This window comes from Anas platyrhynchos, chromosome Z (genome assembly GCF_047663525.1).
Source record: "Anas platyrhynchos isolate ZD024472 breed Pekin duck chromosome Z, IASCAAS_PekinDuck_T2T, whole genome shotgun sequence".
NCBI classification, from domain to species: domain Eukaryota; kingdom Metazoa; phylum Chordata; class Aves; order Anseriformes; family Anatidae; genus Anas; species Anas platyrhynchos.
In genome coordinates this window covers 63,648,867-63,719,232 of record NC_092621.1, presented here as the reverse complement: position 1 = coordinate 63,719,232, position 70,366 = coordinate 63,648,867, and the positions used below count along the sequence as shown (strand labels likewise).

General features: G+C 43.4%; 3 protein-coding genes across 25 annotated transcripts in view; 2 read left to right on the top strand and 1 right to left on the bottom strand.

Moving 5' to 3' along the window:
- Positions 1-3,500, top strand: part of LOC140000684 (uncharacterized) — a 6,713-nt gene extending 3,213 nt beyond the window's left edge. The window contains exons 1-4 of one of the 2 annotated variants that reach the window (XM_072031278.1): positions 150-574; positions 870-998; positions 1,161-3,200; positions 3,366-3,500. In XM_072031278.1, coding sequence (XP_071887379.1) covers positions 500-574; positions 870-998; positions 1,161-3,200; positions 3,366-3,446 — 2,325 coding nt within the window. In that variant the 5' untranslated portion in view covers positions 150-499 and the 3' untranslated portion in view covers positions 3,447-3,500. Of the gene's footprint in view, positions 1-149; positions 575-869; positions 999-1,160; positions 3,201-3,365 lie in introns of those variants that run through there. The other variant, XM_072031279.1, reaches the window with a different exon arrangement.
- A 16,451-nt stretch (positions 3,501-19,951) lies between these two features.
- On the top strand, positions 19,952-47,646 carry LOC140000670 (kinesin-like protein KIF27). Of its 21 annotated transcripts, none has more exons than XR_011805782.1 (17): positions 19,953-20,108; positions 20,577-20,825; positions 21,512-21,896; positions 23,770-23,970; positions 24,768-25,681; positions 28,175-28,317; positions 30,599-30,805; positions 31,480-31,640; positions 32,036-32,169; positions 32,738-32,893; positions 33,190-33,327; positions 34,003-34,208; positions 35,124-35,237; positions 36,272-36,448; positions 37,317-37,511; positions 44,690-44,810; positions 45,522-47,153. XR_011805782.1 is itself a non-coding variant. In XM_072031109.1 (16 exons), the coding sequence occupies exons 8-16, from the start codon at positions 30,608-30,610 to the stop codon at positions 37,353-37,355; spliced, it is 1,323 nt and encodes a 440-aa protein (XP_071887210.1). In that variant the 5' UTR covers positions 19,952-20,108; positions 20,577-20,825; positions 21,512-21,896; positions 23,770-23,970; positions 24,768-25,681; positions 28,175-28,317; positions 29,893-30,024; positions 30,599-30,607; the 3' UTR covers positions 37,356-39,480. The 21 variants fall into 21 exon arrangements, 13 of the variants coding, with proteins under 13 accessions (XP_071887210.1, XP_071887212.1, XP_071887220.1 ...); XR_011805783.1 differs by having other exon boundaries at positions 46,745-47,151; XR_011805784.1 differs by having other exon boundaries at positions 37,317-37,537; positions 46,745-47,151.
- LOC140000669 (uncharacterized) lies at positions 39,358-42,175 on the bottom strand. Of its 2 annotated transcripts, none has more exons than XM_072031107.1 (3): positions 40,434-42,175; positions 40,199-40,268; positions 39,358-39,410 (listed from the first exon to the last, which is right to left on the bottom strand). In XM_072031107.1, the coding sequence occupies exons 1-3, from the start codon at positions 41,964-41,966 to the stop codon at positions 39,373-39,375; spliced, it is 1,641 nt and encodes a 546-aa protein (XP_071887208.1). In that variant the 5' UTR covers positions 41,967-42,175; the 3' UTR covers positions 39,358-39,372. The 2 variants fall into 2 exon arrangements, with proteins under 2 accessions (XP_071887208.1, XP_071887207.1); XM_072031106.1 differs by lacking the exon at positions 39,358-39,410 and adding an exon at positions 39,808-40,018.
- Positions 47,647-70,366: the final 22,720 nt, after the last annotated feature.

Below are 70,366 nucleotides of genomic sequence, written 5' to 3'. Positions count from 1 at the left end.
AAGCCCCTTTGGAGATATTGGATGGCAGGCCTTACCAAATGCCGGACAAAGGAAAAGATCTAACACAAGAAGGGCTGCCCCGTGCCAGGCACAGTGTAGTTCCAGGCACTTCCAACAGCCCCACTGCAGGCAAGAGTGAGCCTGTGCGGGATGATGACAGCGCCTCTGGAGAAATGTCCGGCAGAGGGCTGCCACGATGACAGAGCGGGCCTGGACTAGAGCAGCCCAGAGGTGTCTCCTGACCCCCACCTTGCTGTGAGCTGGTGTCTTGACGGGAGGCTGCCGGGAACAAGGAGGCTCCACAGCAAGCACTCAGGCTTTGTGACGTGGGGCGGCGTCAGGCCACAAGACCATTGTGACACGGCAAGCGTCCCCATGGTGACGGTGTGACTTATATGGCCCGAGCCCCCGTGGTGCTCACTCCCAGGAGTGCAGCGCCGTCAGGAGGCAGCAGCTGCCCTGGGTGCCTGTTTCTTTGTCTCTGTGAGAGGACAAAGGGATGCCGAAGGAGCAAGAGGCGAAGGCCTGCTCCCAGCCCAACAAAGGGCTGCCGAGCATGAAGAAGCACCACCAGGTGCGGGACAGGGAGGGAGGGAGAGGGCAGACACAGGAGAGAGAGTGCCAGGTGGCGGAGCATGGTACCGGGGCGCGAGGCCTGGCCCTGAGTGTCTGCGGTCCAGGCCCAGGTTCTCGTGCCCCAGGGGTTTCTCTGGGGCAGAGCTGAGGCCTGGGATGGCTGTGACTCGCGTGGGTCGGGCAGCACTCTGTCCGAAGGATGTGGCACTGAGGTGGGGCTGGGTGTCCAGGCACCACAAGGGATGCTGGTGGCAGCGCAGCCACCACCATCCCACACCTCCTTCTCCCCACAGGTGCAACCCAAACCGCCACAGGCAGGACCGCTGTGCAGCCAGACTCCATCCTTGTCTATCCACGGGGTGAGGCTGCCACAGCTCCACTGCCCACAGAAGTCACAGGCCTCTAGGAAGAAGAGCACACAGGTAGGGAGCCCAAGTGAGATGGGGCCAGATGCCTTCCCAAGCCCTGGGAGCTGCTGACAAGGAGGCGGCACGTGCTGGAGGGGGCAGGTGGGCAGGTGCTGGAGGTGGGCAGGTGGGAAAGGACTACGGTAACATCACCTTTCTCCTTGGCTTCCCTTGCAGACAGACAGCCTGAAGCTGAGGCAGGCACTGCCCGGCAGCAGTGCCACCGGTGAACGGAGAGATCCTCTACCAGCCTTGCCGCCTCTGCCAAGGCAGGCAGCGACACTGAGAACTACACATCGGCATTCAGTGGGAGCTTCAACTATCCCCCGGCTGCCCAGTCTGTCAGTAGCAGGCTCCACCTCTTCTGTGCCATGCAGAGACTGCATCACGAGCACCAAGGCTGTCAGACTCCCCGAGGTCGTCCCACGTCCTCAAGGACACGTGAGAAAAGAGCAAATGGCAGCAACTGCCGAGAGCCGGGGGACAGCCCTGCAAGCCCCCGCATCCATTCTGGCGCCTCTGCAGGCCAGACCCCAGCAAGACAACAGGCCAACCCCAAGCCATGCTGCAGCCAGGAGCCAAAGACCCAGGGTGCAGCTGAGGGTACAAAGGCACTACGCCCCTCCCAGCAGTGTGGCAACACCCGCAAGGACAGCCCAGGTGCCGGCCACCAAGACTGAAAAGATGCCAGCAACACGGAGACGAAAAGATGGCCATGCTCGAGAGGACACAAGAGCTGCTGCTGGGATCTCCAAGCCAGGAGGGAGGCAGCAGAAGGAAGCCACCTGGAACCTTCACTGGGACCCAGACGCAGCCCACCAGCAGGGGCCTGGCTCACCCCACAGCACTGGCAGAGATTCTGCCAGAGAGGCAGTCAGCCCCGCACAGAGCGCATCTCTTGCCATGTCAGGGCCAACCAATGCTGAGCCAGCAGATTCTGCGCAGGTTGCAGGTCCTGCCAGTGAGGGGGACAAGAATCCTATGGGTGCATCAGCACCCAGAGATGCTAAATCGCCTTCTCCCCTGGCTGCTGCTATGCCCGGCCCTTCCACAAGCAGCCAGAAAAGACCGCCGACATTGAAAGACCGGGTCAAGATCAACTGGGATATCTATGGGTGCTCCTCCTTTCGGCCAGCAATGCAGATCATTCCGAGCGGGGAGAGGGAAGGCTGCCAGTTGTCCCGGTGGAACGAGTCCTGGCCGAGCAGCGTGAAGGTTCCGAGGTTGCGAAGGATCTGGGCAGCAGACGACGGTGACACAGCTGACAGCACTGCAGCCAGTGCATCGGGCAGGCAGGAGGTGGCAGTGAGGACTGCGGGCCAGCGCCTTCCCTACTTTTGCTCCACAACGAGTAAGACCATTCTGCAGGACATTCAGGAAGAGTGGGAAGAGAGCCCCAGGATAGAAGCTGTGGCAGAAGCAGACGACGTCCTGCCCGGCACGTCTCCTGCCCCATCTGGTGAGGCAGATGCCAGGCCTTCAGCTGCTCCTATGGCCGCAGTTCCTGGGCCCGAGGAGCTCCCCCCGGCCTGCATGCCCAAAGAGGGAAAAGCTTCAGCCTCTCCCCTGGCTGCTGCTATGCCCGGCCCTTCCACAAGCAGCCAGAAAAGACCGCCGACATTGAAAGACCGGGTCAAGATCAACTGGGATATCTATGGGTGCTCCTCCTTTCGGCCAGCAATGCAGATCATTCCGAGCGGGGAGAGGGAAGGCTGCCAGTTGTCCCGGTGGAACGAGTCCTGGCCGAGCAGCGTGAAGGTTCCGAGGTTGCGAAGGATCTGGGCAGCAGACGACGGTGACACAGCTGACAGCACTGCAGCCAGTGCATCGGGCAGGCAGGAGGTGGCAGTGAGGACTGCGGGCCAGCGCCTTCCCTACTTTTGCTCCACAACGAGTAAGACCATTCTGCAGGACATTCAGGAAGAGTGGGAAGAGAGCCCCAGGATAGAAGCTGTGGCAGAAGCAGACGACGTCCTGCCCGGCACGTCTCCTGCCCCATCTGGTGAGGCAGATGCCAGGCCTTCAGCTGCTCCTATGGCCGCAGTTCCTGGGCCCGAGGAGCTCCCCCCTGCCTGCATGCCCAAAGAGGGAAAAGCTTCAGCCTCTCCCCTGGCTGCGCACCCTGTGTTGGAGGCCAGGACAGCACCTCTCACCCCATCAGCATGTGAGGAAGAAGAAGCAGCACCTTCTCCCCTGGCTGGGGGCCTTCTGCAAGAGGTAAGCAAGGTATACCTTCCTCGTCCCACAGTCATGGAAGCCACAGACCCCTGTCGGTGGGCCTCGAGGCCCCTCATCCCTTATCCATCTGGCATCGGGGGCATCGGGGCCCGGAGCATGGCCAAACAGTGGCCCACAGGGCTGTGGTTTTCTCTCCCCATGCAGGTTTCCTCCGAGCATAGAAGCAGTGCACAGTGTTCCTCACACTTCCAATCGGTGCCAGAGGAAGGGCCAGGTATGTCCTAAAGTATGGAGCCATCCCAGCCCACGGCACGGAGGCTGGCAGCACTCCACGCACAGGGTCCCTCCATGTCCAACTGTCCCCTCCCCAAGGGAAAGCCTTGGTGGCGGGGGCAGGCAGGACCATGCCCAGTTCCATCCCAGCCCCTCACGTACAGCTCTCTGACCCCCACAGGCACTGCTGCCCTCCCGCACGCTGTGGCTCGCTCGCAATTGCCCCCCCTCTTCAGGAGAGCACTTCGGGCTCTCCGCAGGAGTTACTGCTTCAGCTGCATCACAGAAGACCTAGAGCAACGTGAGGCTGACAGTACCAGGGAGCTCCCCACAGATGGCAGCTTCAGTCCCGAGGACGGGGCTTCTGAATAAAATTGTTCAGGACTATTTCATAGATGAGGGCTGTCTCTTCTGTTCTGTTCTGCGTGCATGGGTGTCTGTGGGCTGCGTGTGCAGCTGCTGCGGTCAGACCCTGGGGCAGGGTGTCCCCATCTCCATGCTGCTAGTGCCTAGAGGGTGCACAGGTTTGTGCAGCAGTACTACCATGCAGTACTCTTGCGTGGGCTCCTCTCTATGGGCTGCAGCTTCAGCCTAGGGCCTGCTCCTGTGGGGGCTCTCCATGGGCCGCAGCTTCCTCCAGGCCACATCCACATGTTTTATAATGATGATGATGTTTTTGTTGTTATTATTATTATTATTATTATTATTATTATTATTATTATTTATTAATTAATAATATAATTAATAAGTAATCATCATTTAATAATTATTTAATAATTACAATATTAATAACAATAATAATGGATTCCAGGGCAGCGATTCCAAAACTTTTGTCATGAAGACTGGTTTCCCATGTACATGAGAGACGCATAAAGAAATCGCAACTTCTTTTCACCAAAGTCTGAGTTGTTGTGATATCATTGTGGTGAAAACACGCGCTTTTCACCAAAGTAACATAATTTAGGTAAACTTGGTCAAACTAAGCCCCTTTGGAGATATTGGATGGCAGGCCTTACCAAATGCCGGACAAAGGAGAAGAGCTAACACATTTAGGAAACCAGTATTTGCAACATCTTACAGTTTGGTGCAAGCAACTAGAACAAATCAAGAAGAATGTTTTAGGCACTAGACCTTTTATTTGCCTCCTACAAGGGGAAGGATGCACTTGAATCAATCTTGGTTGCTCTATGTGTGTAAATGAGGCAGGAGGAATTGAGACTGAGCACGAAAACATTTGGGGAAAGACTAAGGTAATAAGGTGATTAGTCTAAGGTGATTACGTAAGGTAATTCAAGATGACACCTCCTGGCGTTTTCGAGAATTATGCAACAAAATAACCTTTTTGGGACAGACCCTTGAGGATGTCTGGGTCAACCACTGTGCTGTAAATTGTAGACCTCATCTTAGTATTCTTTTTAAAAGCAGTTAATAAGCAATGACTTTGATTAGAACACTAAAGAACGTCTCTTCATCAAAGGCTGCATCTACTCAGATGTGGGGATGGAGCAATAATCTATTTTTGCAACAAATGAGTATTTGTTGTAACAAATGAGGATTTGTTCTTGGTGCTCTGTGCGTGAGTGAATGAATGAAGCGGCCCTGTGGCTGCTGCACCTTCTGTGATGATGGTAGCAAGGAATGCCTATGTTTCTGCCGGAGCTCTTTCTAGATTGTGAATTTATCCAAACCGTGTTCTGTTCCCTTGGAGGTACAGTAACGAGCAAGACAGTCCAATTGGAGAAGATCAGTAGACCAAAGCAGCTAAGGCTAAAGGCCTTACGTATTCGTCATGTGGTTCCAGCGTATATGAGCATTGGACTAGATTCATTTGGCACCATTGGAAGAAAATGCCTGCAAAATTGCATTCAGATCTCTTTGTAGAACAGGTGATTAGTTTGGCTTTTGATCTCCCGTTTCGGGCTTGCAATACATTGATTTTGCACCTGAAACAGATCTCTCACTTCTGTTTCTTTAGAGAGAGCATTCATTCAAGTACCACTAATCCTCTCTGAAACTCCAGCTGCATGGAGTAAATGTGATGACTGGAGATTTATTGCAAAACTACATTCTTGCTCCATCCCAGCATCTACTAGAGATGCAGCCTTTGAGGAATAGATTTTCCTTAGTGTTCTAAGAAGAGCTGCAGCCAAATAAACTGCCTTCTCCTAGGACCACTACAAAAAGATTTCTGCTCTCCATAGCTTGTCTAGCACAGGGAGTCTTGGTCAGAGCACAGTCGCTTCTGACACTTGGTGCATGACGCTTAACAGAGACTCACAGTTTACACTGAGGTCAAGCTGAAAAGGAGAATCGTGTTGGAGCTGAGAAGGTGACAGAGACATACTTAGGGTAAATGAGTCATTTCTGTGCCCATTTCTTCCATGCCAAATAGGAACGGAGGGAATTCATTTAACACTTGTCAGTAACTTAGATCACAATAGATTTGATTTCCTAATTGTTCTGATAGTACATTTTCCTGTCCACTGTGGGTCTGTTCCACTTCCTAGAGCAGTCCAGATGGATTCTGCCATTTGTCAGCAGAATTTTACAGAAACTTCTACTGAGCACAGTCTACATGGATAGAATAGAAAACATGTTTAACTTCCTCCATCCCACCAAATGAATAAGTATTTTTTTAAAGGACTAAGCATCTTTACTTTTCTTTTTTTTTCTTTCTTTTTTTTTTCTTTTTTTCTTTTCTTTGGGGGGGGTGGGGGTCTGTTTTCTAGACTTCACAAAATAGATCATGGCAAAATTCTATTGAAAAATATTCAAACAGTTATCTTAAGCAACAAAAATGAATATGAAATGAATGAATGAATGAACTGAGTGAAGGGGAGGGTAGGGGAACTGAGTGAAGGGGAGGGTAGAGGAGCAGAGCGTAGGGGAGTGTAGGGGAGCAGAGTGTAGGGGAGGTGTGTGTAGGGGAGTGTAGGAGAGGAGAGTGTAGGGGAGCATAGGGGGGTGAGTGTAGGGGAGTATAGGGGAGGAGAGAGCCAGGGAAGGAAGTGGAGGGGAGGAGAGGGAAGGGGAAGGAGGGAATATTGACTTCTTTGTTACCTTTTTACTGTCTTCGTGTAGAGCCTTGACAGCAAAATAAACTATGTTGGTGAAAAGGACGTCTTTGTCTGATGTGATTCCCGCTCCCCCAGTTTAAATTAATCAAGAATAATCTGCTCCTGGTTGAGGTCTTCCCTTACTAGTGCAGTGCTAGGACGTACATGCTCAATGTGCTGAGGATGTGCAAGAGTCTTAGAAAACAGTCATGTTTTCCTCCCTCCTTGCTTCTTTATGAAATAAACATGATATCATCCAGCACTGGGCTGTTTTTCATGACGGAAATTCACTTCTACCCTGCACAACAAAGCTTATGATATATCCAGACCAGAGCTAAGCCGTCAGCTTGGGCAGCCACTGTCAGGCGTTCGCTTCTGTGCAGTCACCCCTTGGGGAAGCCACTTGCACTGGTTGCTTTCCTCACAAGTTTACCAAGTTTGCGTAAAGCTCCAAAGCTCAGGCCTATGCAGACACAGCCCTGCTGCCCCTTTAACACACAAGAGGGGGCTATTGTTCACAACAGCTTTGCCAGGGCTTCTCTCCGTTTTTTGTTGGAAATCCAGTCCATGCTTGCAGATTGGCTTTTTCAATTCGGTGATTAGTGGGTACTGGAAGGTTCAAAAACAACACCTGACAATCTTGTCCATACGTAGGTAAGGAGAGATCTAAGGAAGGAACAGGTTGCAATACCTAAGGCTTATGCATGGCTCAAGCTTCCAGTTGAGCTGTGAAATCCACGCCTCAGGTCACTTGAGGTACCAGGAGTCCCTGTAGAACATACAGGGGTCTCCAGCAGTGAGGTTCCCTGAGCAGAGGGCTTCAAGAGCTCCACAGGGAATGAAAAGAAGACTTGTGATATCCATGAGGAATGTGGCTTGCTCTCGGCAATGGAGACAAATTCCTTTCTGATTAATGCTCCACCCTGCTCCACTCCAGGGACAGACGCCTATGGCAACCTGGTCCCAGTACGTCGTACTAGGATGAGGTGGCAGGGACTGTCCCCATTCATTTTCTTTCTTCACGGTGGCCACGCCTCCTCTCTGGCTGAAGGTGGGCTTCATGGCCCGTGTGAAGGCGAGAGGTCTGGGGAAGGACTGAAAAACTTGAGAAATACTCCGAGGATAAATCAAAAGTTGGTTGCACTGAAGTAGATAGGAAGTGCAAATGATAGCCTGGGTAGATTTGCTGCAAAGAATCTGAAGAGTCTGGGTCTGCTTGCCAGAGCACTCATCCCAGTGGCTCATGATTTCTTTTGCACAGTTTTGGTTTGTTGTTCCCCAAGTCAGGACGGAATTTTGGGAATGCTCTTACACTTAGCTCATGAAAGAAAGACATGTTCTTTTGTTCTTTACTAGGTATGATTTTACCTGCTTCGATTGAGGGTACTTAGGCTATGCTATACAACTCTTCTTCACAAGAATAGTCTTCTCTATACAACTCTGTGTAGTTGGTCTAATGAAATGAAAGGAACAGTGTCAATTTACAGGAACAGTGTCAATTCCAGTCAAGTTTGGTTCACGGTACTAGATTTAAAGGATGCCTTTTTGTGCCTGCCTGTGTCACCTGAATGCCAGAAACTCTTTGCCTTTGGATGAGAAATTTCTCACAGAGCATGAAAAACGCAGCTCATCTGTCTTTTTTTAGTCACACACTCTTATTCATAAAGAGATTAATTTCTTCATGAATTCTATGTTCTTGAAATGCTTGAAATATGGAATTTCTGTCCAGTGAGACGTTTCAATTTTGCAGAAAATGTATCCCAGATAACAAGGAGAAAAGGAATACTGTGTAGTTTACTGTCTGTGTTGTTATTGTTATTATCATTATCGTTATTATTTTAACAGGCTTAACTGATTTTGTTCACTAAAATCAACCTTGAACTTATGCTTTTCAGGTATTGCCAGTCTCTCTCTTGTTTCAGAAATGTTAACTTGTCCTTCAGAGTTACAAGAGCTTTTGGCAAGTTAGAGTCTAATATTTCAGAGTCAGGGAACACTCCAGCTACAGGAAATCCACACTTCAAATACAGACACCTTGGAAGGAGTGTTCAAATGATGATGTACCAGCTTTGAAGTCTACAAGGCTATTCTACCAAACTTGTTAAGAATCAATTCCATGCTAGGCCACCTGTCATGAAATTTGTCTATGATTTCTACAAAGCTGTCTCCCTCTGGAAACTTGAGACAGTTCCGTGTTGGGTAGTCATCTATCTTCAAACACTGAGAACCACTTCATAGAAAAGAACGCGTGTCTGACAATCATACAACCATGGATGGGAGGCTCTTTTATCTGGGTCTGCGGATTTTGCATCGCTATGCTGTTGAGGAGATTGTCAGAATTCTGATTCCAGAATAAAGAACCTACAGAAAGTGCAGAATGCAAATGCTGGAGAGCATGGCTCAAAGTTTTACGCTTCCTGGGACTGCCTAGTGTATTAACAGGTCTAGGGAAAAAAAAAAAAATAATAAATAAAAATATGACTATGTTTCCAAATTAATAGCACATTGACAAGTGTGCTAATTTCAACCTCTCCCCATCTAAATCAGTCAGCCCTACGGAAATCTTCAAATCCGTAAGAGGTAAGCCATAGCCAATGGCGTCCAAAAGTGCTGTGAGATTTGAGAAATGAATCTGCATTTCTCTCAGGTAAGAGTTTTGTCCTTGTGTGAGAAGCAAGGGAAGGACTTTGCTACCCTTGTGTCTGTTCTTTAACCTCCATTAGGTGGTTACTACAGCACATGGAGTCAAACGCTACTGTCTTCACTAAATGTGATGTCTTTGAGAAACAAATGAGATGGCAAAGAATCTGTTAAGAGCTGACGGCCTTCTTCCCCCCCAGACGCTTGACATGCATCTCTTTTGCCCTCTCTCAAGCATTTGCTGCTTTGCACTTCCTTTGCTTTCATTGCCCAGTCAGATCAATCAGCTGCTTTGCACTAGGAGATGTTCTTAGAAAGCCAGAGGAACTCTCTTCAAACACTGGACTAACTAGAAAGCATTGCTTCCTCTAACTGGTGCTTATGCTCGAGCTGGATCTTCTAAATCCCATTGTACTGCTTCTGCTTCCTGAGGAGGTGACAGAACCTTCAGAAGCGGAGAGCAGAGAAGAAGGACTTGGAGTTCATTATCAAGAAAATATTGGCAAGTTTGGAAGATGTTTCCCCTGCTCATCTGCCACCCAGATGTTAATCAATGGCGTGGTTCCGCTCGAGTGGGCAGCCGAGCTCCACCACAGCCGCTCTCTCACTCCCCCTCCTCCAAGAGGAATGGGGAGAAAATATGTGAAAAGGGCTCAAGGGTTGAGATAAGGACGAGAAAATCATGCAAGAATTATTGGAACGGGCAAAACAGACTCAGCAGAAGAAGAGGGTAAGATTTCTTGCTCATTCCTAACAAGCTAGAGAAGCGAGAAACAAAGGAAAGAAACCAAAAGCACCTTCCCCCCCCATCCACCCTCTTCCACCTCCTCCCCCCGAGCGGCGCAGGGGAACGGGGGAATGGGGGTTATGGTCAGTCTACAGCACTTCTTCTCTGCCGCTCCTTCTCAATTACTCTTGTCCCCTGTGCTGTGGGGTCCCACCCACGGGATGCAGTCCTTGATGAACTGATCCGGCGTGGGCTTCCCACAGGCAGCAGCTCTTCCAGAGCTGCTCCAGATATGGGTCCGTACCACGGGCTCCATCCCTCAGGAGCAAACTGCTCCAACCTGGCTCCCCCACGGGCAGCAGCTCCTGCCAGGTCACCTGCTCCTGCGTGGGCTCCTCTCCACGGGCTACAGGTCCGGCCCGCAATCTGCTCCGGCAGGGGTCTTCCACAGGCGGCAGCCTCCGTCGCTGCAGGGCCACCTGCTCCACCGTGGTCTCCTCCACGGGCTGCAGCGTGGAGCCCTGCTCCACCGTGGTACTCCATGGGCTGCAGGGGGACATCCTGCTTCACCATGGTCCTCACCACAGGCCGCAGGGGACTTCTGCTCCGGCGCCTGGAGCACCTCTCCCCCTCCTTCTGCACTGACCTTGGTGCCGTTCCTCACTCCCTTCACTCTCCCAGCTGCTGTGTGGCGCAGCGTTTTTCTCCCTGTCTTAAATATGCTCTCACAGAGGCACAAGACAACAGCGCTTATTGGCTCAGCTCTGGAAAACAATGGGGCCCTTCCCAAACATGGGGCAGCTTCTAGATCTTTCTCACAGAAACCACCCCTATGGCCCCCTGCTACCAAAACTTTGCCATGGAAACCCACTACAGATGGTCTTGGTAAGTAGCAGCCATGGATGAACCACTTAATGCCCTTTAGTTCTTCTGGTCATGATCAAATCATGAGGTGCTTGTGATGTTCACACAGTTTGAGTGAATCTGAGATGGATTGTAATTAATTCAGTATCTATGGACATATCATTCAAAGACCTTTTAACATTGAAGAAGTAATTTATATTGTTTACTTGTTTTTATTTCACTAACTTAAAATATTTTTCAAAAATTGCACTGTGAATTGCACTGTACCTGTGTAATTTAGGTTTTCTGAAAGAACATTCTGCTTCATTTCATTGGGTCAGAAACAATAACAAACTACATAATTTATTTCACTCTATAGCTAGAAAATACAGTTTCCGGAATCTTACCTGGTATTGATAATGACTGACCTCTGACTTCTTTTTTCTAAATACTTCATACATTTTATACGAGCCGTGCTTGAGATTAAAATAGCCTAAAGATCAATTTGTTATTGAAAAGGAACATGAAAGTACTTTAAAAAATATCACATCTAAAATTACTTTGTGTCCTATTGCATGACCTAGAAGTTTTTTGTTTCTCCACAAAAAATAAAAAAAAAATAAAAAAATTGTTATGGTCTGGTTGTGAAATGAAGGGAACTGCTTATTTCACTTGAAGGTTTTGTTTGTTGGGGCTTTGAAAAAATTGCACTTTGGGAATATCAAAGCGTGTTGTTTGTTACTGTACCATTACTGTAGAAAACAAACAAACAAGCAAAACAAGCAAAACAGAGGATCAAATTCAGCATTTTCTAGGTAAGCTAGATGGGCAAATACAGTATTTTCTTTGTCCTAATTACTCATGTCTTTTTTTAGAAGACAGATAATTCTTTTGAATTCCCAATCTGCAAGGGCTACATGTATCCTTTGATTGACTTCTGTTGGTAATCAGTTCAGGATGAAAAGCAAACCTTTTTGTAAGAGTACAGTACTCACTGAAAAGCATACACTTAATAGCTGCACAACCTTGAATGCAGAGAGCAGAATGTCCGCACTTAAATGAGTCTAACTTTTATCCATAACTCTCTCCAACATATAAAAAAAGGCACTTTGGAAAGTCAGGTTAGTTTTATGTTAGCAGTGGACTACAAGTGGGCATATTTGAAAGTGTTGTTGTGGATTATTAGATGTACTTAGCAAAGGGATTTCTACTCTGCTGTCATCTGGGCAAGTAGTGTATAACGTGTGGCTGTAGATATGAAAGGACTGCATTTTTCCTTGCTGCAAGCACAGAATAAATTTGTCCACATCATGAGGCGCCTGTTACAACATGATAAATGGGCCTATTGTCTTGTGGCACATTTACAATTTTTCTGAGTAGATTGCAAAATACTATATTCTAAACGGTTAGGTAAACCATACTTCATTATTCGATGTTGTTCATCTCAATTGTGAGATGAGAATCGTCATCTTTTTGTTGGATTATTTCTACTTTTGTGGAAGTAACAAGTCTTGCTAATGTTAAGTTTAATATTAGAGTCCCTACTATTCACTCCATGTTTGTTGTCAAAGAGCAATAAACAAACAAGGAAATACAGTTTAAAATGTGCACTTATTTACTATTCTTTATGAGGTGAAAGAATTGCTGAAGGAATTTCTTCTTCGGATGATACTGTGTATTATCAACTACCTGTCACTACTCTACAACTAAGGATGAATTCCTCTTGAGGTCTGCATGAATGGAAATTCTGTTCTTTATGGATGAAAAATAAGCAAGAAGGAATGTAGGAAACATACAACTCAATTGGTAGGAGACGTCTGCTGATGCTCCGCAGGTTTCTGCAGCTGTGACACTACAGATTAAGTGGTCATTCAAACATTAGATTCTGTATGCCATATGTATCCATTTCCAGACATAAGTACAATGTCCTGTAGCACTACAGGAGGTAAATACATTGGGTACATTTGTGATCTTTGAGAACTGGATGAATGGTTGACCATGAATAGGAGCTGGCAATTCCAATACACAAACAGAACAATGTGAGAGAGAGGACAGCAAGGCAATCATATGGGGAAGAGGGAAGAAGAAAAAAGAAAAAGAAAGAAAGAAGAACGGGGAAGAAAAAAAAAGAACATCCCTCTCCCTCCGCCCCCCTCCACCCCCCCCAGCAAAATAACAAACAAAAACCACAGATAAAATACTGCATACGCAGCAAGGGAAGTCTCATGTTTGCTACCCTTGTTCTCATGGGGGACTTCAGCTTGCCAGGTGTCTGCTTGAAATACAGTGCAGTAAGGAGGAAAAGGTCTGAGAGACTCCTGGGGTGTGTGGACACAGGTGGTGAGGGAAGCAGCAAGGGAAGGTGCCCCACTTGACCTGTTGTTTGCAAACAGGGAAGGACCTGTGGGTGACATGATGGTTGGAGGTCTCTTTGGGCACAGCCATCATGAAGCGATAGGCTTTTTTCATCTGTGGCGAAGTAAGGAAGGCAGTTTGCAGAACCGCTGCCGTGGATTTCCAGAGGGCAGACACTGGCCTGTTTAGAGACCTGGCTGACAGAGTCCTCGGGGAGGCAGTTCTAAAGGCAGGGCGCTCCAGGAAGGCTGAACTTTCTTCAAACATGAGATCCTCGTTTGAATCAGAGAGTGGGAGTTCTGTCCTGCACAGTGTTATTAGCAGGCAGCAGTGGGGGAACTCTGCTGCTCGGGACCGCTGTGCTGTCTGCGCAGGTTATTCCCCGCTGGGCTTCCAGCGAATCACCAAGCACAAGGGCAACGTGCGGTGCGCCACTTCAGCGAGCACACATTGCGTGCGCTTCCAAAACTCATTTTGACCACGGATAGCCCAGCAACCATTTCTGTTTGTTCACCACCTGCCCTGCCCTGCCCTGCCCTGGGGAGAGGTGAATAAAAAGCTCCCGGCAGCGAGCAGCGCTCGCAGTTGCCCCGGGACGTGCCTCGGCTGGGCTGCCTCGGCTCGCTGCCGCCGGGCGTTGGGCGGCTCCTGGGGCAGGAGGTCGGGTGTGAGCTGGAAAACGCCGTCAGGCAGCAGCTGCGAGCTTAAGAAATGCCCTTTAAGCTTTGGGTTTTTTTTTTAGGGGTGGGAGGGCTTCAAGGGGGGTTCGTGGGTCAGCCAGCGTCCTGCGAGAAAAACCAGTGGCTGTTACATTTTAACAGTGCACCTCAACTGTGTTTTTGGTTGGTTGGTTGGTTGGTTGGTTGGTTGTTTTCCTGAAGATCTTCCTCAAAAAAAAAAAAAAAAAAAAAAAAAAAAAAAAAAAGTTATTTAATCTGGTGAATTCACTCACAACCTGTTCGCCCTCTAACCACCAGGATCGCTGCCTGCCATGTGCTCGCCGCTGCTGCGGGTTGAAGCGGGTTCCTGAGGCAGGGTGCGTGGGGCTGGGAAGCTGCTCCTGGAGCTCGGGAGCGAGCTGGTGGCTTGATCCCGAGTGATTTTAAGGATTGAGAGCATTTTAAATAGAGTATCTTGATAGCCTTTGATCAGATGGCTTAAATAAACAAAGGTTATTAAAAGTGAGAAAGCTGATCCCGCTGGGTGGATCATAAGGAATAAATAGTAGATGGGGCTTGCCGTGATAAAGTGTACAAACAGCCAAAGCTCAATACTGTCGTGTGCAGGCAGCGCCAAGGTTGGTCGGTGCCAGCAGAGGATGGACGTGCTCCTTCAGTTATTGTGTATCTTGGTGGTGTTTTAGGTTTAGCAGCGAGTGCTGGGATCAGTCAGTACTTTAGGTGTTAGCTGAGCACGTGTTTCGATGATAGATGGTGGCAAATAAGCATGTCAGTAATAGATACAAGGAGACAGCGTATGGGAAGATGCTCTTTTCAAAGTTCTTGGAAATCTGTGGCTTTATGAGTTTCTTTGAAGATGGAAGTGGTTCAAGAGGAACTGAGATGTGTTTTTGGGCTATTCAGCATCTTTTCCTTGAAACAGTAGATCACCGCATTTAAAGCTATGTGGTTATTCCACAAATGCTTGAAAGTCTGCTCCTAACGTCAGCCTAGAGTCCTCAATTGTGATGTGCTGCTCATTTCTTTGTGGTGTTTGAACATTTGCCAGTTAACTGTAAATTCATGCATGTGTACAAAGCTGTACACAGACCAGGAAGCTGCTGATGCTCCAACTGAGTTTCTGGGTGTGCATTACGCTCCTCTTAAGATGTGTGTTGGGGGCTTACAGCAGTGCTTACAGTAGAGCTATTTGACCTGCAGTGTGGGTTAAGGTGGGTAACATAGAAAAGGGATTCGATGCTACTGAAACACTGGCTGTGTTACTTTTATCATAGTTAGCTTTGTAACATCATGTCTAAAACTAGACTGAAGCTCTTCAGGGCATTGTCCTGTCTTCTGTTTCTGAGAAGTACTTACCCGCTTTAGGGAACTGAAGTTGGAAATTCACCCTTTTGTTTCAGTCATTTCACAGTTGAGCTTTCTAAATGTCTCTTTGTTTATCAAGTCTTTAGGGTGGAGTAAGCTCTGTGTACTTACAAATTGCTGCATCAGACATGCTAAAGCAGTGTTCCATGTCATGAATGGGACCGACTTGGTCTTATCTGTTGTTTTCATATAAAAATCTGACATAAGCCATTCACGTATGCTGACATGGTTTGTAGAAAAGCATGACCTACAAATGAGTAAAGCACTAAAAAAATAAAAAAGTAAATTACTACTTGCTAGAAATAACCATTGCTATAACGTTGCCTTAAAATTATATGGTACATGTATATCATGCTCATCTTCTGTTGGTGATGCATGAATCTGAGTAACAGGTACTTTTGGCTGCAGGAGCTGTGTTCACAACTCTTACTGCTTGGAGCAGACTGCACAGAGAGTTGCACTAACAGCCTGCTAGTGATATGCAGATCAGAAAGCTGGGGAACTGGGTCGTTTATGGGAGCTGTCAATCCATGCCATGATGGTGTTGCAACTTGGATTATTGAGGGCTCTTTTTGTAACAGAGTTACTTACTTCCTTGACACATTAGTGAAAGTCTTCTCTCAAGACTATGGCTCTTGCTAATACATAACACAAATGGAAACAATTTCAAATACTTGCCAGCAGGCTTTGCTTCCTTTTACCTTCACGCGGATTTGTCCTCAAGCCTATGTAGAAGGGAATATTGTGTTCAGATAAATAGGGTTTGGGCAACAGGCTGTTATTTACTTCCAATATTTTACCGCACTTCAAAACTCTTCCTTGAAAACTACTGTAGAAGTTGAAATGATGCTTCAGGTCATAGTTTGATCTGTGGAATTATGAAACTCCTTGTGGTATTTGATTAAGGAGGCATTGGGGAGGCATTGGGGAGGCAAGGACAATCCCCAGACAAGGACTGTATATCTCGAAACAAGACACTGCAACTCATGATAAGGAAGCGGCAGACGGACAGAGAAACAAATGTAAGGACTATAAATCTCATTGGACATTGGAATTCGTTATAAAGATACAACAAAAGAACTTCTTTACTGAAAGGGTTGTTAGGCACTGGAACAGGCTGCCCAGGGAGGTGGTGGAGTCACCATCCCTGGAAGTCTTTAAAAGACGTTTAGATGTAGAGCTTAGGGATATGGTTTAGTGGGGACTGTTAGTGTTAGGTCAGAAGTTGGACTCGATGATCTTGAGGTCTCTTCCAACCTAGAAATTCTGTGAAATTGTGTGAAATTCTGTAGGTTATCTAGGCAGATAACTAAAGAACTTGTTTCAAACTCTAAAGATTCCTTTTGAACAGGAATTTCAAGAAGCATGTATTATCTCACTACACCTCTGTCAGAACATGTCAGCATATCTAGATGTCTGTTTTCTATGAAATTTGTAATCAGAGATGGATGTCATCACTTTCAATACTCTGCTAATTGACCAAACTCTGCATGGAAAAACTGCAGTTCGACAAACATAGATAACCCAGGATCTAGCTTTAATGCTAGGGAAACGATTTGATCTTTAGAATGGTGTCCCAGGGATGTACATGTTGCTTTTAGCTACAGGCAACAACAGAAGGCATAAGTGTTACTTGGTTCTGTCTCCCCCCAGCGTATCCTCTGTGTCTTGCTGTAAGAACAGGTGAACTTGATGTTTGTGGACGGTACCAGCTGAAATGCTGGGTTCACCTCCCTGTGGAGAAAACTGCTTGCTGAATCTCCAGTGCATTGCAAACAAAATTAAACTTCTTGTAAAAGAAGAGATAAGGCTGCTTACCCCAAACTGGAGCTTGCGTATGTGTATCTCCTAGACCTGTTGCTAGAAAACAGAGAGGGTCTGGTGGGAGATGTGGTGATTGGTGGCCGCCTCGGTCATAGCGACCATGAAGTGGTTGAGTTCAAAATTTACGGTGACAGAAGGAAAAGTGCCACCAAAACCTCATCCCTAGATATGGGGAAGGCGGACTTCAGGCTGCTCGGGGAACTAGTCAGCAAGGTCCCCTGGGAAGCTGCTCTTGAAGGCCTCGATGTCCACCAGTGCTGGTCATTCTTTAAGCGATGCCTCCTAGAAGCACAAGAACAGGCAGTTCCTAAATATCGCAAGTCAGGCAGGCGCGGCAGGAGGCCGGCGTGGCTGACCAGGAACATTCTTATGGAGATTAGGAGGAAACAGAGAGTGTTTCGCTACTGGAAGGAGGGCCAGGTGACATGGAAAGAATACAGGGATGCTGTTCGTGTTTGTAGGAAGAAAATTCGTGTGGCTAAAGCACACCTAGAGTTGAAGCTGGCTGTGTCTGTGAGAGAAAATAAAAAGGGTTTTTTTAGATATGTGAATGGAAAAAGGAGAACTAAAGAATACATAGGGCCGCTCCTTGATAGGGAAGGTCTCCTCACAGACGATGACATAGGCAAAGCAGAGACGCTTAACGCCTTCTTTGCCTCTGTCTTCAATGCCGATGATGGGCTTCAGGACCCAGGGTGCCCTGAGCTGGAGGACCGGGACGGTGGGGATGACAAACTCCCTACCGACCCTGAACGTGTGCAGGATTTGCTACTCCACCTGGATCCCTACAAGTCCATGGGTCCGGATGGGATTCATCCCCGGGTGCTGAAAGAGCTGGCGGACGTCATCGCGGAACCTCTCTCAGTTATTTTTCAACGATCCTGGGAGTCTGGAGAGGTCCCAGTAGACTGGAAGCTGGCAAATGTTGTGCCGATTTTCAAGAAGGGTCAGAAAGAAGACCCTAGCAATTACAGGCCTGTCAGTCTCACGTCAGTGCCTGGTAAAATCATGGAGAAGATGATTCTCGAACATATTGAGGCGCACCTGGGGGACAAAGCAGTCATTGGTCCCAGCCAGCATGGGTTTGTGAAGGGTAGGTCCTGCCTAACTAACCTGATTTCCTTTTATGATAAGATCACCCGTATGGTGGACCAAGGGAAACCAGCTGATGTGATTTTTTTGGACTTCAGCAAGGCTTTTGACACGGTTTCCCATAGGATCCTACTGGACAAAATGTCCAGCATACAGCTAAATAAAAACATCATACGATGGGTGAGCAATTGGCTAACGGGCAGGGCCCAAAGGGTTATGGTGAATGGGGCTGCGTCAGGCTGGCGGGCGGTCACCAGTGGGGTCCCTCAAGGCTCCATTTTAGGGCCGGTACTTTTCAATATTTTTATAAACGATCTGGATGTAGGAATAGAAGGTATTTTGAGCAAGTTTGCCGATGACACCAAACTTGGAGGAGTTGTGGACTCGAATGAGGGTGGAAAGGCCTTGCAGAGGGATCTGGATAGGTTGGAGAGCTGGGCGATCGCCAACCGCATGAAGTTCAATAAGAGCAAGTGCCGGGTCCTGCACATGGGACGGGGAAACCCTGGCTGCACGTACAGACTGGGCGATGAGACACTGGAGAGCAGCCTAGAAGAGAGGGATCTGGGGGTCGTGGTAGACAACAAGTTGAATATGAGCCAGCAGTGTGCCCTGGCAGCCAGGAGGGCCAACCGTGTCCTAGGGTGCATCAAGCACGGCATTGCTAGTAGGTCGAGGGAGGTGATTGTCCCGCTCTACTCTGCGCTGGTGCGGCCTCACCTCGAGTACTGTGTGCAGTTCTGGGCACCACAGTATAAAAAGGACATGAAACTGTTGGAGAGTGTCCAGAGGAGGGCTACGAAGATGGTGAAAGGCCTGGAGGGGAAGACGTACGAGGCACGGCTGAGGGCACTGGGCCTGTTCAGCCTGGAGAAGAAGAGGCTGAGGGGAGACCTCATCGCAGTCTACAACTTCCTCGTAAGGGGGTGTCGAGAGGCAGGAGACCTTTTCTCCATTAACACCAGCGACAGGACCCGCGGGAACAGGGTTAAGCTGAAGCAGGGGAAGTTTAGGCTTGACATGAGGAGGGGGTTCTTCACAGAGAGAGTGGTTGCACACTGGAACAGGCTCCCCAGGGAAGTGGTCACTGCACCGAGCCTGACTGAATTTAAGAAGAGATTGGACTGTGCGCTTAGTCACATGGTCTGAACTTTTGGGTAGACCTGTGCGGTGTCAAGAGTTGGACTTGATGATCCTTAAGGGTCCCTTCCAACTCAGGATATTCTATGATTCTATGATTCTATGATTCTATGATCATCTACTTCATTTTTAAATTGTGTTTGTCAGGCTCCGGGGATGGCATCTGAAAGAGTTTTTAAGCACTAAATTATTCTATTCTATTCTATTGTGTCTTTTTCCGCCCAGAACATGAAGACCAGCTTCTTTTAGAGCCACCTTTTTTCCACTAAATCTCTCAAGAGCGAATGTATTAGCCTAAAATGTGTTTGGTAGATTATTATTATTTTTTTTTTTATGTAATTCTTCTTTAGTTACCTAAGGTAATACAGTGTAGTCAGTTCCAATATAAATAAATTATACTGTATCTTTTTGATTTCTCCCTCATTCCCCCAATTCCAGCCCTGTCTTATGCTTTTTGAGCCAAAAAAACAACACTTCTGTGGTTTAATGATATGAATTATTGCTTGTTTGATCAAACAATGTTTTCATGCTACTTTCCCAGGAAACTGATAATTAAAAGAAGCCAGCTCAGTAGAATTGCAGACATGGCAATGGAATCTGCTATAATCAGTTCAGTCCCTACCACTGCCTCTCGTTTTGCCTTACTCCAACTGGAAAGTGAGACTGATTCAGAGCCTGGAAAAGGCAGAAGTGGCCGACGTGCTGGTAAATCGGGGGCCGGGGGCCGGGGGCTGCCCCCCGCTGCCGCCCGGTGTCCCCTCACACCCACCCCTCAGCCCCCGCTCCGCCCGCGCCCTCCTGCCGCGGGGGGCCGCTGTGCGCGGCGGGGCGGCGCCGCCGAAGGTTGCGGCCGTTGCCTCGCGAGGCGCTGTCACCAGCAGCGCGGGCGGCCCAGGCGCGGCCCGCCGGCCCCTCAGCCCGCCCGGAGGCTGCCTCCCGACGCCCGGAGCAGGTTTGGAGCGGGGAGCGACGGGGCCGGGGCCGGGGCTGGGGCTGGGGGGAGCCGCCCCACAGCGCCGCTGAGCCGGCATTTTGCTTGGTGTTTGTTTGGGGAAGTAGGAAATGGGATCTCTCCCCTCCTCCGCCCCTCCCCTGCCGCGACTGGTTTGGGTGTCATTTTGGGAGGGGCGGGGGGGGAGTCAGTAAGTCTGAAGTATCTGCTCGTGATTGCCGTGCCCCTTCTGAAATGAGCAGGATTTCAGGCTCTTGCTTGCGGTGTCAAGAGTTGGACTTGATGATCCTTAAGGGTCCCTTCCAACTCAGGATATTCTATGATTCTATGATTCTCTTCCTTGGCTTCCCGCTGCTCGGTTCTGTACAACAAGGCTTTTTGTCAGCTTCCCAAGTTTCTCGGCTCGGGATGGACAAGCCCTCAGTGCAAATGGGTGTGAGTGAAATGCCAGAACTCTTCTCTTTGCAGCCACGGAAGACTTGTGTTTCAATCTGGGTGCATTTGCATGCAGGCGGAATTGGATGTGCTTAGCTGGTGAGTTCTGCCAGTTGGGTAACGGAGCCAAAAGGCTGCGTGGGAGTTCAGCAAGGAGGAAGTTCAGCAAACTTTCCTTTGCATGGCAAAGCCTCCTTGACTGAGAATCAGCAAGAGAAGAGCAGAAGATGTGTTTGGGATCCGGCAGCATTTGATACCCATCGAGGCTTTGGAGTGTTTCTGGTAGGCATTTGTAAAGAAATCCTATTCGATGCTTCTTCTTGTGCTTCAGAATTAACAGATGGGGGGCAGTATAAGGAGCCACGGTTGCTGAAATATATAACTAATAAAAAATAGTTACCGATGGGCATAAACAGACGGATTAAAATCAGAGGAATGCTTGGTGTGTAGTAATCACAACTATTTAAAATCATACCCACCATGTAAGCAACACGACAGCTTTCTGTGCTTCTGAAATTCTAAATACTTGGCCCTTGTAAGCAGAAGATGGCTTTCAAGCACGTGTGTGTCTATAGGTATAAATTCAGGATAAAAAGGTTTTGTTTGAATAATTTCTGTTGCCTATGCATCGGTACTGTAGCAGTGAGAAAATAAGGTTCATTGTAAGTCTATGCTTTATCAACAGTTCATTAACAAGATCTTACACTATTGTTGCTTCATCCGGCACTATAACATCCAATTTGGTCTGACCACTTTCAGACCAAAGGTTAAGTCTGCTAGCTTAGAAGGTAATACAAGCAAAATTAGTTTCTGCACTGGTTTAACAGTTGTTAACATATCTGCTTTTTTATCACAGTTCCTTTCCAGGGTGTAATGATGCTTGTGTATTCTTTGGGAAACTCTTCAACATTCTGTTTCATCAGGGAGTTAATTCTTTCTTCTTTAACTCAGAAAACATTTTTTCTTAGGTGCGGAAAACTGCAAATGAGGTGAACAGAGGAATTGTAACAGATCTTCCTGAATACTGAGTGGGGAGCACAGAGATGGAGGCCGGCATGGAGGAGATCCTGGTTAAAGTTGCAGTAAGGGTCAGACCTCTGCTTTCCAAGGAAGTACTTCATAACCACCAAGTATGCGTGAGATTAGTCCCAAATACACAACAAATAATCATTGGGAAAGACCATGTCTTCACTTTTGATGTTGTATTTGGCAAAAACTCAACCCAAGAAGAAGTTTATACAGTTTGCATGAAACCTCTTCTAGTGTCTTTGGCTGAGGGGTATAATGCTACAGTATTTGCATACGGACAGACAGGTTCTGGGAAGACTTACACCATTGGAGGTGGTCACATTGGTACGTTGTAAAAAGTCATTTTGTGTGTGTGTGTGAACAATGTAGTTCTGCAAATTAAGTCTTTAATACATAACAGATGATGCTTGAGAATTTTTAAGAGATAATGAAAAAATGTATAGCAAAAAAAGACATATATATTCCAAAGTTTATGTGATGGTTGTGTTCTAAACACAAATTCTGTGTCCATTAGGCTATGCCAAAAGTATGAGAGAAAAAAAAATAAAAAAGTGCTCTTTCCCATTCTCTATTCTAACAGGCAACTTACCCTACTTTCTGAAACACAGTGCTTTAGAAATTTTTGCTCCATTTATCCTACTTAGAGAGTATCTGCTTTAGGTAATTGTATGAAGCAAACTGACACTTGGACTTTTTTCAGAGACTGGCAAAGAGATTTCATAGATAAATTTAATGGAATAGAATCCTAGAATGGTTTGGGTTGGAAGGGATCTTAAAGATCACCCGGTTGCAACCCCCTGCCACGGGCAAAGATGTCACCCACTAGAGCAGGTTGCCCAGGGCCCCATCCAGCCTGGCCTTGAACACCCCCAGGGATGGGGCATCAACAGCTTCTTTGGGCAACCTGTGCCAGTGCCTTGCCACCCTCTGAGGAAAGAATTTCTTCTGACTATCTAATCCAAATCAACCCTCTTTTAGTTGGAAAGCCATTCCTCCTTGTCCTATCATTACAGCACCTGCCAAAGAGTCCCTCCAGAGTCCCTCCCCAGCTTTCCTGTAGGCCCCCTTTAGGCACTGGCAGGCTGCTGTAAGGTCTCCCCAGAGCCTTCTCTTCTCCAGGCTGCCCAGCTGCAACTCCCTCAGCCTGTCTTCGTAAGAGAGGTGCTCCATCTCTCTAAGCATCCCTGTGGCCCTCCTGGACTCTCTCGAATACTTCCACGTCCTTGTGCTGGGGGACTCAGAGCTCCAGGTGGGGTCTCACGAGAGCAGAGCAGAGGGGGACAATCACTTCCCTCCCCCTGCTGGCCATGCTGCTTTTGATGCAGCCCAGGATGTGGTTGGCTTTCTGGGCTGGAAGCACACATTGCTGGCTCAGGTGGAGATTCTCATCAACCAACACCGCCAGGTCCTTCTCCTCAAGGCTGCTCTCAATCTGTTTTCTGTCCAGACTGTAGTTGTGCTTGTAACTGTTCCAGCACAAGTGCAGAACTTTGCATATTGGCCTTGTTGAACTTTATGTGGAATTCAAATTTTGCTTTTTTCAAGGCAGATATCTGAAACTCTACTATTCGACTTACTTGGTATTTCCAAGTCAGTGTTCCTCAAACACCTGAGACTGGAAACTACTTTTTTTTCTGTATTGGTTCGCAGAAGAATTCTTCAGCTTCTGCATGTATCCGATTTTGCTTTCTGACTTTCTCTGGAATCCTGTATCAGCAGCTCTGGTTATCTTCCCTTCCATATGGAGAAGTCACAATTTGTTTGTCTGTTCTGCTGAAGAAGAGAGAAGAAGTGGAGTAGCAGGAATTAGAAGACTTTCTGGATTTTTCTTGGTCCTTGATTCTGAATTTGAAACCCTGAAAATGATGTATTCATTCTTTCTGCATAAAGGATTTGCAGTTTTATCATTAATTCATGAGCAAGTTCCAAATATTTTTTTCTTCTAGCGTGATTTTTTACTAATTTAATTTTCTTTTAGTCTCATACCCGCAGAAAGTAGTAAAGTTCTGTATCATTTCCATGCATTTCTGATCAACAGAAAAGCAAATCTTTACATGAAAACTTGGGAAAACTGAGCTCTTCCTATTCCTTATTATATTGAGTGATAAACCTCGCAGACTTCTCTTTAGTTTTAGTCTTTGTAATTTGTGTGACAGAATGACTGCAAGTGTCTGTGACATCTGTGTTTCTATTTTAGCATCAGTTTCAGAGGATGAAAAAGGCATAATCCCACGGGCTACTCAGGAGTTATTTCAGCATATTTCTGAAAACCATAACATCGATTTCCGTGTGAAAGTATCTTATAGAGAGGTTTACAAGGAAGAACTTTGAGATTTATTGGAGTTGGAGACCTCTGTGAAAGATTTACATATCCGAGAAGATGAAAAGGGAAATACAGGTAGGATTTCAGCTCTAGAACTTTGTGCATTTGATTTCTGTTGTGTGCACAAATTACTGTTTCCATCTCTTGAAAAGAGAGCTTATCGACGACTAATACTAGACGAAGTCACGTTTTCAAAATATCAATTCAGTTTAGCTGATCTGAAGCAGCCTTCATTTGAGATTCCTATGAACAATATCAATGTTCCTCCAGAAGCAGCATCAGGTGGTAAGGTAGTACTGTTACTGTTTCTGCAAATTCAGCATAGAAACACAATTGTGCATGATTATTCAGTTGAATGAATGCTTTAAGATTAAGCCTTTGCTTCTCACTTCAAAGTTATATTTGTTAAGCTACTTATGCTGTAAATATCTGCTTCCATTCCACTAAGAACTATGTTCTTAACATAGGCTGGGAGTCACTTTTACTACAAACTTTCAAAATTTCTTATTTTTTTTTTAACTGACAAAGTAAGCTTTGAGCTAGGTTTGCTCATACTTTTTTTCTAGATAGCACTAGGTTGCAAATTGCATAAGACGATGTGTAAACACCTAAGTCTGTGTATTCTGTTTACGATATTGTTTCAAATGCTGTGACAAAATACACCCATATATTCTATTTCTGCAGGTTTCAGATGTGCTGTACTTCGTGCTTTCCACCTACTGTTTTATTTTATTTGGCTGTGTGCTACGACCTTATAATAATGCAGGCTTGTATGCTTGTGTGATTTGTGTTTATAGATTGACTCTTCATAATTGCAGTAAACTTTTACTGAAAAGTTTAAAATTAATGTAATTATTCTGATTTTCTTTTAGTGTTTGAAGTGATTGTTGGTGCTAAGGAATTCCAAGTAGAATGTGCAGATGAAGTGATGAGCCTGTTGGAAAGTGGCAATGCAGCTCGTCACGCAGGCACAACACAAATGAACGAACACTCTAGTCGATCACATGCCATTTTTACTCTCAGTATTTGTCAGAAACAATCTGCAGAGTCTCAAAAAAAATAGGGATCCACAGGATTCATCTTGGAAATCAGTCCAGATGATTGCTTCAAAGTTCCGTTTTGTGGATTTGGCAGGATCAGAGAGGGTGACAAAGACTGGAAATACCGGTGAAGGATTCAAAGAATCAATTCAAATCAATAGTGGTTTGTTGGCCTTGGGAAATGTCATCAGTGCTCTTGGAGACCCAAAAAGGAAAAGCGTACATATTCCATCCAGGGATGCTAAAATCACTCGCCTTCTGAAAGACTCCCTAGGAGGGAATGCCAAGACTGTCATGATAACATGTATAAGTCCATCCTCATCAGACTTTGATGAATCTTTAAATCCGCTCAAATATGCAAACAGAGCCAAAAACATTAGAAATAAACCCGTTGTCAACTACAACCCTGATCAAGACCGGGTTGATGAAATGGAACTTGAAATCAGATTGCTCCGAGAAGCTTTGCAGAACCAACAAGTTGGTGATCAGTGTTGACATGACTTAAATCAAGAAAGAACCCGAATCAGTTTGCTAGAAGAACAGCTCACCCGGCTTCAAGTTCAGTGCTTCAGCTACAGAAACTGTTTGGACGAAGCCTTCCCATTCCTGGTTGATTTGAATGATGATGTTAGCTTAAAAAGCAGGAAGCTCTCACCGTGCAGCAAATTGACACTGGAACTGGCACCATGCAAGAGTCCCATCATATCACAATTCTTCAGCTGAGGAGAGAACTAAAGAAATGCCAGGTATTTCATTCTAAGTTGATTGTTTAGGTACCTATGAACAAATCAGGAAAGCTAATGTGTCTGTCTTGTAGCAGGAGGAGATAGAGTTCCAACAAGTTAGAATTTTATAAAATCAACCTATTTTCATTTTTCACACTGAATTCTGGTAAGCCTGTAGATTGTTACCTCTCAGTTGCATACACAACTTCTGGCTTTCCTTGGTTCTCATCATCCTAAATTACAGCTCTGTTATTTATTCTTCATTTTTTTTCTCTGGCTTATTGTAAAGCTCTGCTTCCCAGGTTCAAAACAGTGTAAGAGCTGGGTTTAAACTGAAAGCTACCCGGGTAAGCATGCCATCCACAGCTAGGAGGAGATGGTTAGGGAGATGCTAAAATAACAGGGCAATAAAGGCTCTTGAGCAGCTCTTAAGAGTTGTATTTACTTGAAAGATATAGGTTGTACAGAAAAGATAGAGTTGTACAGAAGTATCTGTCTTTAGAATGGTAAGACATAGTGTGTCTCTACTTTGCATTTGGCTCCTAAAGGTTTTCTGGAAGGCCAACTACATTTGGAAGTAACCTTCAATCACTATTGGATCACTTACCCAGAAAAACATCTGAAAAAAAATAACATTATAGTTTCTTTAATCTTTAGGCTCTTCTTTGAGATGAAAAATGAGGAGGGCCATCCTTATTTTTTTGTTTGAGAAGTGTATTAATATTAATATTATGATTGATGCTGAGATTTTACAGCCACATCTCACAGCACACCAAAGAAAGTAATTGGATTTAAATACCCACTTTGTAAGGTAGTGTTGGTTATGGGTCCATTATTTCCTTTGGGAGAAAGAAACTTGTCAAAACAAAATCAATAGATGAGAAACAGAAGTAAAGAAACAACTGGTGGAAAGCACTTTTGAAGGGAGCAGCTGATTCCCCAGAGGGCCATGCTGCCATAACCACAGGGACCTTGACAGCCTGGAAAGGTGGGCTGACAAGAACCTCATGAAGTTCAGCAAGGGCAAGTTCAGAGTCCTGCACCTGAAGAGGAACAACTGCAGGCACTCGTGCATGCCGGGGGCCACCCCGCTGGAAAGCAGCCCTGCAGAAAAGGAGCTGGGCGTCCTGGTGGCCACCAAGTTGAACATGAGTCAGCCATGTGCCCTTCCTCCTAAGAAGGCTAGTGGTTTTGTTGGCTGCACTAGGCAAAGTGTCACTAACAGGTCAACAGATGTGATCCTTCCGCTCAGTGAGGCCACAGCTGGAGTAGTGTGTCCAGTTGCAGTTGCAAACTGTGTTTTGTGGTGCGTTATACACAGCATAGGCAGCCAGTCAAAAGAGGTGATTCTCCCACCATATTTAGCATTGATGTGGCCTCACCTTGAGCATTGTGTGCTCAGGGGCTCCCCAGTTGAAAAAGGATGTGAAGATAATTGAAAGTGTACAGAGGAAGGCAACAAAGCTGGTAGAAGGGCTGGAAGGCAGGTCCTCTGAGGAGAGACTGAGAACACTTGTGTTGTCCAGTCTGAAGAATAGGAGGCCAAGAGGCGACCTCATGGCTCTCAGCAACTTGCTGAGGAGGGAAGGTGCTGGTCTCTGCTGCTGGTAACTGAGGGAAGAATGCATGGGAATGGCACAAAGCTGTGGGGGATGTCCAGTTCACGCCGGACATCAGGGAAAATTTCTGTACCATGAGGATGGTCAGACACTGGCAGCGGCTTCCTAGCGAGCTGTTTGGTGCCCCATGCCTGTCAGTATTCAGGAGGCATTTGGGCAGTGCCCGCAATAACATGCTGTAACTTTAGGTTAGTCCTGAAGTGGTCAGCCAGTTGGACTTGATGATCTTTGTAGGTCCTTTGCAACTTTTCTACTCCATTCCGCTTGATTCTGTTCAGTTCCGGGCTCCCCCATGCAAGAGATTCAGGGACATCCTGGAAAAAGTGCAGCAGAGGGCCACAAAGATGCTTAAGGGACTGGAGCACCTCTCCAATGAGGAAAGGCTGAGAGAGATGGGACTGTTCAGTTTGGAGAAGAGGAGGCTCAGTGGGGGATTTTAGCAATGTCTTACAAATACCTGAAGGGAAGGTGCAGTGAACGTACAGCCAGGACAAAAGGCAGTGGGCATATACTGGAACACAAGAGCTTCTAGGCAAACATCTGGAAGCACTTGTGTACTGTGTGGTGGCTGTGGCTGTGCACTGGAACAAGTTGCCCAAAGAGGTGGAGTCATCCTCTGAGACCTGCAAAAGCCACCTGGACATGGTCCTGGGCAACCTGCTCAAGGTGGCCTTGCTTGAGCCAGGGGTTAAACCAGGTGACCTGCAGAGGTCCTTTCCAGCCTCAGCTGTTCTGTGATTCCATGGTGGGAGAATTTGCCATATATACGTCACAACTTTGCAGTTCCAATCACATCTTTGAACAACAAATAAGTATCTGTATGTATTTAATTTTCCAACTTCAAGAATAACAATGCCTGCTTTTCCACTGGCTGAATTTTCCTTTTATTATCTAGCAGGCTCTAGCTATGGATGAAGAAGTATTCAGCCAGAAGGATCATGAGTTGAAGATATTGCAGAATCAGATAAAGACATTAATACAGGAAAATGAAGAGCAACTGGAATCTTTAAAAAGGCTGAAGAAACACATAGATTACAGGTATTTTTCCTCTGGCATATATTACATGTATCTATATCGAACCATCCGTCCACTCTAGGAATGTACTCATGATTTCAAGACAGATCCTTCAGAATTTTTTTGGATGTAAACACCTACCAGTCTTACAAGCACCTTGTTTGAATTCGAGCTGTATTCCCTAATGAGCTGAGATCATCTAGTGGGTGAATCACAATACTGTGATTCCTGAAGTTTGTGTATCAGCCTAACTGTGCCACAGCCTCCCTGTATGATATTAAGTGATTCATTCACCCTCTCTTTGCTTCCTGCCTTCCTCCAGATCTGTATTGTTGCTAAGTTGTTTCAGGACGATTCATGATTTAGGACTTGAAAGGCTTTTAAAGATTGTTTAGAATCTCAAAAAGACCATCAAGTTCCTACAGAATGCTTTAATTGAAAGGCTGTGTAGAAACATGCTTTGCTATGTCTTTATTCAGTGTGAGAGTAAAGTATTGTTGCCTTTTGACTTTTTAAGACAGAATTTCATCCTAGTATTCTGAGAGTTTACTATTACAAGAAGCTGAGTGACACAGTGGAAACACTGCTTGCCTCCTTCCCTCTCTAGATCTTGTATATGCTAATGAAATTGTAATGGGTAGTAAGTGAATAGCATTTCAAGATCCAGGAGACCATATATAGGATAGCTGATAGATCTGACTTTATAGGATGATAGATCTGACCTTTTTTAAAGGGAACAGCATAAACATGGCTAGTTAGTACGCTTCTCCTTATTCTCCTTTTTCTCCTTTTTCTCCTTTTTCCTCTTCTTTGCTGATGGCTTGGGGAGAGTCAATGAATGAAAGGTAAGTCTACTGGTCACCATCTTTTCCTTCCCTCTGTAACTTTTTTTCTGTTCTGTCATCTCTGGATAGGCTTTTTTTGTGTGTTTTCCTTTTTTAACCCATACTGCATATTGTCAGCTTATTAGACTGAAACAATCCATGCTTATAATACACATAGATGCTTATATAGGATTATGCTTCTAATTGTATCCTATGGAGGATACGAGGCAGATGTTATGAACAGAAACAGTTGTACTGTAGGCAAAAGATCGCAGCTCTCACCTTTACTTAAAAACAGACAAATCAGTATAATAATTAAATCAAATGCTTGTGTCAAATGGCTTAAAGTTGTATGCACAGGAAAGTGTCGTTTCAATGATACATGATAGAATTAGAACTGTAAAAGTAGCATGTAGATGTTTGTACACATGTATTTATGTAACAGGTTATGCACTATGGGGTTGTATGTACAAGGGCATAATGGACAGAGTCTTATAGGGATTAAAAAAAAAAAAGTTGCAAGGTGGAGTTACTACTTCCACAATCATAAAATGTATGGTATTCACATATATATTCTTTTTGCTATGACACAGAAATATTATGTATTGTATTCCAACAAAATGTCAATTTGTGGGGCATTGTCTATGTATGGGGAAAGGACTTGCAGTCTAAGAAGATGAGAAAAACAGAATAAATAAAAATATATGATTCAAAGTAGGAGAATGCATACTTCAGTTAACTATCTCTAGCTGTTATTCAAATTTCCTGTTGGTAGGCAAGATTTTCGATGTATTCTGAAAGGAACAGAGAAGACTGAAAATTGTATGGTCTTGGCCTTATGGATAAATCAGTTCAGTGAAGATATGTAATTTTGAACAATGCACAGAGATTGCTGTAGGAAAGGCAAGTAAGTTCTTCAAACTAGCATTACTGACAAATTTGAGGCTGGGTAGAAAAGAAAGTAACGGTTGATACAGGGGATCCTGGGGTCACGTACAATTTTATGAATGTTAATTAATAAAAATAATCTTTCAAGTTGGACCGCTCCAAGAGGAAGAGGAAGCCTACATGTATGTACATTTCATTCTTTAAACTCAGACCATGTGCTTCATTTGAACATTTTTCTTGAATTACCATTTTATTTATCCATGAACACACAAATAAGGCAAGCAAGGGCTGATAAATATGTCATCTACTTCTCGCTAGATGTCTAAATCTAGCTGACATAATTTATATAGGACAGGTCCTTTAGAGACAAAAATGTCTCAAAAAAATGATTGGAGTTTGGGGAGAGGTAAGATTCTACCTGTCATGGCAGAGAATTTTCAGTTTGTTGCAGAATTTGCCTGTGCACTGCAGAAGAATTTAGAGTTGGTGAATGATATACAAGAAGACTGACTGACCTTTATAATGAATTTAGAAAGGTATGATGCAAACCTGATGATCAGCAACTGTTTTTGTTTTTGTTTTTTTCATATGAGAATGAAAAAATGGTGGAACAGCAAATCCTTATTGATCAGCTAAAAGAAAAATTAGAGAAGTTGATGGTTGTGAAAACTTGGGACTTCTCAAGTGCTTGTGGAGATGGGCCTGCTGTTACGGCATCTGCAAGAAGGCCATACAGTGTCCCACTCCTAAAGAGTATGCTACACTCCCTTTACCCATCTTCAGGGACAGAGACAGGAAAGGTAAGGTCTAGCTAAGCATTACATTTTTTTTAACAGTTATCGTTCAATAATTCTATTTGGCGTGACAAATTATGGTGACCTATTGTCAGCTGCTGTTTAGCTTTGAAGCATTTTAGCATTGAAGACTGAAAAAGTACTTTCGAATGTCTTGCGACACATGCTATGTCCCAATTGTCCAAAATCTATGGGCTTCCATTTTGAATCCCAGAATGGCTGGAGTTTGAAGGGACCTTTAAAAATCATCTAGTCCAACTCTGCTATGGACAGAGACACCTTTCACTAGATCAGGTTGCTCAAAGCCCCATACAAATTGACTTAAAACACAGAATTTATCACAGTCATAAAGCTGTAGTCTTTAGTGATCTTTTTGTGCAATGCTTAACAGTTCAGATAGGAAGCATTCCCAAAATGAATGATTATTCTGTACTGATAAACTGAACATTTTGGGTAATAAGTTGGTAACAGTACCTTCTTTTGCACTTGGGACAAATGTTCTAAGCAGAACCTTCTCTTGCAAAACCTTCTGGTACACAGGTACTCAGAAATATTATTTAAACACCTGCAATTTTGCATACAAGGTCAGGTAGTGAAAGACTTTTCAACTGAAATACTATTGGAATATCTATAAAGAATTACTGAACTATTCCAAGTGTTTTCTGGGTGCTTTTTGGCAGGTGTATACCAGTCCCCCTGCTTTTTCCCTGGCTCGGATGATGGCAGGATTCCGTGCTCGTAGCCAGATGATACTGAGCTACATAGAAGATCAAGATGAAGTCCTTCACTGCCACCTCTCTGATCAGAGTGATGAAGAGAAAGAAAATACAGACAGTCAAAAGTAATTTAATTTTTTTTTTCTCATTACTTAATTAAGTAATTTTTTCTTTAATTTTTGTTACAGATAAATAGATAGCAAATATACTATTACTGCCTAATCCTACTGTAATGTGAGGCCATTTGTGATACTACTTAAAATAAATTTGCAGGACCAACTAGGCATATTATGAAACTAGTTTAAAAACCACATTTTTTTGATGCGATAAAGATTGCATGATCTTTGTTTTGGGGACATCATCCAACAAGATCAAGCAAGGGAAGAAGAAGGTGCAAATGCTTACATAAGCTTTCTCAGTTTGGCACTCTTCTTTTTAATATCATGTACTTTATAGAAAGTTAGAAGAAAAAAAAATCCCTTTGTGTTTAGAATGTATCATGTTTTCCATTCTTTCTTAGGCATTCAATAAACCAAAGATGGACACGAAAACAGGCTTCTCCGTGCTTTCCCTTTGAGCAAAGTGACATGAAATGTCAAGTTGACAAGTCCAGCTTATGTGACAAATCTGTGCCACAGACTGATACAGCCACAGGTAAAATGGAAGTCATGAGAGTAAATTGTGTTAGATATAATATTAGAATATGCAATAATGTCTTTATCACATATAATTATTTTTCTCATCAAAATGTCTTTATTTGCTACAAATACTTTTTTCATGATAGCTCAACATAAATTTATTTTTAAATTATTTTCCTTTTCCTTTTCTGAAATTGACATCAGTGACCTTAATGTTTAAGTACTACTTACTAGCGAGAAAGCACTTGACATACAAGTCTAGTACTAGTTCAAGAAAAGGAAACATGCTGTTGTTTCATCAGAGATGCACTGAAAATGCTTAAAAATATATATATTTTTCTCTCTCAGGTTAGCATTCATTAGCATTCTTGAAATGCTAATGAATGCTGTCATTTCCATATTCAGACGGCAGGGAAAAGACTCTTTGTAATACTCTCTCCTTTTGGCTCTTTCGCTTCATTTGTAAGAATTCTATACATACTATATTTCAGATCACTGTCTTTTGGCTAAAGAGTGTATTCCTTTTATTCCTTTTTTATTCCTTTTTTTTTTTTGGTCTCCACATTGCTTTGTTTTCTTTCAAGGTGAAGAAATCGACTGCCTCCAGAAAAGTCATGTTTTTAACATGCAGAAGTTAAAGAATTCAGAGTTGAGACTCACTGAGGCCAAGCAAAAAATGAGAGAACTTGCACTTCACATCAAAATGAAAGAAGAACTTATTAAGGAATTAGTAAGAACAGGTAAGTGACTGAAAAACTGAAATGAAGACATTCGGAAATAAGCAAGAAAAAAGACAGAAAACTTCTGAAGACCTGCATATCTTAGTTTTCGGGTAATTTTCTTCTGCGGGAATACTTCTGGTAACTTACAGTTTCCTAACTTCTATGAATTACTTGCTATGAGTGCATTGAAGGCTGCAAATTTTTATTGTGTCCTACTCAGCTGTGATCTGCAGATTTGTTTGTTAAATATTTTTTTGTGTTTTGTGGCTTATTGTGTTCATCCACCTATAGTGTAATTTTTCACGTATGCTTAGTGCAACTGATCTCTTCATGGACATGTGTTTGTCACCCAGTGTCTGGGATAGGAGAGAAGATACGACACTGTGCTGGGAATGCTTGCATTGCCATCATAGCAGTAGAGAAGCAGGAGTCAGAAGTGGATGAGGGAAAAGGTCAGTGTCCCTGTTAGCCTATATCATTACACACCTGTCCTGATATATATATGCTTGCCAGAAACTTATCATTATGATGACCCTACAGATCTGTGCTTACCTGTTTCAATCACACTCTTCTAGTGTGTACATATTCTCCTGAGGCAGTCTTTTGGCATTGAGAAACATTGTGCGCCCCCAGTAACAGTACTTACGGAATCCCAAACAGAGCAAATCAGATTGCCCGAACAGGGCAAATCAGTAGAAACACAATCGAGAGTTTTTTGCTGATTACCAAGTTGAAAGCTGAGAAATATGTAGCATATTCTTCTGGGGAAAAACAAACAAACAAACAAACAAAAGCAAAACAACAACAACAACAAAAAAACCATAATAATACAGGCAAGCTATTTTGTCAAGGACTGCAGTAGGCAGAAAATTTTCACTTGATGTGGCACTCAGGTGTTACTTTCTTTGGTGACATCAGACGATTTATGAAGAGTTCAGATTTAAGATTCCTTCGTTCATCTATATTTCAGTGTTATAAGGGAGCTGTTTGTTTAGGTTTGGAAAATGTCTCAGAAATTTTTGGTTTAATCAGGATGAAGTAAGTAACGATTCAATTACAGGTTTAAGTAATACATTGCAAATTATTATCTTGCTGTTTTAAAACTATTTGGATATGATGTCTTTAAGGTAAGGATGCAGAGTGTGTAAGCAGGCAATATTCTTTGAAGATAACTAAACCGGAGCAAGAATCCGAGCAGGCCAAAATGGAACTGGCCGAAACTGAAAAACAGCTTCAGGAGCTGGAGAATAAGGAGCTGAGAGAGCTTCCTGAGAAAGCCAAGCTACAAAAAGAGTTCCGAAAGAAGATGGATGCAGCTAAGCTGAAAGTGCAGGTATTTCCAATCTGACCATTAGGATTTGCAAATTCCTGTCTCAGCATCACCTTTGAAATCCGTACACTCTGCTTGTGAAACTCTCACCAGCTTCCCACAATTGAAGCTAGTTGGATTGAAGTAGCCAATGAGAACCTTCACACAGTTATACCCACTACTATTTAACAACTAAGTAGTTAGATAGTTCTGTCTTTGATGATTTTACGAAGGCTCAGAGACCTTAGAAATAATGTGTGATTGTTGGGGCAAAGTGTAGCAAGTCTTGCTCACTGTCCTAACTCAGTGAAATAGAGAATTAACCTGAGTCAGGTTTTAGTTTTAAGTTTTCCTGTTGTTAAGCTGAAATTTTCCATGAACATTCAGGCCTTACAGAAGAAGAAGCAAGACACTAAGAATCTGGCTTCTCTATCTAACCAAAGTGACAAACGAGCAATAGAACTTGAGCAGAACGTGGCTCAGATGAAGCATCAGCAGACCCTGCTAGAGAAAAGACTGCGTGAGGAGAGTGAAAAAAAGAAGCAACTAGAAGCAGAGCTTCAGCGGGACCAGCTACAAATTAAAGCAGGATTCTTTCTGTTTCCTTATGACAAAGAATAAGATCAACCAGTTTGACCTTTGTTTTCCCAAAGGCAATGTACTGTACTACCAGATTTTGTCCTTTGAAGTAATTGCTTACTTGACACTGAAGAAATTGTGTATAAGTATTTTCACAGAAATCTTCATTCTTCCTTTCTCTTCAGCTATGTTTTTAAATGTTATTATGTGATGTCTAGCCCTGAGTTGCAATTTTGCGTGCAATTTTGCATGTTCAATATTTCTGATTTCATGATTGTGTAGATTCTGTCATTAAATGTGTTTGAAAAACACACTGATAGAGGCAGAAAGAAAGTTTTGTTTGTTTGTTTTTGTTCATAGGAACTTCAGCTTAAGATGGAACAGCAACAGAAGATTCTTAAACTTAAAGACAGCGAGATTGCTGCATTTAAAAAGAAGAAAAATAACTCGGTGGGAACTTTACAGAAATCAGAGGTAGGTAATCTATTCCAAATCTGTGTGGACACTGAAAAGAAAGGTGTCTTTATTCACCCCGTGTCATCTTTGTAAAGCGTTTGGAAGAAGAGTATTCCGTCCTCCCTCCCCTGTTTTTTTTTTTTAAATTGTTATTTTTTTGTTGTAGCAAAACCTGAGACAAGTCAAGAAGCTCTTTAACTGGTTTTGAATGAACGAAAGGAGAGGGCTGTAATGTCTTTGTTTTTTCTATGACTTGTCAAAGGTAGTAATTCAGATAGCTGGAAATTCAACAAGTTTGGTTGTCTGGTAGGTTTGAAGGTGATTCTGATGAGCTCTGTTATAAATGTTGCACGGTTTGTTTGTTTGTTTCTTTTCCCATCTGACAAATATGACAGACGGCTATGGTTTTGGTTGTTCATGACAGTGTTAGAATAGTAGGTTTCCTGTGCAACAGTGCTATCTGCATGATTTCAGAACTAGACATTGGAACATGAGAGTTTCATGAGTTAACCAAAGTCTTTAGAGGTGAAAATAAATTTAAAAAATGAAATAAAAGCAACTTTTTAGCCATACCAGCAATATGCCCACTGATAAACCATTGCTTCAGAAGAGACTTAGAATAGACTCTGATAGCAGGATCAAAACTCCCATTTTTTCTTTCTTTCAGCATCACAGTTTCTCATCACAATGTGTTTTTCCACCAATCTTGGTCTTGGGCAAGAATCATGCAATGAGGATGGGCTAGCTGATTTCCTGTGGTACCTTTCCAACTTAGTTGTTGTCATTCTATATATGACATCTATTTATATAACTGTTTGTAGGAAAATAATACATTTCCTTAAAAGCATCTGATAAAATTGTTTGCATAAGATGTAGTAATATAACATTGCTGAGCCTCTCCTTAAGTCAGTCCTATTTCTGTAGTATCCTGAATCAGGATTCTGTTGAACAATTAATGTTAAGAATTGAAATGTTGATTTCTCACGTTTTATCAGTTACTCTAAAAGAGGAAAAACATAGTCATGCTCTCTGGATCTCTGTTTAAATTGTAGAAATTAGAAGAGCAAAAGAAATGGCTGGATGAAGAAATGGAAAGAATTCTTCAACAGCACCAACAGTTAGCGGAACTAGAAGAAGATTTAAAGAAAAGAGAAGCCATTGTAGCTAAAAAAGAAGCATTATTGCAAGAGAAAAGCCACGTAGAAATCAAGAAACTGAGATCTAGCCAGGTGATTTAAGAAAAATAAAAAAGAAAGCAAGCAAGAAAGCAAGCAAGAAAGCAAGCAAGAAAGAAAGAAAGAGAGAAAAAGAAAGAAAGAAAAAGAAAGAAAGAGAGAAAGAAAGAAAGAAAGAAAGAAAGAAAGAAAGAAAGAAAGAAAGAAAGAAAGAAAGAAAGAAAGAAAGAAAGAAGGAAGGAAAGAAAGAAAGAAAGAAAGAAGGAAGGAAGGAAGGAAGGAAGGAAGGAAGGAAGGAAAGAAACTTAACACAATTGTAGAGCTGCCTGAAAAGACTATGGGAGGAGGGCAGACGGATAACAGAAGAGGTTTAAGCCATGCAACTTGTATTTGTAGCGCTGCCATTACATTATTGTGTGGCTTGATCAAATCAACATTTTAAACATGAATAATAGAATGTAATAACCTTTATTTACATGATATCCTCGAAATTCTAACAACAAAACAAAATCTGACTTCCAAAGTTCTGTTATTGCAGCACATTAAATAACGATATCTAAAAAATTGCTCAATGCCTGCAAACTAGAGAACGTGGCAGAGAAACATTCTGTATTATTTACTTTGGCTACTGAGAAACAGAAATTGAAATGTCATTGTCACCGTAATGACTAACTCATGTAAGATATGTAGAAAACTGCACATTGCTTTTCTTTGTTTTCTTTCATCTTTTGATTAAATAGTAAATTTTATGGTAGCTATCTACTTAGCCTAAATGGCGTCCCTTTACAAGAAGTAGGCAGGTCTTCCACTTTAGGATGCGACAGTCTCATGTACATGTTTATGGGGAAGGAGTTTTATACTTACGGTTTCTTTCATTCTTCCTCTTATTTCTCTCTCTCTCTCTTTTTTTTTTTTTTTTAAGGCTTTAAACAAAGATAGTATGAAATTGTCTACCGCTTAAGTATGCTGGACCAGGAATTGTGTGATAAAGGTATGCAGCTTCAGGACAGCACTACTGAAGATAAGACAGACATTCTGGAAAAAATTCAGGTTCTTCAGAAGGAAAGGGATCAGCTACTCAGAAGAAGAAATAATGTGGATGAGAAACTGAAAGAAGGTAACTGAAAAGTGTTGTCAGCTGAAGTAAGTAACTATCTCTGAGATACATCAAAGTTTTAGGCAATGTTTAGGCAATGACACCAGGAGGGGTCATCTTGAATTACCTTACGTAATCACCTTAGACTAATCACCTTATTACCTTAGTCTTTCCCCAAATGTTTTCGTGCTCAGTCTCAATTCCTCCTGCCTCATTTACACACATAGAGCAACTAAGATTGATTCAAGTGCATCCTTCCCCTTGGGAGGCAAATAAAAGGTCTAGTGCCTAAAACATTCTTCTTGATTTGTTCTAGTTGCTTGCACCAAACTGTAAGATGTTGTTGCAAATACTGGTTTCCTAAATGTGTTAGCTCTTCTCCTTTGTCCGGCATTTGGTAAGGCCTGCCATCCAATATCTCCAAAGGGGCTTAGTTTGACCAAGTTTACCTAAATTATGTTACTTTGGTGAAAAGCGCGTGTTTTCACCACAATGATATCACAACAACTCAGACTTTGGTGAAAAGAAGTTGCGATTTCTTTATGCGTCTCTCATGTACATGGGAAACCAGTCTTCATGACAAAAGTTTTGGAATCACAGAATCACACAGAATCACAGAATTTCTAGGTTGGAAGAGACCTCAAGATCATCGAGTCCAACCTCTAACCTAACACTAACAGTCCCCACTAAACCATATCCCTAAGCTCTACATCTAAACGTCTTTTGAAGACTTCCAGGGATGGTGACTCCACCACCTCCCTGGGCAGCCCGTTCCAGTGCCTCACAACCCTTTCAGTAAAGAAATTCTTCCTAACATCTAACCTAAAACTCCCCTGGCGTAACTTTAGCCCATTCCCCCTCGTCCTGTCACCAGGCACGTGGGAGAACAGGCCAACCCCCACCTCTCTACAGCCTCCTTTAATGTACTTATACAGAGCAATAAGGTCACCCCTGAGCCTCCTCTTCTCTAGGCTGAACAAGCCCAGCTCTTTCAGCCGCTCCTCATAGGACTTGCTCTCCAGGCCCCTCACCAGCTTCGTCGCCCTTCTTTGGACCCGCTCAAGCACCTCGATGTCCTTCTTGTAGCGAGGGGCCCAAAACTGAACACAGTACTCGAGGTGCGGCCTCACCAGAGCCGAGTACAGGGGGACGATCACCTCCCTAGCCCTGCTGGTCACAGTGTTTCTGATACAAGCCAGGATGCCGTTGGCCTTCTTGGCCACCTGAGCACACTGCTGGCTCATATTCAGCCGACTGTCCACCATCACTCCCAGGTCCTTCTCTGCCTGGCAGCTCTCCAACCATTCCTCTCCCAGCCTGTAGTTCTGCTTGGGGTTATTGCGCCCCAGGTGCAGGACCCGGCACTTGGCCTTGTTGAACTTCATACAGTTGACCTCAGCCCATCGGTGCAGCCTATCCAGATCCTCCTGCAGAGCCTTCCTACCCTCGAGCAGATCGACACACGCACCTAGCTTGGTGTCATCTGCAAACTTACTGAGGGTGCACTCAATGCCATCATCCAGATCATTGATGAAGATGTTAAAGAGGACCGGCCCCAGCACCGAGCCCTGGGGGACGCCACTAGTGACTGGCCTCCAACTGGACTTGGCTCCATTCACCACAACTCTTTGGGCCCGGCTATCCAGCCAGTTTCTAACCCAACGAAGCGTGCGCCAGTCCAAGCCAAGAGCAGCCAGTTTCTTGAGGAGAATGCTGTGGGAGACGGTGTCAAAAGCCTTGCTGAAGTCAAGGTAGACCACATCCACAGCCTTTCCCTCATCCACCCAGCGCGTCACTTTGTCGTAGAAGGAGATCAGGTTCGTCAAGCAGGACCTGCCTTCCATAAACCCATGCTGGCTGGGCCCGATCGCCTGCTTGCCCTTCAAGTGCCGCATGATGACTCCCAAGAGGATCGCTGCCCTGGAATCCATTATTATTGTTATTATTATTGTAATTATTAAATAATTATTAAATGATGATTATTTATTAATTATGTTATTAATTAATATTAATATTAATAATAATAATAACAAAAACATCATCATCATTATAAAACATGTGGATGTGGCCTGGAGGAAGCTGCGGCCCATGGAGAGCCCCCACAGGAGCAGGCCCTGGGCTGAAGCTGCAGCCCATAGAGAGGAGCCCACGCAAGAGTACTGCATGGTAGTACTGCTGCACAAACCTGTGCACCCTCTAGGCACTAGCAGCATGGAGATGGGGACACCCTGCCCCAGGGTCTGACCGCAGCAGCTGCACACGCAGCCCACAGACACCCATGCACGCAGAACAGAACAGAAGAGACAGCCCTCATCTATGAAATAGTCCTGAACAATTTTATTCAGAAGCCCCGTCCTCGGGACCGAAGCTGCCATCTGTGGGGAGCTCCCTGGTACTGTCAGCCTCACGTTGCTCTAGGTCTTCTGTGATGCAGCTGAAGCAGTAACTCCTGCGGAGAGCCCGAAGTGCTCTCCTGAAGAGGGGGGGCAATTGCGAGCGAGCCACAGCGTGCGGGAGGGCAGCGGTGCCTGTGGGGGTCAGAGAGCTGTACGTGAGGGGCTGGGATGGAACTGGGCATGGTCCTGCCTGCCCCCGCCACCAAGGCTTTCCCTTGGGGAGGGGACAGTTGGACATGGAGGGACCCTGTGCGTGGAGTGCTGCCAGCCTCCGTGCCGTGGGCTGGGATGGCTCCATACTTTAGGACATACCTGGCCCTTCCTCTGGCACCGATTGGAAGTGTGAGGAACACTGTGCACTGCTTCTATGCTCGGAGGAAACCTGCATGGGGAGAGAAAACCACAGCCCTGTGGGCCACTGTTTGGCCATGCTCCGGGCCCCGATGCCCCCGATGCCAGATGGATAAGGGATGAGGGGCCTCGAGGCCCACCGACAGGGGTCTGTGGCTTCCATGACTGTGGGACGAGGAAGGTATACCTTGCTTACCTCTTGCAGAAGGCCCCCAGCCAGGGGAGAAGGTGCTGCTTCTTCTTCCTCACATGCTGATGGGGTGAGAGGTGCTGTCCTGGCCTCCAACACAGGGTGCGCAGCCAGGGGAGAGGCTGAAGCTTTTCCCTCTTTGGGCATGCAGGCAGGGGGGAGCTCCTCGGGCCCAGGAACTGCGGCCATAGGAGCAGCTGAAGGCCTGGCATCTGCCTCACCAGATGGGGCAGGAGACGTGCCGGGCAGGACGTCGTCTGCTTCTGCCACAGCTTCTATCCTGGGGCTCTCTTCCCACTCTTCCTGAATGTCCTGCAGAATGGTCTTACTCGTTGTGGAGCAAAAGTAGGGAAGGCGCTGGCCCGCAGTCCTCACTGCCACCTCCTGCCTGCCCGATGCACTGGCTGCAGTGCTGTCAGCTGTATCACCGTCGTCTGCTGCCCAGATCCTTCGCAACCTCGGAACCTTCACGCTGCTCGGCCAGGACTCGTTCCACCGGGACAACTGGCAGCCTTCCCTCTCCCCGCTCGGAATGATCTGCATTGCTGGCCGAAAGGAGGAGCACCCATAGATATCCCAGTTGATCTTGACCCGGTCTTTCAATGTCGGCGGTCTTTTCTGGCTGCTTGTGGAAGGGCCGGGCATAGCAGCAGCCAGGGGAGAGGCTGAAGCTTTTCCCTCTTTGGGCATGCAGGCCGGGGGGAGCTCCTCGGGCCCAGGAACTGCGGCCATAGGAGCAGCTGAAGGCCTGGCATCTGCCTCACCAGATGGGGCAGGAGACGTGCTGGGCAGGACGTCGTCTGCTTCTGCCACAGCTTCTATCCTGGGGCTCTCTTCCCACTCTTCCTGAATGTCCTGCAGAATGGTCTTACTCGTTGTGGAGCAAAAGTAGGGAAGGCGCTGGCCCGCAGTCCTCACTGCCACCTCCTGCCTGCCCGATGCACTGGCTGCAGTGCTGTCAGCTGTGTCACCGTCGTCTGCTGCCCAGATCCTTCGCAACCTCGGAACCTTCACGCTGCTCGGCCAGGACTCGTTCCACCGGGACAACTGGCAGCCTTCCCTCTCCCCGCTCGGAATGATCTGCATTGCTGGCCGAAAGGAGGAGCACCCATAGATATCCCAGTTGATCTTGACCCGGTCTTTCAATGTCGGCGGTCTTTTCTGGCTGCTTGTGGAAGGGCCGGGCATAGCAGCAGCCAGGGGAGAAGGCGATTTAGCATCTCTGGGTGCTGATGCACCCATAGGATTCTTGTCCCCCTCACTGGCAGGACCTGCAACCTGCGCAGAATCTGCTGGCTCAGCATTGGTTGGCCCTGACATGGCAAGAGATGCGCTCTGTGCGGGGCTGACTGCCTCTCTGGCAGAATCTCTGCCAGTGCTGTGGGGTGAGCCAGGCCCCTGCTGGTGGGCTGCGTCTGGGTCCCAGTGAAGGTTCCAGGTGGCTTCCTTCTGCTGCCTCCCTCCTGGCTTGGAGATCCCAGCAGCAGCTCTTGTGTCCTCTCGAGCATGGCCATCTTTTCGTCTCCGTGTTGCTGGCATCTTTTCAGTCTTGGTGGCCGGCACCTGGGCTGTCCTTGCGGGTGTTGCCACACTGCTGGGAGGGGCGTAGTGCCTTTGTACCCTCAGCTGCACCCTGGGTCTTTGGCTCCTGGCTGCAGCATGGCTTGGGGTTGGCCTGTTGTCTTGCTGGGGTCTGGCCTGCAGAGGCGCCAGAATGGATGCGGGGGCTTGCAGGGCTGTCCCCCGGCTCTCGGCAGTTGCTGCCATTTGCTCTTTTCTCATGTGTCCTTGAGGACGTGGGACGACCTCGGGGAGTCTGACAGCCTTGGTGCTCGTGATGCAGTCTCTGCATGGCACAGAAGAGGTGGAGCCTGCTACTGACAGACTGGGCAGCCGGGGGATAGTTGAAGCTCCCACTGAATGCCGATGTGTAGTTCTCAGTGTCGCTGCCTGCCTTGGCAGAGGCGGCAAGGCTGGTAGAGGATCTCTCCGTTCACCGGTGGCACTGCTGCCGGGCAGTGCCTGCCTCAGCTTCAGGCTGTCTGTCTGCAAGGGAAGCCAAGGAGAAAGGTGATGTTACCGTAGTCCTTTCCCACCTGCCCACCTCCAGCACCTGCCCACCTGCCCCCTCCAGCACGTGCCGCCTCCTTGTCAGCAGCTCCCAGGGCTTGGGAAGGCATCTGGCCCCATCTCACTTGGGCTCCCTACCTGTGTGCTCTTCTTCCTAGAGGCCTGTGACTTCTGTGGGCAGTGGAGCTGTGGCAGCCTCACCCCGTGGATGGACAAGGATGGAGTCTGGCTGCACAGCGGTCCTGCCTGTGGCGGTTTGGGTTGCACCTGTGGGGAGAAGGAGGTGTGGGATGGTGGTGGCTGCGCTGCCACCAGCATCCCTTGTGGTGCCTGGACACCCAGCCCCACCTCAGTGCCACATCCTTCGGACAGAGTGCTGCCCGACCCACGCGAGTCACAGCCATCCCAGGCCTCAGCTCTGCCCCAGAGAAACCCCTGGGGCACGAGAACCTGGGCCTGGACCGCAGACACTCAGGGCCAGGCCTCGCGCCCCGGTACCATGCTCCGCCACCTGGCACTCTCTCTCCTGTGTCTGCCCTCTCCCTCCCTCCCTGTCCCGCACCTGGTGGTGCTTCTTCATGCTCGGCAGCCCTTTGTTGGGCTGGGAGCAGGCCTTCGCCTCTTGCTCCTTCGGCATCCCTTTGTCCTCTCACAGAGACAAAGAAACAGGCACCCAGGGCAGCTGCTGCCTCCTGACGGCGCTGCACTCCTGGGAGTGAGCACCACGGGGGCTCGGGCCATATAAGTCACACCGTCACCATGGGGACGCTTGCCGTGTCACAATGGTCTTGTGGCCTGACGCCGCCCCACGTCACAAAGCCTGAGTGCTTGCTGTGGAGCCTCCTTGTTCCCGGCAGCCTCCCGTCAAGACACCAGCTCACAGCAAGGTGGGGGTCAGGAGACACCTCTGGGCTGCTCTAGTCCAGGCCCGCTCTGTCATCGTGGCAGCCCTCTGCCGGACATTTCTCCAGAGGCGCTGTCATCATCCCGCACAGGCTCACTCTTGCCTGCACTGGGGCTGTTGGAAGTGCCTGGAACTACACTGTGCCTGGCACGGGGCAGCCCTTCTTGTGTTAGATCTTTTCCTTTGTCCGGCATTTGGTAAGGCCTGCCATCCAATATCTCCAAAGGGGCTTAGTTTGACCAAGTTTGCTCCTGGGGGATGGATGGAGCCCGTGGTAGGGAGCCGTGTGCGAGCAGTGCTTGAGGAGCTGCTGCCTTTGGCAGCCCCTGCAGGCTCAGTTCGGGAGTCCCGTGTGAGGGATGAAGTTCTGTGTTTTTTGTTTTGTTTTGTTTTGTTTTTGTGAAGAAAGCGGGTGTTGAAGAAGGAAATGCAGAGTTGCCTTTGTTTGTCACTCGATGGTCTTGAGGTCTCTTCCAATGTAGACATTCTGTGATTCTGTGAAGTCACAAACGCCAAGGCGTCACACTGGCTGGCTCTGCAGCACAGATGCCAGGAGTGCCGCTTGGCATGGCGGCGGCGGCGCGGTGCCCCAGCCCCAGGCCCGTCCCAGCCCCAGCGCACGTCGCCCTCCGCTCCCCCATGGAGCCCCCCGCCGCCTCAGCAGCCCCGCGGCGGACGCCCCATGGCGGAGCCGCCCCCGAGGAGAAGGAGCCCGCAGCCCTCTGCCCGCACCGCACCGCACCAAGCGCCGCGCAACGGCTGCCACCGCCGCGGGGGCTCCTGGTGTGAGCGCCAAGCGGTGGCAAGGGGGGGCTGCGCTTCCTGCGTCGAGCTGCTGGACACCGGCTTGCCTGGGCAATTGCCCATGTTGCTGAGGAGGCAACAGAGCCAAAGCCCTTGGGGCTGAAGATCCAGCACGGCTGGGGAGGCTTTGGCGTTTCTGCACAATGCTGCTCAATCCTGCTTGGGAGCCCAGCCTCAGGTGCGGAATGAAGCCAAGCAAGCTCGAGGGAAACTGTGTGCTGGTAACTGGTCAGTTCTTGCTTTCTTTTTCATTCCTCACGCCTAAGAAAACCTAACTCTTTCAAGCACTTGTTGGATGGACTTGATTCTGGGTGTGCTCCTTAAGCTTGTTTGGCAGCTGTTGAACCCCGCTACACTTGCAGGAGACCTATGCTCGAGTTGATGCTTGCTGTGATCAAGCGCTGTTCTTTTGCTCTTCTTTGCTTTGGGGATGGCGGGTGAGGTTGCAAAGAGTTTTCAGGAGGATTCCTCTTTTCCTTTGCAGAATGCCAGACTGCGTATTAGAGCTGATCTTCATCTCTGCTCGGAAAAGCTTCACGGGCCAAAAGAGAATGGAGATGAGGAAGGCAATGGAGAATGATGAGGACTATTTGCAGTCAGCACCCGTAAGCTTTGTGAAAGAATCAGGTGCATTTCTGTAGTGGTAGAAAGCGTAGCTGGAAAGACTTCCTAAGGACGTCAAGTCCAATTCCTTGTTCTCAGTTAGAGCAATCCCGTAGTTTAGACTCCTGATAAGGTATTTGTCTGTAGGCAGCTGCCAACTTGTCCAGCTAATCCAATTCAGCCTGGAAAACAAGCAAGCAAGCAAGCAAGCAAAAAGCACAGAAACCTGCAGTTTATGGAGTGCAACTGTCTCCTTTCCAATCGCATGGGTTTCACCAAGTTTGGGGTGACTCCAGGGCTGGCTTGCCAGGGAGACTTTCTTGAATTGCTGGCAGATCAGCCAGAAGGGCAATACAAGGCCCTGGCTAAACACAATCTGTAGGCTGCTTCTAGATCAACAGTTTCCTTGGTTACTCCACAACCTCCACAATCTCCACTTGCTTCGAAGCTCTGAAGATTGCAAGTCCACTTTGTGTTTTTCAGCCCCTCTGTGTCAAACGGTAAGAGTTTTCCCTGGCTGTTAAAACAGAAAGGACAACAGCCCCTCCTCTGGGTCTTCAGAAGGCTCCTAAGATCCCCCAGACTGGCTAAGTAGCGACGCTCTAGTATAGCTGCATCTAGATGCAGTAGAGCTAGATGGTGGGAGAGATGGTATGCTAGATGGTGCTCTAGCATGGACGTGACACGCTTTGACAGCATCTTTTCTCTGACAGCAACTTCTGCCTTGGCTCTTCCCATCAAGCCAGAGCAGTTTCTTGGCCTGCGCAACCTGCAGACTGACCTCTCGTGTGTATCCGTGCTGGACTGAGGGTAATGTTTGGAACACACACTGATGCTGTATTCACTAGAACTTTGAGAAGAGAGAGCAAGAAGCTAACCTGCAGACGAGTTTCTTAGGTTTCTGTAGAGAGAGGGAGATATACATGCATACATATTTACTTCTGTCTTTACTTCTTTCAAGATAGCTTTTGTTCTCCAAAATGAATCCTCTGACTGTTACTAATGTATGGGACACACCTTGACACTCTAATGGCATAGAAATACTTTTCAGCTCATCCTTGCTATTGTTTCTGGATTGAAAAAATAATTGTGAATATGATTACCTGCTTGGAATCTTTTTTTTTTTTTTAATATATACCTATTCTATTATGAAATCCTATAGGAAGGAGTGAACTCAAGAGGAAAAAAAAAAAAAGAAAACAATTTTAATTCCACTTCTAAATTAGATATCTAATCCTGATAGATTCACTCCCTTCCAAACAGAGCTCAACAAATGAAACAGTAAAAAATGCACATAATATTTCTTCTATGCCAAGATTTCATGGCACAATAGTTCTTTGCCTAACCCTGCAATAGCCCCATAGGCATTGCAATTGCTTACTTGTTCTTCTTCTTTGCTTGTGTTTAGTGTTTGCTTTTCTAATGTTACAACATTGGATTGATTTCCCTCCTTAGGTATCAAGAGAAGAAGGCATTTGCTTCAGAGGACAGTACTTTGATGCTTTCCAGGGCTAATGGCCAAAGTTCTCCAAGCACTTTTTTTTTTTTTCTTTTTTTTTTTTTTCCCCATCAGTGATTTATACATTTGTCAATCTTTCCATCTTCATTTACAACTCCGAATTTAGGTTTTAGGTGAACAAGAACCCTGAAACCAGCTGAAGCCATATCAGACATGAAGCCATATCAGACATAGTAAGGACATGTGTCTGTGAGGAAGTAATTCCGAGTGATTCTCTGGTGTCCTTTGGACAGCTTTCCTCTGGTCCTCTGCACTAGGCATCCCCAAGGGATATTTCAAAGCTCTCGGCATGATCTGTCATTCTCTCTTCCACTGGAGTTTCCATTAGAAAAGCGTGACTATTCCTTGCCCATGTGGAAAAGAAGTCCTCCTTGAGTTGTTTCTAACCAAAACCTCTTTCTTGTGTTCTATGGACAGAAACCACTTGGCTAGACAAACTCAATCCTTGCAAATGGAAGGAGTGGAAGTACTTCAGCAGCGTGCTTCGGCTTCTAAGCAGAACTGTAATGTAGGTGGGGACAGAGCAAGAGGACATGGCCAAGCCAGGGTGGACTTGAAAGTGCCGTGTCCGAGCCACAGCAAGAAATCCGTGATTGCCACTTGGAGACGGCTGCTCACCTAGTAGCACAGCAGCTGGAACGCTTCTGGATCCTGCTGATGGATTGCCACGAATCAGGCAGTGACACAAGCTACGAGAACGACGGAAGTGACTGGAAGTGATGCTTCTCCCTGTTCTCCATTGCAATTTGTGAAAGAAAGGAGAAGAGAGGAGAAGAAGAAAGGAGAAGACGGGAGGGAAGGGGAGGGAACGAAGAGAACGGGAGGGAGGGGAGGGAAGGGTAAAAACGAGAAGGGGAGGGGAGGGAAGGGCAGGGGAGGGCAGGGGAGGGCACGGGAGCAGAGTGTAGTGGAGTGTAGGGTAGTGTATGGGAGTGTAGGGGAACTGAGTGAAGGGGAGGGTAGGGGAGCAGAGTGTAGGGGAACTGAGTGAAGGGGAAGGTAGGGGAGGTGTGTCTAGTGGAGTGTAGGGGAGCATAGTGTAGGGGAGTGTAGAGTAGTGTGTGGTAGTGTAGGGTAGTGTAGGGGAGGGGATTGTAGGTGAGGAGAGTGTAGGGGAGCGTAGGGGAGGAGAGTATAGGGGAGTGTAGGAGAGGAGAGTGTAGGGGAGCTTAGGGGGATGAGTGTAGGGGAGTATAGGGGAGGAGAGAGCCAGGGAAGGAAGTGGAGGGGAGGAGAGGGAAGGGGAAGGAGGGAATATTGCCTTATTTGTTGCCTTTTTACTGTCTTTGTATAGAGCCATGACAGGCAAAATAAACTATGTTGGTGAAAAGGACGTCTTTGGTGTGATTCCCGCTCCCCCAGTTTAAATTAATCAAGAATAATCTGCTCCTGGTTGAGGTCTTCCCTTACTAGTGCAGTGCTAGGACCTACGTGGTCAATGTGCTGAGGATGTGCAAGAGTCTTAGAAAACAGTCATGTTTTCCTCCCTCCTTGCTTCTTTATGAAATAAACATGATATCATCCAGCACTGGGCTGTTTTTCATGACGGAAATTCACTTCTACCCTGCACAACAAAGCTTATGATATATCCAGACCAGAGCTAAGCCGTCAGCTTGGGCAGCCACTGTCAGGCGTTCGCTTCTGTGCAGTCACCCCTTGGGGAAGCCACTTGCACTGGTTGCTTTCCTCACAAGTTTACCAAGTTTGCGTAAAGCTCCAAAGCTCAGGCCTATGCAGACACAGCCCTGCTGCTCCTTTAACACACAAGAGGGGGCTATTGTTCACAACAGCTTTTCCAGGGCTTCTCTCCGTTTTTTGTTGGAATCTAGTCCATGCTTGCAGATTGGCTTTTTCAATTCAGTGATTAGTGGGTACTGGAAGGTTCAAAAACAACACCTGACAATCTTGTCCATACGTAGGTAAGGAGAGATCTAAGGAAGGAACAGGTTGCAATACCTAAGGCTTATGCATGGCTCAAGCTTCCAGTTGAGCTGTGAAATCCACACCTCAGGTCACTTGAGGTACCAGGAGTCCCTGTAGAACATACAGGGGTCTCCAGCAGTGAGGTTCCCTGAGCAGAGGGCTTCAAGAGCTCCACAGGGAATGAAAAGAAGACTTGTGATATCCATGAGGAATGTGGCTTGCTCTCGGCAATGGAGACAAATTCCTTTCTGATTAATGCTCCACCCTGCTCCACTCCAGGGACAGACGCCTATGGCAACCTGGTCCCAGTACGTCGTACTAGGATGAGGTGGCAGGGACTGTCCCCATTCATTTTCTTTCTCAGGGTGGCCACGCCTCCTCTCTGGCTGAAGGTGGGCTTCATGGCCCATGTGAAGGGGAGAGGTCTGGGGAAGGACTGAAAAACTTGAGAAATACTCCGAGGATAAATCAAAAGTTGGTTGCACTGAAGTAGATAGGAAGTGCAAATGATAGCCTGGGTAGATTTGCTGCAAAGAATCTGAAGAGTCTGGGTCTGCTTGCCAGAGCACTCATCCCAGTGGCTCATGATTTCTTCTGCACAGTTTTGGTTTGTTGTTCCCCAAGTCAGGACGGAATTTTGGGAATGCTCTTACACTTAGCTCATGAAAGAAAGACATGTTCTTTTGTTCTTTACTAGGTATGATTTTACCTGCTTCGATTGAGGGTACTTAGGCTATGCTATACAACTCTTCTTCACAAGAATAGTCTTCTCTATACAACTCTGTGTAGTTGGTCTAATGAAATGAAAGGAACAGTGTCAATTTACAGGAACAGTGTCAATTCCAGCATTTGAAGCAGTGCTGTGGCTTCATAATTAATAGACAGCTTTTAGAAGAACAGACAAAAATGATTCTATCTATCTTTATTTCCTGTGTAGACTTACTTATGTGGTTCTTTCCCATTCCTACTAATCCAGCTATTCACATACAGACCGGAGTTATGCACTAAACAATGATGTCAGTCTGTCACTTTCTGTCATGATGTAATTATTGCTTACAAGCAGCAGTCAATTGAACAAAGCCTTTCACATGACTGGCTGTCTAACAACTATGCTGCTGTTGTATTTCCCAGGTGAACCACTTCAGAATTTCATAGAAGTGAAGAAGGATACCTATATGGTATGCTATCTGGCTACCCAGGTGTAGTCTGTTGGTTCCAAAACTGCCTGTCTTCACCTTGGGCAAAAGAACACAAGGTACTCAATATTGAAAAGATACCAGATAAGCATTAGTACCTTGAGTGTCGTAAGTACTCCAAGCCCGAAGGGAATTGCCACATTTCCTCTTGGCCAGCACAGCAGTGGTGTTTTTAATATCTTGGAAAACAAAACGATCAGGTATGCTGTGAATCAGCTGGCAATTTGCTTTGTGGCTTTTCTCATGAATTCTGCACGCTTCCTTTCTTTGGAGATACTTGACTTGTCCATCCAGGTCTTTCTTCTTCAAGAAAGTAGAAGCATCTCAAAAAGCAAAAAGTTACCAAGGTGTTTGAAAACAGGAGTCCAAATCTAACAGATGTAGGGATTTATAACAGAGGAAGTGGAGACAAAGATCAGCCATGAAATAGATGTGAGAAAAACACAGGTAGCAGTGTCCCGTGCGGATAAAGGAAAAGAGATAACCAAATGTCTTTCTTGAAGTGGAATAAGAATGGGGAAAACAAGACTCATGGGAAAAGCAAGCATCTTATCTGGGATTGACACTAAGTAAAAAGCTACTACGCAGAAGTCTGTAGCTGTTGTAAAGTTGCCATGCCGTTTTGCAGAGCAGAACGCAAACACATCACCGTGCATTCTGGGCTTAGAGGAAGAAGCTCGTGAATTCTTGGTAGTTCTCATTCTGAAGTGAAGGGTCTGTAATGTGCATATTGAAGCAAAAGTCACACTTGTACAATATGTATAGAATTCCCTGGAGCATTTAACAAAAACGCCTGACTGGTAAGGTAGGACTGGTTAGAAATGCTCGCAAGTTGGGTGACAGCTGATGACTAGGTTACAGTGCAGAGTAACCTTGGATTTCAGATGACAACATTGCGGTTGTGCCAGAAGATAAGCTGTAGATCACCTTACACGAGCATGACATTTATTTCACCCATTCTTGTAGAAAAAGGGAAGGATTAATTCATTAGGAGGAAAGAGGCACAAGAATACAGTATGCCTCTTTGATTTGTTCCATACCAAGTGGACATCAAGAAATACAGGCCTAGAAACCCAATGACAATCTTCTCTACATCTATGTCCAAAACCTAATTTGATGGAAATCTCAGAGCATGTGCTACTACAAGACTAACAATGAAGATCCTCTGCCCAGAAGAGTCTTTCAGAAAATGCTTCTCTCTACTCCAAATTGTCTCAGAGCAGAAGCCCCTGAAAGAAAAAAGAGCCTCGCTGCAGAAACACATAGCTTTCCCAGTGAAGATTGCTCAAGACTTAGTGCTGGAAGCCTGTTGTCGGAACTGAGCAAATGACTGCTTGAACAAGAATTGGTTTCCAGCAGCCTCTGCTCCATAGTGGCAACATCTGGCCAGAGGAAGACAGCAAGCCAAGAGGAGACTTGCCTTTGGATCTGTGCCAGCCTCAGTCAATCCTTCTGCACACAATTCAGCTGTCACCCCCATGGAAGACAAACACCTGCGAGGAAGTACAGAAACTGCTGGGATTGGAGGTGGTGGTATTGCAACCAGCTTTGGCTGCATTCTTCGACAAGAACAAGGACAAGATCATATTTTGACAGATTTGTTGTTGCATTGCTTCACTCTCTCCAGCACAGTAAAATGGTGACACTGATGGACAGTAAAACCAGTTCATTTTCTTCCTATGAAAGTTTCTCTTCGGGTCTTCTTCCCAGACTCCACTCTTTTCCAGTGGCTATGGCTTGAAAGCAAGACCAAGGACATAAAGACAAGATTCTCTTCAACAATCAGGTTTGCTTATGGACAGAAGAAGTAAGGTTAAGACACGGCTGAAGATGAGTGAGAAATTACCAGAGAGGTGGGCTCATCAGAGAAAGGCTGTAGCAAAAACCAGTCTGTTGGGTTAGCTCTTACTCTACATTTTTAAGCACTTGTAACTCATCTTGGTGCCAGGAACTGCAGTTTACTTTTCAACTTCTTTTTTATAATTTGTGATAGTTACATATTTTCAGTCCAAAAATAAGATAAATTGAAAGCTGACTCTAGGGTAAAAATACATAAAAAACAGAGCTGTGTATAGAAATTAAAATAAAATAAAATAAAATAAAATAAAATAAAATAAAATAAAATAAAATAAAATAAAATAAAATAAAATAAAATAAAATAAAATAAAATAAAATAAAATAAAATAAAAAAGGATTCTGACCTACTTATTATGTATTTTTAATTTCCTTCATAACTTACCAAGGAACAGACTGGATTTGAATAAGAGCTTTCTTTCTCCACCTCTCAGCCTTTCCTGTCTTTGACAGACTTCCGCAGTCAGCCAGGTCTTGCTGTTTCCGTGATCTCTGCACAGAGTCTTGTACTCCCTTATCTTCGGGTGGGTAACCTGCAATGGTGTTCGCTCAGACCTAGGAATCACCAGCCTTCATCTTGTTCCCTGTCTCACTACAGAGCTCACCCTGACATCCCTGTTGGAAGGAGAAGGCTTTCTTAGCGGAGAGGACTACTGTGCATGGCTGCCCTGTGTCTCCGTTGATCAGACTCACAGCAAAGTAAACCACATGAGGATGAAACGGATTTCCCTCTGGACGGATCAGAGTATGGATTGAAATAGGACCTGGAAGAACAAAGGGCGTTCTCAAGAGAGTCCTTTCCCATTCATTTGCTTAGTCACTGGGAAACTCTTCCAGAAAATTCAGGCAAACAATTTCCCTGCATGGAAACCTCATTTTGTCTGTCGAGCTAAGATTTTATCCCAGGATATTCAGGTCTTTTGACATGGTATAAACCTTTCTGCTCTAACTTCCCTCGGATTTTCTTTTCTTCTAAAGTTCATTTCTCTGGCAAAGCAATGCAATCCTTGAATTCAGACACCTGTGGAAAACTTCGGAAATTTCCTGGTCAAGAACTTTCTTTAGACAGCATCAATGATATCACAACAACGCAGACTTCTTTAACTCTTTCTTTAAAATACCCACCACAGACTCAGTATCATTTTCATGCAGACCAATCCCCAGCTTGATCATCTACATTGAATTGAAAAGCACAGAAACCTGCAGTTTATGGTGTGCAACTGCCTCACCACCCTCTGAGTAAATAATTGCTTCCAAATACCTATTCTAAATCTATCCTGTCTTAGAGTAGAACAAGCCATTACTCCTTGTCCTATCACTACACTCCCTGAAAAAGAGTCCTTCAGCTTTTCTGTAGGTCCCTTTAGGTACTGGAAGCCACAATAAGGTCTCACCAGAGCCTTCTTTTCTCCGGGCTGAACAATTCTAACTTCCTCAGCCTGTCTTCATAGGAGAGGTGCTCCAGTCCCTTGATCATCTTCATGGCCCTCCTCTGGACCCTCTGGCTCTAACAGTCCTACAGCCTCCTTGTGCTGGGGGCACAAATATTGCTTTTTGAAATATTGATTTTGTATAAATGCCACATGGATAATCTTTGGCTGTTATTATCAACACAGCACTGCTGAGATTAGTACTTGTAAATATAGAGGAATTAGAAAGAAATGTAGACAATATAATTTGATTAAACTGAAACTGAACTTGGCAAGAGATGAAAAGACTAACATGAAGGGGATTGTATAGGTACATTGGTCAGAAAAGGAAGACCAAGGAGAGTGTACCCTTTGATGGATGAGAAATGATAACTGGTAACAACAGACATGGAGAAGAGGTACAATTCCAGGAGGTCCAATGCCATGCAATCCAGTGTCCTGACGGAACCGGGTGGTGGAGTTGCAAATCTTCTTTCCATCATATTTGAAATGTCATGGCAGTCAGGTGACATCCATGGTGACTTGAAAAAGGGGTGTCCGTTTCCATTTTTAAAAAAGGTAGAAAGGATGACCAGTGAGCCTCACCTCTATGCCTGAAAAGATCATGGAACAGATCCTTTTGAAAACAGTATCAAGGCACAGGTAAACCAAGAAGGTGATCTGAGACAGACAGCAAGGGCAAATCATGCCAAAACTCTCTATTGGTTTTCTGTGATGGAGTGACGGCATCAGTTGACAAAAGAGGACCAACCAATGTCATCTACCTGGCCTTCTGTTAGGCCTTTGACATGGTTCCACATGACATCCTTATCTCCAAAGTGGAGAGATATGGATATGATGGGTGGACCACTCGGTGGATACGGAATTGGCTGGATGGCCACACAGAGTGTTGCAGTCAAAAGCTCAATGCCCAGGTAGAGGCTGGTGACTAGTAGTGTCCCTCAGGGGTCTGTCTTGGGACCAGTGCTTTTCAATACCTTTATCAATGACATAGACAATGAGATGGAGTGCACCCTCAACACATTTTCAGATGGCACCAAGCTGAGTGGTGCAGATGATACAACAGAAGGAAAATAGCCATTCAAAGGCACCAGGGTAAGTTTGAGAAGTAGGCCCACATAAAGAAAGATGGAGAGTGACTTTTTACACACTCAAATAGTGATAGTACATAGGGAAATAGTTATATATATATATAAATTGTGATTTAGATTAGATATCTGTCGCGTTAAAGGGGTGTAGCTGATTAACCGTTACGGGCCCGGTCAGATTCAGAGTACTGAACCAGTCAGACACTCACCAAAAACACATTAACCGTCTGGGGGTCCAGTCAGACATTAACCAGAAACACATTAACTGTCTGGGGGTCCGTTCAGACATTCACCAAAAATGCATTAACTGTCTGGGGGTCTGGTTGGATTCAGAACACTGAACTATCACGGATAACCACCCTCACCCTAGTTGCACTTAATGAGAGCTATCACAATGCAATCAAGTATGGTTTATTAGAGCAACAGATAATCAGGTTCTTTTGGATTGCCGGTGATAGTGACTATCTGCAAAAGCAAGCTAGTATGCATGAAATACACAGGTGTTATAGGTGTTACAGATGTTACCGGTGTTATAGGTGTTGTAGGTGTTACGGATGTTACAGGTGTTATAGATGTTACAGATGTTATAGATGTTACAGGTGTTACAGGTGTTACAGGTGTTACAGGTGTTACAGGTGCACAGCCTAGAAATAAACGCGTCAAAAGGATCAAAGACTCTATAGAGATTTATAAGCAAATATTCAGATCTCACCCAAAGGCGTCCCAATGGGGGGGAAGAGAGGCTCAGCCCGTCGACTGGTCCTAGGAGTCAGGAGGTCCTAAGGATGTTGTATGTCCTCGGGATGGTATCTCCCCTGACGGTGGTATCTTCCCTAACATCCCCTCTCTCTCGGGCCAGTTTATATTATTTTCTATCTTTTAGGTGGAGCTTGAGTGGCTCTAGTCAAGCATATCTTAGTTATGATTGGTGTAAAGTTTTCCCGTCTCCGTTTAAAGTAATAGGCTCCGAGAAATTCAGGGCGCATGCTCAGCGAGGGGTGGTCGCACCTTGGAGGCGGGTAGCTTTTGGGATGGAGGTGTGTTTTGGTATTATAATGATATTATAATGAGCAAAAAGTACACTAGGGTACAGCATTTGTCAAAACATGACAGGTCTTTGGCTTAGGGTGGCAAAAAGTGCAGCTTTGTGCACAAGAACAATCGAGGCCCCACCTGATTACAGAGCCTAGCCGTGGTGTCTCCACTCCACTCTACGCTCCGTGCTGTTCCCTAGGACTAGCACACCAAGTTTCCCCAGCGCGATAGCATCTAAGGTTGGGAGCCTAGGGAATGCTCAGGTAATGCAGTTATGCCCTACCCTGAAAGCCTCTTCAATGCTGTGCCGTTTCCTTAGAAATGTGAATGTTAGTTTTATTTTCCTAGTTACTTCAGGCAATTACACCACAATATCAGAAGGAAATTCTTTAGTCAGAGGGTGGTGAGGCTCTGAAGCAGGTTTCCCAGAGAAGTTGTGGATGCCCTGAACTAGTTGCTGGCATCCATGACCGTGGCAAGGGGATTGGAACTAGATGATCTATAAGGTCACTGCAACCCAAGTCATTTTATGGTTCTATGGTTATACTTTAGTCTTATTTTCACATAGTGCTCTCATTCTGAGCAAAACAAGATCTCAAGTCCTTGCACCTTACTTTAGGAAATTGATTAAGCTGAAACAGGAGTATATCTGAAACAGGATGCCAGAATTAGGAACTGAAGACAGAGTGTCTGTTGGTGTATTTCTTCCTATGAGGCAAACTCATGTCAGGAAGACTCTTGTGTACTTCTTGTGCCAAATTTGTGTAACATGAAGTCCTATTATTAACTGATTTTTTCTTCATATAGCATATCATCCTCCTCTAAGATGATATTTTTCTGTGAAAGAAAGAAATGCGTGTTCTTTGATGAAGCCAAAAAGGTATTCTGACAGAAGAACATGATGCTGCTCTGTCCAGTTACCTTTTATAGGCTTCATTTGATGTGCTGTTGTTTTTTTTTGTTTGTTTGTTTGGTTGGTTGGTGGTTAGTTTTTCCCCTGAGATGCACAAGCACTTGATTTGATTTTTCAGTAGCTCAGACATGTTTGGTTCATCTAAAATAAGCATTGCAATTTGATCCCTGGTGATTTATCATGGTTTGGATTCATCTGTGCTCTCATTTTGTTGCCTAAGTTTTATAGACTTCCTTATGAGGCTGATTACTACCATAAAAAAAAGAAAAAAAAAAAAAAGCTGTAGGAAACCTGGCTTTAAAAGTCTAGTTGTAAAATCTTTATCAAGGATTCATTCTTTTTGAAAAGTTGTGTTAGCTTTCCTTAAACTAGCATATGAAACACTGTGGCTGAATAATACAGTAGTGTTGCCAATTAATGTTTTGACTCACAAGTGAATGTAAGAGCAAAAGAAATGAAAAACAACACTTGTAAGACCAATATAGGTGAAAATGAAAGATTTCAGCATTTATAATAAAAAGTTGTGAATTTTGCTGAATTCTGCTTTTGAAAGCTGCAACATAAATTCAGAATAAAACACAGCACTGAAAATACAATGAGATGGGTCAGAATTCTGGTATTGGAGGCTGCATCTTCAGAATATGAGTAAGTTCCAAATAAGGCAATATAATTTTTGTTTGTTTGTTTGTTTCTTTGCTTGTTTTGCATAGGAAGCATCCTTAGGGAACTCCTTAGAGGAAGCTGGGCTGACAGAGAGGAAAAAAAAAAAAGAAAAAAAAAAAGCCAAGAAGAGAAATCTATGAATTCTTCTGAATATTAAAGGTAAATTAGTTACGAAAAATTAGTTACGAAAGATACTGACTCATAATTTCCTTGCCAAAGACTCTTGGTATTTTGCATGAATTTAATTAGGGTTTAGAGAAAGAAGCTTTCCCATACTCAGAAGAAAGAAAAAAAGTTCTCCACATAACTGTGAGGCAAGTTGTGTTCTTTTTCATAAGAAAAATTGATTGAGGAAGGTAGAAAAGGTGGTTCTACCAAATATGCTGAGATATCTTTCTTGTTAAGTTGAATTTGGAGGATATCTATGTATAAAACAATGTCAGTCAGAGTGCCCCCAATGGATATTATATTGAGCCAACAGCCAGCTGTATGAATGCTTATCATTGACTTTGGTGCTGCAGAATGAAGAGGGAGAAGAATGTCCAAGATATGATTCGTTTTATTACAACTAATGCTGAAAGTAACATTTTACCTGACCTATCAACACCTAATAATTAGTAGTCACCACCATCAGTACTGTTTCCACCAGTCAAATTGTGAGTCTTGATGATTCATTCAACATTTTAATAGTAAAGAAATCTCTGCTACCTCATTTATTCCCTTTTTATTTTTTACTTTTTTCTAACTCGTGCCTCAATCAGAGAAATTGAACCAACAGAAATACCTAAAGTGTTAATCAGTTTAAATTCAAATAATCATTTCCCAAACTAGAAACACCTACAGTATATATCAATATAAAATCATCAGAATGATTACAACAACAACTATTAATAAATACCAGGGAGAAATCCAAAACGAATAAAATCTTGATGTACAAACATGCAAGAAATATGGTATGTATTATGCCTGTTACTGTAAAGACTTCTGTATTTTTCACAACACTCTTAAAGGCAAAAAAAAAATTATCTAAAATTCATGATGTCATTTCACTTGCTCCCAGGAGACACCACTGGCAGGTAATTATTTTTGATAACGTTCCTTCCCACCCTGGAGCACTTCTTTATGTGCACTGAATATATTTAACACTTCATTATTCAACAGCCATTTATCATAGCTATAATTAGTTGTTAAATGAGCAAACAATACTGATTTTATTTTATTTTATTTTGCTGCCAGTGGTGATGTTTTGTGCTTTTTATTTTTTTTTCTGTTTTGTTTTTATAGGAACTTTTAAAAATGCAGACAATTTGCTGTATTGTTCTGAATTCCTACTGGAAATAAATAAGCAAAATGGAAATACATCCTGGACAAGTAAAATAAAATCCTATTTGTCATCTTTCCTGTCTGTTCAAGCAGGTACAAGATTTAAAGGGAAATCTTATAATTAAGTTTTCTAGATAGAAGCTTTTCAAAGATATTTAGGTACCTACAGATACAACTAGTGTCTTTTAAGATTCTAAAAGACAGTAGTTTGTTTGTTTGTAGTAAGAGTTAAGTATCCATGAAAATAAAAAAATCAAAGATGATGCGGTATAAAAATGTTATAGGATTCAAAAGCTTCTGTTTTCAGGTGAAATGAGTGTTTGTAAAATCTTAAAAAAAAATAAAATAAATAATAATGATAAGCCATTAAACACAAATGCAAAGGTTTCCAGCAGCAGTGTCCATTTAGCTAAAACTAGCTCTCACACAGGTCTATATAGTATGTTCTATTAGTGGACAGACAAAGTGATTTATAGTATGTCAAGAAAAAATAGTAGTAGTAACGAATAACTGAAATTTAAAAAACCGTCAAGAAAGACAACTTTTGTTTAAATATCTTCTTATATTACATTCTCTTTAAGAAAACCTACTAGGAAATAATGTAAAAATCACTTCAAGTTTGCTTTAATATGCTGCTTGTTTCTCCCTTCTTATTCCTTCTGCATCCTCTCTTCTCCCACTAAATGCTAAAACACGTACTCTCACCTGTCAGCTTAGGTCCATTTCCACATTTTTCAGTTGTTTCTGTGTATGTGATATGTTTCTATACTTCTATGTTGAGTTGGTCTTGCTTCAATGGAATTTTGGAAAACCTATGGTGACCTGATGCACAATTTAAATGAATATAAGCAGGAAAAATAATTAATATGATTTCACTTTGAAACTTATCCTGTGGAAACCTCTGGCTCATGAGCTGATACTTACAAGAGCAGATGATAGTCAACCTGCCAGTGAAAGATTAGTTAGACAGCTGAACAGATGTGACACTTTTTGAAGACTTTTTTATTCCCAATAAATATTGTATCACTCAATACAATGCAAAGAGGGATGTAGATTCCAGTGTTAGCTTTCATTCTGTCAGAAGGGATTTGTACAGCAGAAAAATAAAAATAAAATCCAACAAATACAATGTTTTATTTTGTTTTGTTTTGAGTAAAATGAAATGCTCTCTTTTCTCTGCTCATTAAAAAGTGCAACATAAAAGTGCATCAAATCTTGATGCCTTTTGGATAAGATGCAGGATACATTTATTTTTCTATAATATAACACTCTGCAGTTCCAGGAACATCTTGATAAATTTTCCAGACAAAGGATATTATAGTTGGCTTTGGATTTCTACTACAACTTCTTTTGTTTGACCCTGTTATAAATGGTAACTTCAGCTCGATTTGGTCTTCCACACAAATAAAGCGGCTCTGATTTTGGCATCATAATTCTACGATGAGCCACTTCTGATAAAACTTTTTAGCCAATGGACTGTCTAGATAAGATGATCTTTTAAATATCAAAGGAAGCCTCCATTTGTTGATAGTTTCTTAATTCAGTATAACTTTTCTGTCAATCTAAAAACAGAAGCAATGGATGAACAGCAATCTAATTGTTCTGTTAAATATTTTTCAACTCAGTTCGAAGATAATCACTGCTGTTTAGTGTAGTTGTTCTTACTCCTCTATTATTTGAGAATAGATGTATGAATATAATTTCTTATATTTAAAAAGTTTTAGATTTTCTTTCATTTTTTGCTTCTTATCATCACCATAAATAATTTTGTAAGCGATCAAAACATTCAATTCAGCTCTGTAATGTGCAAGCAGAAATTTCGGAACAGTTATACTGCAATTATACTTTTTGACCAGAAAGAAATTAAATTACTGGAAAATAAATAAATAAATAAAATTTAAATTAAAAAAAAAAACAAAACACCACCATAATTATAATCTTGTGAATCAAACCTGAATTGTAATAGTTATTAAAAACAAACAAACAAACAAAAAACATCAAATGGAAAATAATAAAGGCATCTGTCATATAAACATCTTTCCAATTCTGTGAACTGGAGTTACTTACAAAAAATAACTCTTTCACTATGTAACTATACTGCATCTTATATAAAACTACCATGCAATTGAAATCAATGTATTAAACACATTTTTAATGGCAGTACACTTTAGCGAGTGTAGTGAAAGATTTTTCCTGCACAAGGTAATGAACTTCTATTACAAAGAGCAGCTTAAAGACTTCAAGTATTTTAGATGATTAAAACATAGAATCATAGAATCATAGAATATCCTGAGTTGGAAGGGACCCTTAAGGATCATCAAGTCCAACTCTTGACACCGCACAGGTCTACCCAAGTTCAGACCATGTGACTAAGTGCACAGTCCAATCTCTTCTTAAATTCAGTCAGGCTCGGTGCAGTGACCACTTCCCTGGGGAGCCTGTTCCAGTGTGCAACATTAGTGGTGATTATTCACTGTCAGAGCTCTAAAAATAGAACATTTGATTAACACAGCATTAGTAAATGTGTTAGCATTTTACAACATGTTACTTTACAGTTGTAGCCTCATTTTTTATTGAATTGAATTATTTGCACCAGTCTAGGTGTTTCAGCTACACTTTGTTAATACTCGTGTGAATAACTTATCCCTTAATACAGTCGTTAAAATATTCATTGTTTTGGAAAAACAATGCTTTGCTGGATTTGTGAATTACATGTTATTCATGTCTATGTAACTAAAATTAAAAAAAAAAAAAGATGCAAAATATCACTTTAGGTCATCTTCCAAAGTATAAAACTCTATCAACAGAAGACATACTGGGTTCCGTGATGTTAAAAAACTTTCAGATTATGCCTTGGTTGCCAACAGTAGGTAATGAAAATCATTTTCTCTCAGGAGAGTTATTACTCCATCTTTATGCTATGCTAAGGTAATTATTTCATGAGAGTTCAACATACAAAACAATATAGCTGGAGTACGAACAGTAAGGCTTTTCTCAGTATTGACATCAATATTGTATGAATTCTTTGTGTTTTTGTGTGTGCGTGTGTGTGCTAGAATTGCAATGCTGTCCTCATTTCATTTTTTCCTTCGTGCAAGTATTGTTAACATGTCTTGCTGGAAAATAAAAGAGTTTGACCCGTCAAACATTTAAAAGCTGCACTTCTAAAAACCCTGATGGTTTTGTCCTCTTTGTTATTGAAATATATGTATATATATTGAAAACATGGTTGAATTATGTAGTCATGCATTCAAGTAATACGAGTCTTATTTTCTACTAGTATCTATTGGTTTTCATTTTAATCAGTCTGCATTCCACAGGTGCTGATTAACTTCATTATTATGATACAGGATTAGAAATGCCTCTGAACTCCAGAACTGCCACCCTGAACTGGCAGAGGAGTGAAAAGGCATTATCACAGGACTACTGTTAAATGGGTACATTTTGTTCGGTATGTATTCATGATTCACGTAGTCATGTATTCATACTCATGATTTCAGTGAGTGACTTGGTATATTTCACTGCATTTTCTTGCCTTTTATAGAACCCTAGTTCTATAAACTCTAGATTCTGTTAACGTGTCTTCAAATGATTTTCAATAGAGATGAAGTCTGAAGTCCTGTGAACCAAGAACAGATTTGGTTGTGTCCCTGTTAAAATGAGTTCTTCCACTGTATTTGACTGAGTGTGAAAAGAGCCCAGGTTGTCATCTATCATGTTATCAGCAAGATTTGATATCAGGCAGAGATGCATAGATAAAATCAATCTCCCAGTCTCCTCTTTTTTTTTTTTTTTCTTTTCTATTTTTTTAATATAAGGGATTAACAATATAGTAATGCAAAAACTTCATAATCAAAATAAAGCAAGTAGTCCATAGAAATGAATGAAATGCTCTAGATGGAGGAAAAACTAGAAGCTGACAATAAGACAAAAACCCTGAGAATCATCACAGATACTCTCATAAGTATAATGACACATCCCATGCCTCCCTTCATTTCTTTATCTGTTTTCCCATTATCACATTTCTTTCCTTTGACTCCCACCTTCCTAAAATTTAACTTGCTCTATTATTAGTAATATAAATAGTATTTTCCAGTTATTCTCTTACAAGGGTTCTTTTGTTTAACGCTTAATGAAGCTGAATTGTATTCGGGGTTAAAGTTTTTTTCTTTGTTTGTTTGTTTTTGTGTTTTAATTTTTTACTACATTAAAATGGACTAGTATTCATGAATTATTCTGTTATTGCTGTAATTCTGATCTGATTTCAAATACTTAGAAAAGTGTTAAAGTCAACAGATACTCGGTTTAGATTTCAACCTGAATTGCATGCAATGCAATTGAGGTTAAAAGTGAAGTTATGATGAAATACTATGCAAGATCCATTGCACAGCTGTTACCTTTTCTGTATTGACTTGATTGAAATTTCTTGCCATACAAAACTTTAATGTAAGTCCTGCAGGCAAGAGATCTTGCTAATGACAACCTGTATCCCTTGTTATAGCCTGCACATGAATAATGTAGCATAAATATAGCCAATGGCTAGGATTTGTCGTTACAACTTTACAAATATGACTGTGTTTCACTTCACAAATATTTCTTAGGGAGAAGTAATATTTTCAGGAGCTTTTTCTCCGTGTTGAAATCTTATTGTGCCTTTCAAAAGTCACAGCATATTGTCAAAATATCAGGATGTTATTTTGAATACAAAACTGCAAAATCTTCAGTTTACTGAAACTAGGACATATGCATCTTGATGCATAAATAATTTTTTGTTCTGAATAAATTCAATGGAAATTTAAAAGACAGCAGTTATGATAAATACACTTCTGAACATTAAAAAAATATATTACCCTAATTCCCACTAATTTTCTTGCATTTTTCATTTGAGCAGGCCTTGCTCAATTTATATGTCATCTCATACTTATGTTAAAACTAGAGCCATTTGAGATTTCAGTTTAGTCCAATACCTGATTCCCCTTATAGGACGTTACCTTGTTCATTTTAACCCGGTCTTGTAAATTAAGTTTTTTGGAGACACCATTAAAAGTACTGCTCAAGAAATGAATTCTATATGTAAATATGTTTCCATAATTCCAGTCATATTATATCTACTTTTTACTCTTTGTCAATCTTTCTTCTGTCAACGAAAGCTACATAGACACAGGAAAACATACCCTGAGACCCCCATGAGCACACAGCTGTTGAACAGATGTCAAGTATTCCCTAGCTTCCTCACTCCATTTCAACAGCATACTTATTCTGCATAATTTGATTGTTCAACTCATTAAAATTTATCAGGAAAAAATACATAATATGGGAGTTTGTAACATTCTATTTGTATTTAATAGTAACTGTCTGAAGCAATTTAATACATCTCAGTGACAAAGTTGCTCAGTTTTGTTTTTATTATACATTTTAAATTAACTTTTGCAGTGTGTCCATAAAATGTATCCTAGACAGAAGGAGACATAGTAAACCTGTCATATTCAATTGAAATATCACGTTATGCTGTAGCCACTACTATAAATGAAATAATATCCAAAATGTTTCATAATAGAAAAGGTCAAGTTGGCAAAATAACTAACTGTTCAGAAACAAATTTTAGGTCAGTGGACCAAATATCAAGATGACTGTCAAAGTAGGAATTTTATTAAATAAAAAGTTTTAGGAATGAACCTTCTTAACTGAGTAAAGGTAAAGATATTTAAATTATTAAGTTCAACAGCATATAGCATATGCTATTACGATGATCTTGTTTTCGTAGTTGACTGCTTTCTTACCTGAGTCATGGAACAAAGGAAAAGAAACAAGCTCTTTCTAATTTTCTTGTGGCCCCTGTTTGGTTGTGTTGGTGGTGATGGTGGTGGTTTATTTGCTTCATAACGACACGCTATCTCTTTACTTTTTTTGTTGTAGTTCAGAGAGTCTGTTACATCTTTCTTCCCACGGGGTTTTGGTTTAAGAACTGTAGGGACTCATCCTATCTAGACAGCCCTAAAGCCCCACCTCCTATGAGTGCAACAGTAGCTATTCAAGTAACATGTGGTTTCACATGAAGAATAGAATTCATGGACAGTTTAAGGACAATTTATGAAAAAGCTTTTGATCATATTGCTAGGAGATTGTCTATTATTATTATTATTATTATTTTAATTTAAATTGCTTAAAGTGTTTTGCATAGCTATACTAGCACTGAAACTTAGGAAATATTAACTTTATTAAACACTCCACTCCTCAGTTCATTTTAGTTTTCAAGATAAGGACTGTGTGTGGCTGTTGAACAACACATGTATGTGTACTGCTTTCAATTTTTCCTCCTACTTTACAATATAAAGTTCTTCTGCAATTTGAAAATAAACAATATGACACTGTGATTTCTATTCAATTTCTTTTTCCCTTTCTCCAAATAAAGACAAAAAAAAAAAAAAGCTACATATAGCTCTTTCCAATCTATCATTGTGTTAATATTCTAAACTGTGATTTACTCTAAATGGAAGCTAAAACACTTGATGAAAATTAAAAGGAGACAAAATTAAAATTAAATGAAAGAGATGTGGAAACGAATGGAAGAAATACCTATCTCCAAGTCATTAAACAACTCTGTTTTTTTCCACAAGCTGTAGAAGGCTTTCTTCAAGGACTGATATTAATACTTCAGATCTCTGGATTTACCTCATTTCAGATAGTAGCAACTCAAAATAATCCACACAGTCTATTTTCAAAATGCTGTATTACGGCTGGACTGGCCTCTAGTGAAACTGAAAAATGGATATTAACATGGGACAGAAGAAACCTAAGTGAACTATCTTATCTCCAGAAGCAGTGAAGCATTGAAATGTAATCTGTACATTTCATTTTGAGTAGACAGGCCTATCTCAACTCAAACCTGTAAGTCTAATTGGTACTTGTCAGATGCTCTGTTCTGCTTTCTTCTATATCACTGTATCAAAAGCAGAAAAAAAAATAATATTTTAGTATTGATCTGCATTAACAGAAAGAAAGAAAAAAAAATGCAAAAGGTATGTTTAATTGTTAGGAATCGGTTATTTTTATGAGACTGGTATTAATCTTCATTTTCCTTCAAACACATTAATATTAATGTGAGACAGGGTTTACCTTACAGACTTGGCCTCTTTTCATATGACATTAAGAAATCCAAAATTTTGAAGCTCCAGTGATTAGAAGTTGAAACACAACTTAGTTTTAAATGCATTAAATAAATTGAAATATATTTTATAACCAGTTTATTTTACCTTGGTTTATTTGGGGAAACATGCCTTATTATGTGTTTTCCTTGCTTATATTCTGTGTACGCGGGCTATTTTAGGTTTGTGAAATCTTTCTTAAAGTACTAGTGAAAAAAAAAAAAAAAAAGGAAAATATGCAAAGCTGGTGCAATCTAGGGGATCTTGAAAAGTCTGATAATGACTGAATGAATGCTGAGCCTTCCCTTCTTCAGGTTAAAAAGACACTGAAGTTGTTCAAACTTCTCATTCTTGATTGGCATCCTTTACAAATATGGTGAAATGAGAGAGCTTTCTGTGGGTGTAACAAAGTAAAAAACTGTTCTAGAGCAGTTAATTCTTTAATGCATGCATTTTTAAATCCATTTGTACATATCCTTGGCTCCTGAGGCCATGTAAAACTTTAGAACAAGGAAGACTTACCCAAGGTGGAGGGGTACCAGGTTAAGAAGCACTTAAAAAACTTAAATGTACTTATATAGAAAGTGTCTGACAGATTGCACCCATGAGCTCTGAGCGAGCTGGCTGATATGCTGTGGAATATTGCCTTTGTAAAGAAGATTGAGCAAGACTCTTCTCCACAGTGCCCACTGACAGGATAAGAGGCAGTGGGCAATGAGTAAAACACATGAAATTATCACCAAAAAACACTTCTTTACTGTAAGGGTAGTTAAACACTGGAGTGGGTTGCCCAGACAGATTGTTGACTCTCCAGCTGTGGAGATATTCAAAACAGGACGGAACACAATCCTGGAAAGCCTGCTCTAGCAGACCCTGCCTAAGATGGGAGACAAACCTCCAGAGATTCCTTTCTGTCTAAATGATTTGTGAAATACAGACTTTCTACATACCTGAAACATTGAAATTGTATGCATATATAAAGAACAGAAATTGTACACACACACACACTCACATACATGTGAGTGCATGTGCACAAAAACTTTTTTTTTTTGCCATGGTCAAATGTACATATAGTGGCTCTAATAAGATTTCATAGTATGAAAAATATCTCAGTCAAATACCAGTTCCAACGGATACTTTATTTGATTTCTGATAGAGTCATTGACAGTCAAAGAATAAGTAAGCAGCAGAAAATGTTTGCAATATTTTCCAGAATCAATCAGTCCGAATCTACCAATATAACAGACCTGAAGTTACTTCTCATCAAGTTTCATGGCTGCTGATAATGTATTTTAAAATAACTATCACTATTTGAGTGTGTAAAAAGTCACTCTCCATCTTTCTTTATGTGGGCCTACTTCTCAAACTTACCCTGGTGCCTTTGAATGGCTATTTTCCTTCTGTTGTATCATCTGCACCACTCAGCTTGGTGCCATCTGAAAATGTGTTGAGGGTGCACTCCATCTCATTGTCTATGTCATTGATAAAGGTATTGAAAAGCACTGGTCCCAAGACAGACCCCTGAGGGACACTACTAGTCACCAGCCTCTACCTGGGCATTGAGCTTTTGACTGCAACACTCTGTGTGGCCATCCAGCCAATTCCATATCCACCGAGTGGTCCACCCATCATATCCATATCTCTCCACTTTGGAGATAAGGATGTCATGTGGAACCATGTCAAAGGCCTAACAGAAGGCCAGGTAGATGACATTGGTTGGTCCTCTTTTGTCAACTGATGCCGTCACTCCATCACAGAAAACCAATAGAGAGTTTTGGCATGATTTGCCCTTGCTGTCTGTCTCAGATCACCTTCTTGGTTTGCCTGTGCCTTGGTACTGTTTTCAAAAGGATCTGTTCCATGATCTTTTCAGGCATAGAGGTGAGGCTCACTGGTCATCCTTTCTACCTTTTTTAAAAATGGAAACGGACACCCCTTTTTCAAGTCACCATGGATGTCACCTGACTGCCATGACATTTCAAATATGATGGAAAGAAGATTTGCAACTCCACCACCCGGTTCCGTCAGGACACTGGATTGCATGGCATTGGACCTCCTGGAATTGTACCTCTTCTCCATGTCTGTTGTTACCAGTTATCATTTCTCATCCATCAAAGGGTACACTCTCCTTGGTCTTCCTTTTCTGACCAATGTACCTATACAATCCCCTTCATGTTAGTCTTTTCATCTCTTGCCAAGTTCAGTTTCAGTTTAATCAAATTATATTGACTACATTTCTTTCTAATTCCTCTATATTTACAAGTACTAATCTCAGCAGTGCTGTGTTGATAATAACAGCCAAAGATTATCCATGTGGCATTTATACAAAATCAATATTTCAAAAAGCAATATTTGTGCCCCCAGCACAAGGAGGCTGTAGGACTGTTAGAGCCAGAGGGTCCAGAGGAGGGCCATGAAGATGATCAAGGGACTGGAGCACCTCTCCTATGAAGACAGGATGAGGAAGTTAGGATTGTTCAGCCTGGAGAAAAGAAGGCTCTGGTGAGACCTTATTGTGGCTTCCAGTACCTAAAGGGACCTACAGAAAAGCTGAAGGACTCTTTTTCAGGGAGTGTAGTGATAGGACAAGGAGTAATGGCTTGTTCTACTCTAAGACAGGATAGATTTAGAATAGGTATTTGGAAGCAATTATTTACTCAGAGGGTGGTGAGGCAGTTGCACACCATAAACTGCAGGTTTCTGTGCTTTTCAATTCAATGTAGATGATCAAGCTGGGGATTGGTCTGCATGAAAATGATACTGAGTCTGTGGTGGGTATTTTAAAGAAAGAGTTAAAGAAGTCTGCGTTGTTGTGATATCATTGATGCTGTCTGAAGAAAGTTCTTGACCAGGAAGTTTCCGAAGTTTTCCACAGGTGTCTGAATTCAAGGATTGCATTGCTTTGCCAGAGAAATGAACTTTAGAAGAAAAGAAAATCTGAGGGAAGTTAGAGCAGAAAGGCTTATACCATGTCAAAAAACCTGAATATCCTGGGATAAATGCTTAGCTCGACAGACAAAATGAGGTTTCCATGCAGGGAAATTGTTTGCCTGAATTTTCTGGAAGAGTTTCCCAGTGACTAAGCAAATGAATGGGAAAGGACTCTCTTGAGAACGCCCTTTGTTCTTCCAGGTCCTATTTCAATCCATACTCTGATCCGTCCAGAGGGAAATCCGTTTCATCCTCATGTGGTTTACTTTGCTGTGAGTCTGATCAACGGAGACACAGGGCAGCCATGCACAGTAGTCCTCTCCGCTAAGAAAGCCTTCTCCTTCCAACAGGGATGTCAGGGTGAGCTCTGTAGTGAGACAGGGAACAAGATGAAGGCTGGTGATTCCTAGGTCTGAGCGAACACCATTGCAGGTTACCCACCCGAAGATAAGGGAGTACAAGACTCTGTGCAGAGATCACGGAAACAGCAAGACCTGGCTGACTGCGGAAGTCTGTCAAAGACAGGAAAGGCTGAGAGGTGGAGAAAGAAAGCTCTTATTCAAATCCAGTCTGTTCCTTGGTAAGTTATGAAGGAAATTAAAAATACATAATAAGTAGGTCAGAATCCTTTTTTATTTTATTTTATTTTATTTTATTTTATTTTATTTTATTTTATTTTATTTTATTTTATTTTATTTTATTTTATTTTATTTTATTTTATTTTATTTTATTTTATTTTATTTTATTTTATTTTATTTTATTTTATTTTATTTTATTTTAATTTCTATACACAGCTCTGTTTTTTATGTATTTTTACCCTAGAGTCAGCTTTCAATTTATCTTATTTTTGGACTGAAAATATGTAACTATCACAAATTATAAAAAAGAAGTTGAAAAGTAAACTGCAGTTCCTGGCACCAAGATGAGTTACAAGTGCTTAAAAATGTAGAGTAAGAGCTAACCCAACAGACTGGTTTTTGCTACAGCCTTTCTCTGATGAGCCCACCTCTCTGGTAATTTCTCACTCATCTTCAGCCGTGTCTTAACCTTACTTCTTCTGTCCATAAGCAAACCTGATTGTTGAAGAGAATCTTGTCTTTATGTCCTTGGTCTTGCTTTCAAGCCATAGCCACTGGAAAAGAGTGGAGTCTGGGAAGAAGACCCGAAGAGAAACTTTCATAGGAAGAAAATGAACTGGTTTTACTGTCCATCAGTGTCACCATTTTACTGTGCTGGAGAGAGTGAAGCAATGCAACAACAAATCTGTCAAAATATGATCTTGTCCTTGTTCTTGTCGAAGAATGCAGCCAAAGCTGGTTGCAATACCACCACCTCCAATCCCAGCAGTTTCTGTACTTCCTCGCAGGTGTTTGTCTTCCATGGGGGTGACAGCTGAATTGTGTGCAGAAGGATTGACTGAGGCTGGCACAGATCCAAAGGCAAGTCTCCTCTTGGCTTGCTGTCTTCCTCTGGCCAGATGTTGCCACTATGGAGCAGAGGCTGCTGGAAACCAATTCTTGTTCAAGCAGTCATTTGCTCAGTTCCGACAACAGGCTTCCAGCACTAAGTCTTGAGCAATCTTCACTGGGAAAGCTATGTGTTTCTGCAGCGAGGCTCTTTTTTCTTTCAGGGGCTTCTGCTCTGAGACAATTTGGAGTAGAGAGAAGCATTTTCTGAAAGACTCTTCTGGGCAGAGGATCTTCATTGTTAGTCTTGTAGTAGCACATGCTCTGAGATTTCCATCAAATTAGGTTTTGGACATAGATGTAGAGAAGATTGTCATTGGGTTTCTAGGCCTGTATTTCTTGATGTCCACTTGGTATGGAACAAATCAAAGAGGCATACTGTATTCTTGTGCCTCTTTCCTCCTAATGAATTAATCCTTCCCTTTTTCTACAAGAATGGGTGAAATAAATGTCATGCTCGTGTAAGGTGATCTACAGCTTATCTTCTGGCACAACCGCAATGTTGTCATCTGAAATCCAAGGTTACTCTGCACTGTAACCTAGTCATCAGCTGTCACCCAACTTGCGAGCATTTCTAACCAGTCCTACCTTACCAGTCAGGCGTTTTTGTTAAATGCTCCAGGGAATTCTATACATATTGTACAAGTGTGACTTTTGCTTCAATATGCACATTACAGACCCTTCACTTCAGAATGAGAACTACCAAGAATTCACGAGCTTCTTCCTCTAAGCCCAGAATGCACGGTGATGTGCTTGCGTTCTGCTCTGCAAAACGGCATGGCAACTTTACAACAGCTACAGACTTCTGCGTAGTAGCTTTTTACTTAGTGTCAATCCCAGCTAAGATGCTTGCTTTTCCCATGAGTCTTGTTTTCCCCATTCTTATTCCACTTCAAGAAAGACATTTGGTTATCTCTTTTCCTTTATCCGCACGGGACACTGCTACCTGTGTTTTTCTCACATCTATTTCATGGCTGATCTTTGTCTCCACTTCCTCTGTTATAAATCCCTACATCTGTTAGATTTGGACTCCTGTTTTCAAACACCTTGGTAACTTTTTGCTTTTTGAGAT

What these genes read in the sequence shown, in the direction of transcription:
- LOC140000670 (XM_072031109.1), top strand. Translation starts at nt 30,608, where the DNA reads ATGGTGGAACAGCAAATCCTTATTGATCAGCTAAAAGAAAAATTAGAG. An exon ending in CAGGGACAGAGACAGGAAAG is followed by an intron (nt 30,806 to 31,479) that starts GTAAGGTCTAGC and finishes GCTTTTTGGCAG; the next exon opens with GTGTATACCAGTCCCCCTGC. An exon ending in AGAAACTGAGATCTAGCCAG is followed by an intron (nt 36,449 to 37,316) that starts GTGATTTAAGAA and finishes TTTTTTTTTAAG; the next exon opens with GCTTTAAACAAAGATAGTAT.
- LOC140000669 (XM_072031106.1), bottom strand. Translation starts at nt 41,966, where the DNA reads ATGCCAGCAACACGGAGACGAAAAGATGGCCATGCTCGAGAGGACACA. An exon ending in CTGGGGGCCTTCTGCAAGAG is followed by an intron (nt 40,269 to 40,433) that starts GTAAGCAAGGTA and finishes CTCCCCATGCAG; the next exon opens with GTTTCCTCCGAGCATAGAAG. An exon ending in GGTGCCAGAGGAAGGGCCAG is followed by an intron (nt 40,019 to 40,198) that starts GTATGTCCTAAA and finishes TGACCCCCACAG; the next exon opens with GCACCGCTGCCCTCCCGCAC.